This window comes from Jatropha curcas, chromosome 2, assembly GCF_041381405.1.
Source record: "Jatropha curcas cultivar XTBG-Jc1 chromosome 2, XTBG_Jcur_1.0, whole genome shotgun sequence".
Lineage (NCBI taxonomy): Eukaryota > Viridiplantae > Streptophyta > Magnoliopsida > Malpighiales > Euphorbiaceae > Jatropha > Jatropha curcas.
The window spans coordinates 29,048,554-29,107,081 of NC_143152.1; the positions used below are offsets into that span (position 1 = coordinate 29,048,554).

General features: G+C 33.3%; 8 protein-coding genes across 10 annotated transcripts; 5 read left to right on the forward strand and 3 right to left on the reverse strand.

Moving 5' to 3' along the window:
• Positions 1-287: 287 nt before the first annotated feature.
• Positions 288-6,700, reverse strand: LOC105632454 (heat stress transcription factor A-1b). The gene is made up of 3 exons (XM_012214836.4): positions 6,292-6,700; positions 990-2,311; positions 288-523 (listed from the first exon to the last, which is right to left on the reverse strand). Exons 1-2 carry the CDS (start codon positions 6,499-6,501, stop codon positions 1,028-1,030), a joined length of 1,494 nt encoding a protein of 497 aa, XP_012070226.3. The 5' UTR covers positions 6,502-6,700; the 3' UTR covers positions 288-523; positions 990-1,027.
• A 5,142-nt stretch (positions 6,701-11,842) lies between these two features.
• Positions 11,843-15,747, forward strand: LOC105632456 (Protein kinase superfamily protein). 3 transcript variants are annotated; one of them, XM_012214837.4, is made up of 12 exons: positions 11,843-12,217; positions 12,320-12,421; positions 12,546-12,603; positions 12,953-13,033; positions 13,192-13,266; positions 13,358-13,602; positions 13,714-13,785; positions 14,139-14,255; positions 14,341-14,422; positions 14,594-14,640; positions 15,356-15,437; positions 15,575-15,747. In XM_012214837.4, the coding sequence occupies exons 1-12, from the start codon at positions 11,982-11,984 to the stop codon at positions 15,656-15,658; spliced, it is 1,281 nt and encodes a 426-aa protein (XP_012070227.1). In that variant the 5' UTR covers positions 11,843-11,981; the 3' UTR covers positions 15,659-15,747. The 3 variants fall into 3 exon arrangements, 2 of the variants coding, with proteins under 2 accessions (XP_012070227.1, XP_012070228.1); XM_012214838.4 differs by having other exon boundaries at positions 13,195-13,266; XR_001046777.4 differs by lacking the exon at positions 14,594-14,640.
• Positions 15,748-17,267: 1,520 nt separating this feature from the next.
• Positions 17,268-22,303, forward strand: LOC105632457 (Acyl-CoA N-acyltransferases (NAT) superfamily protein). Its single transcript, XM_012214839.4, has 7 exons — positions 17,268-17,621; positions 19,305-19,370; positions 20,084-20,305; positions 20,407-20,551; positions 20,992-21,091; positions 21,182-21,410; positions 21,920-22,303. The coding sequence occupies exons 3-7, from the start codon at positions 20,199-20,201 to the stop codon at positions 22,095-22,097; spliced, it is 759 nt and encodes a 252-aa protein (XP_012070229.1). The 5' UTR covers positions 17,268-17,621; positions 19,305-19,370; positions 20,084-20,198; the 3' UTR covers positions 22,098-22,303.
• Positions 22,304-22,984: 681 nt separating this feature from the next.
• LOC105632684 (protein EXORDIUM-like 6) lies at positions 22,985-24,181 on the forward strand. Its single transcript, XM_012215128.4, has 2 exons — positions 22,985-23,569; positions 23,649-24,181. The coding sequence occupies exons 1-2, from the start codon at positions 22,987-22,989 to the stop codon at positions 24,053-24,055; spliced, it is 990 nt and encodes a 329-aa protein (XP_012070518.3). The 5' UTR covers positions 22,985-22,986; the 3' UTR covers positions 24,056-24,181.
• A 927-nt stretch (positions 24,182-25,108) lies between these two features.
• THO7 (Tho complex subunit 7/Mft1p) lies at positions 25,109-27,244 on the forward strand. The gene is made up of 3 exons (XM_012214841.4): positions 25,109-25,265; positions 25,422-26,040; positions 26,896-27,244. The coding sequence occupies exons 2-3, from the start codon at positions 25,450-25,452 to the stop codon at positions 27,025-27,027; spliced, it is 723 nt and encodes a 240-aa protein (XP_012070231.1). The 5' UTR covers positions 25,109-25,265; positions 25,422-25,449; the 3' UTR covers positions 27,028-27,244.
• Positions 27,245-27,934: 690 nt separating this feature from the next.
• On the reverse strand, positions 27,935-31,382 carry LOC105632685 (S-norcoclaurine synthase 2). Its single transcript, XM_020678676.2, is given in 5 exon segments — positions 27,935-28,455; positions 28,526-28,719; positions 30,194-30,312; positions 30,587-30,870; positions 31,021-31,382. Coding segments are annotated over 5 exon segments (1,077 nt in total). The 5' UTR covers positions 31,205-31,382; the 3' UTR covers positions 27,935-28,159.
• Positions 31,383-37,881: 6,499 nt separating this feature from the next.
• On the forward strand, positions 37,882-39,823 carry MYB9 (myb domain protein 9). Its single transcript, XM_020678723.3, has 4 exons — positions 37,882-38,008; positions 38,094-38,369; positions 38,741-39,472; positions 39,558-39,823. Exons 2-4 carry the CDS (start codon positions 38,104-38,106, stop codon positions 39,592-39,594), a joined length of 1,035 nt encoding a protein of 344 aa, XP_020534382.1. The 5' UTR covers positions 37,882-38,008; positions 38,094-38,103; the 3' UTR covers positions 39,595-39,823.
• A 7,110-nt stretch (positions 39,824-46,933) lies between these two features.
• ITPK1 (Inositol 1,3,4-trisphosphate 5/6-kinase family protein) lies at positions 46,934-48,567 on the reverse strand. The gene is given in 1 exon segment (XM_012214842.4): positions 46,934-48,567. A coding segment is annotated over 1 exon segment (1,023 nt). The 5' UTR covers positions 48,307-48,567; the 3' UTR covers positions 46,934-47,283.
• Between the last annotated feature and the right edge of the window lie 9,961 nt (positions 48,568-58,528).

The window sequence follows — 58,528 nt, forward strand, 5'->3', positions numbered from 1 at the left end:
GAGCAATTCATGCTAATTTTTTTAAAATAAAGCTAAAAGCAAGAATTTTATTCTGTTTATGTTATAAAGTAAAGGCACTTGAAGAAATGCAGTACATAAAAAAGTCAACAGACATGGTTATTATCCTGAAGATATTAAATTAAATGCCATCAAGACAACTTTCCTACTCAGAGACTTGATGTCTTTGTTACATTTAAAAGGCTGTTATAAGTTGAATAAGAATGCGAACCCCTAAGTTTGTTCTGCACGTTTCCAACATTACGAGCAAGAAACGCTCGTGCTTAGTATTGAAAGAAATTCTCATTCTCATTCCACATTTGTGACAAAATATTGCATAATATCATTCATTTAGGACCTTCACACATAACCAATCACAGACTACAATACCATGTTACACTTGATAAAGGTAAAAAGTAGAGTGGTTGAACTTTAAAATGGGAAAAAAAAAAAAAAAAAAAAGCCTTGCCATCTTCTCTCTAAGCAAAAAGCTTTTATGTCTGCTCGGCAGCGCAAAACGGCAACTCTGCAAGAATTATAAAAAATGCGACATTTCTGAAAACAACAGTATATTTCTCTAAATCAAGTTTGTAATTTGGAAGCATATACAATTTCCAGCAGACTCTTATAGTTTTAAGAGGGGGTGAAGATGCATCAAAGAATCGCCATATTACAGTATTATCTAAAATAACACACTTTCCTCGCTCATATTTTTAATGCTTAGTGAAAAATGAGATGAAAACGCAAATGCTAAATAAATTCTTTTTATATTATGAAGTAATTTTGTATGAAAACAATACATATACAAGGTGAATAGCAGAGGGCAAAATGGTATAAAACACATCCTATGACATCAATAACTGTGCAGAAATAGTCTGATCCAATGCAGGGAATCTAGAAGTAGGCAAAACTTAGTTATACAACCAGATTGTTATATGGAGAGAAGGGGCAGACTGCAGCTTATCATTGTAAATGGCGGTTTAAAAATTTACCTTTGATAGCAAGAGAAGTATGTACAATTGGTGAAAATTCACCCCCTTGTGCCTGCTGATGCAAGAAGCTCCATTTGTTCTGTAAGATGATTCATGTTTTGAATATTGTCCCATCCATCCTCTTCCCACGGTTGTAATTCTTGTTCCCTGTTCATGCGGCTCTGTGGTGAGTTTGAATCACTTTCATCTGTGTCCCCTGTGACTGGGCTCGCTGTAAGGAACTGTTCCCAGAACACATCATTAATGCCAGGAAGCTTAGGGATCCCATCCACCAAAACCTCTGTATCTTGATTGGGAAAAATGGCGTCAGTTGGCACTTCTACAGGCATTTCCATGTCCAAAACAGATGACAGTGGACTGATGTTCTCCTTACTCCCAATCTCAGAACCCACAAAATTTGTATTAGGAATTCCAATGGCGCTTTCTGGAACAATTGCTTCTCTCCGATTGAAATTAGGCAGAACCGTGTCTTGCACCAAGTTATTCACTCTCATCTCAGAAAGATGGTCCATATTTAGGTCACTTACAGCACAAGATGAGGATTCGACCTCAGATATGGCATCAGATGTATGACTGACAGAAAACCCTGAATCAATAGGAAAACTTGATGGCCCAGAAGCTGGTGGAACCTCCGGAAGCATCAATTCTGAGATTCGACTTGAAGTGTTGCTGCTGTCTAATGCATTGGAAGAAGGAAGATTGCCAATCAGGAAAGGACCAGAGTTGTTCATTGGTGGTTCCAGCCTAGACGATGAATTAATCTTCAGGATCTGGTGCACCATTGCTTTTGCTGCTTCATTCATTGAAGAGTGGAATTTCACAATTGGTCCATTTGGAGGACTACTGCCTACCTTGCTTGCCAAATTTTCTTCTCCTTGTCCAGGAAGTCTCCTCTTTTTAGTGCCTCCAGTAATGTGCCTCTTGCTTTCATTGTTCTGCTGCACAAGCTGATTCAAGAACCCTGGACTTTGCATGGCCTTTGCAAGAAATGACATCATTTGTTGCTGTCTCTGCTCCATTACCTGCACGCGGTGCCCCACAGTCTGCAACTGGTTGTCTGTAGCTTGCTGCTGCTGCCGCAATCTAACAAGTTCCTGCATAAGCACATTCTTGTCCCGCTTGAGTCTTTCAACCTCTTCCTCTAGTCCAAATTTCCCAACTTCAATGACTGCTGGAACTTTAGAGCTCTGAACTAGAGGTGGTTGATTATTGTGTATCTGAAGAGGCTTTTTCCTAGATATACTCTTCAAGAGATGTTTTTGCCCTCTCAAGAACCCCTCATTCGCAAATTCACAGCGATCTGGGTCAACCTTCCTGAAACCCTGTTCAACCAAAGGATGATATAGCCATTATAATCGAACAATCAGGATTAATGACCATTATGGAGGTCGTTTCTTCCAAGCGTATAGGAAGCTAGAAATGCACCAACCATTCAAGTCTGAACATCAAACAATGTTGCATTTTGATTTGGATTGCATGACAAATGAAGTTGCCAGGCAACTTCTGCAATTTTTTTTTTTTTTTTTTTTTTTTTTTTTTTTTTTTTTTTTTAAGAATGAATTTCTACAAATTTAAGCATATGATCAAAATTTTAAAATTCCAGTCTATAAATAGAGTATAATCAATCCACGGGAAGGCATGGAATAAAATTCAACTTCATACACACATTTTGTTATTCACTAATAACTTCAATAAGTCCTCCATTCTGCCTGTTATTTTATGCTATGTTTCCCTGGATTTTGACAAATAAATATTTGAAAACAAATGTTGCCTTTTCTTTTGTCATTTCTGGGCTTTATTAATGATTGAACACAGCATGTTATGCTTATAACATTCTAAAGCAAGCTTTAATGCTATTGCTAAACAAAGTTCAATTATGCAAATGAGAAGATAAATGATATTATATATATCCATACAGATAGGCAAACAACAGATTTTCAAGGAAAATAATGTAGAAATGATGATGATATGAAACTATTGAAACTTTAAGTTGAATTATAAGAGTACTCTATTGCTGCCCAGGCAGACAGTTCAGGATCCAAGATCCAAAGTTTCAAACTCCACTTCAAGAGTCAAGCAAAGGCATGGTTTCTATCTGCCCCCATCTTAAACACTAGCTCAAAACAGTATGAATTTCCATTTACCAAAAAATAAAAAAAAAAAGAATAAAGCTCAAAATGATGAATTATATACAAACAAATAAAAAATCAAGCATTCAATTTCAAGCAATTTTATGGGAAACTTACAATCTGCAGATTAGACGTGTTAACTACCAGTTTACTCTGTTAATTCACAATACCGACGCACTTATCAAAATACTGCCAAGTAAACCCAACATTGGTCAAGTAATACCCGAGCAAGGTGTAAATTGACCTGCAAGTTTTCAGCACAATGGTTAATACGTGCCATGGTTAATGCATTTCTTGGCAACAAATTACAATTTGACAGGTGCGGGAGCTGGTTGAGTCACTAAAATCATAGAGAAAAAAAAAAATTTCTCTATACAGAAAGTGAAAGTTTGCTCATAGAAACAGAGCAAGACAAACAAGCAAATAAGCCCTCATGAGCATCATCTCATAAAAGATAAGATGAGATGAGATGAAATATCTGTTGAGAGCAAAGAAAGAAGAAACCAGAAAATTTTTGGGATTGGGAAAATAATAAGGGATCGCTAAAAAAAGGTGGACTTGGAAACTGAATCACCAAAGTAGACTTTAGTTATTGAAGCCTAACACACAAGACGATTTATTCAAGCCTAACAGAATGTTTTGCGCACATTGGTGAATGAGTAAGCAATAACCACAAAAGCTTGCTTTTTAAGAAACTAAAGTTTCAGTCTATTAGACAGCTCTCATTTCTTCCTTTCTACTTCCCAAACTAAGACCTTTCTTTCTGGAAACACAAGGACATTCAACCCATAAAAAAATTGAAGACAGCAAGGAACATAAGTAACAATGACAAAACACAACTATAGTGAAGACCCTATCAGATAGCCAAACATGCATGCAAAAGAAACATTTTGCTCCTCATTTATGTCACTGAAAGAAACCAAAGTTACAACATTGCACATTAGCAGCCTTCAAATGAAAAATTTCACAAGGTTCCCATATGATCCAAGGTTTAGAAGGGACTAGACAATGCTTGTTAAGAGATTATGCTTTCGTAACAGTAGAAATGACCAATACTATATGAGCTTTATCAACAGGGATCCTTGAATTTTTTTTATTTGCAGTGAATATCATTCACAAACTAAAAACTAAATCCTATGATACAGATGATAGTTTATCAGAGGAAGAATGCACCCCAAGCCCTTTCTCTTACATTCATAAATAGATAACAGACTGTTCCACACAGAGAGTATTCATTAATAAGAAAATCACATATTTTAGAAATGTGATTGAAGAGATTACTCCCTCATTGCCAACTGTTATATATATTTAATATAAGATAATGCTATATATATATATATATATATATATATATATATATATATATATATATATATATATATAGCAATGTCAAATGATCAGGACAAATAATAAAAATAAAATACAGAAATATTAAATTTCGAAGCACAATCCAACAATAAATCCATGCATTCTAGTTTCCTGTCATCATACTTTGCAAAAGAACTAATAGTCTTTTGTCATATTAAAAAATGCACGACTATCCCAAATCAATTTTGACAGGAACCTCAAAAATATAAGGGGATGTAGCGTCCCTTAGCAAACTGAGCATCCAACCTTCATAACAAATACATGTCCCACCTTTATCAATACTAATTTTTCCTATAGTCCATAAAGCTTGTATGCAACTTGTAAAATATCCAAATTCAAAAACTTAAATGTCTATTTTACTATTAAAAGTGCATATGCCCCTCCTCTAATCATCTAAATCAAATAACAGATAAACAGAAATGTTATTGAAGCTAAAATTTACAGCCAAGTTATCTGCTTTTAACCCCATATAAACCATGATACTCCAGAAAGAAACTGGAATAGCCAAATCAATTCATAAGCAATTTCACATCCCTTGATCCCCCACTGACATAATTCAGGAGCTTAGGACAAGCAAGTCCTGCCTGTCATCCTAACTCATAAAAGAACAAATTATTCCAAAAAAAAAAAAAAAAATGAATAACTAAATATGCCAATGAATATTTGTTACCCCATACAGCAGGAAGGTTATGTGGCAAAAAAATTACATCACAGTTAAGCAGTAAGTAAGGCAGAGGACAGCCATATACCTAAAACAAATAAGCATTACAAAATCATCCTGAAACTTTTTTGCCAGCAAGAAACTATTTCAAGAAACAGCTGTCGAAAAGGTTTATGATTGAAACCTGAAGCAAATATAACAGAATGAACTCATGCACATGAATATTATAACTTGACAGATGTGTTCTACACCATATCAGTAGGGCAAAAAAACTTTCATGATGAATTATTAATCAATATCGCACTACTAACATAGAAAGTTCTACCTATTGTATATGCAATAATACAGTTGAACTAACATTTTTTCTACATGCAAAAAGGTTCATATTGCACTAATAAAATTGCATTAATCATTTAAGTAAAAGCTATATGTTCTACTTTCTTCCTTCCCCATTGGCAAGCAACTGAACTTCACAACACTAACCATTACATTATAAAATTATAAAGCAATAATATTGCTAGAAGAATATATACCAGGTGCAGATGCCAAATTCATAACAATACTCATTTAACAGCAAGCAGGTTTCTAAATCATCACCTGAATACATTGACTCAATTAATGATACTCAGTCTAATCTTCAGATTAAGCAAGTTTTTTCTCAACAAGTTACTCTCAAATTAACTAAAAAATAGTAAAAATTGTAAAGATATTCCTAGAATTTTATTATCAGTTTGAGATGCTCCACATGCGTCTTTCACAATAATGAAGTTCAACGCAAGAATTCAGCACACCAACAAGCCATCACGACAACTTATAACCATTTGGAAAACAATTTAATAACACAGAAATTCCCAAGGCAACCTATAACCAAGCTACAGTCCGGTGCCACCAACAAATCTACATATTTATAAGTATAACACAACACAAGCAAGTTTCTATAAATCGAAACCCTAACTAAGCACATCACCTACAAACAATTCATGCACAATCCATGGTGCACATAAAGGACGCACAAGGTACGATAGAAAGAACAAATGAAACACAATTCAATTGGCAATATTAATGAAAAAAAAAAATTCAACATATCTAAATCGAATCAGGAGGAGCAATAGCACGTAGGAAAAAAAGGGGAAGAAATACCTACATAAGTATTCAATTGCCTAACAAAGCTAGAGAAGTTGCTGTGCTTGAAATACTTGGGCAATAGCTCCTTTTGAAACTCCGGCACATTCCAAACCACAAAACTATTATCATTGCTACTCCAAGACACCACCGAATTCGTAGACGGGTCATCCACCATGTCATATGTCTTGCTCAGAAATGGCGGCACCGAATTCGAAGTCACAGACTCCATAAAGAAATTTGATCGAAGTAGAAATTCTACAAAGGTTGAACCGAATTTTGTGGAAATTGCGGTGCGATGAGAAATGGTAAAGGGTTTAGAGAGGATTTTAATAGTCACAGTATTAGAGTGAGGAGGCAGAGGATCAAAGAACCACTGAGAAATATGAAAGAGAGAAATGATGGGTAAGTCAATCGTACGGTCAAGATTAAACTGACACGTAGCGATCGCTATTGACGAATAAACTGTGATTCCTTAGGACGCACTGGCAATCAGTATACCGCGCAGGCTGGCGCCCTTTGCCACACATCCTATCTTTTTTTTGTTTTCTTTTCTTTTTTTGGCTCCAAGAAAGCGGTAATTTCTCACTTAGAAAAACACACAAATTTTTTTTTCATGTAAAAATGTGTAGGTTGTGGTATAAATTATTTTGAGTACATTTCCAATTATAAATATTAAAATGTGTTTATAATTATATTAAAAATAGCATCCACTAAACAGCGGTTGTTTATCGATTTTTACCCTTTACTTGAAATGAATGGATCACATAAATCTTGTAATCTATATATATCTATTTTGTATATATATACATAGGGAAAATTATTATTTAGTCCCTCAATTTTTACATAATTATCCAACTAATCTCAAATTTTGCGCAAATATCTAACTAGTCCCTCAGGTTTAACTCCGTCTAATTAAAAGGTCCTTCCGTCCGAAAAGTTGATTTTTTTCCGTTAATTATAAACTAAAAGACTAAAACACCCCTTCCTAACTGACGTGGACCATACTTATTCATTGATGGAAAAATTATTATTTAGTCCTTCAGGTTTTACATAATTATCTAACTAATCCAAGTTTTGCGCAAATATCTAACTAGTCCCTCAGGTTTAACTCCGTATAATTGAAAGGTCCTTCCGTCCGAAAAGTTAGTTTTTTTCCGTTAATTGAAGACTAAAAGACTAAAACACCCCTCCCTAACTGACGTGGACCAGTATGAAGCGATAATGATATACCTAGTTTGTTTCCCTTTTGTTCCTTCCATGCCATAATGATATACCTAGTTTATCTTTTGCACAGATAACCTTGCATTAAATATTAATATTCATATTCAAAGTTATGAAATTATAATAATATAGGTGGCAATAATAATTACTTTTTTTATCTGTAAATAACTATTGTTTTAGAGCCGGTGTTTTCTCCGCAAATATCTTTTTTTTTTAGAATATTAATGAGTAATTAATTTTTTTTTCAATTTTATCCTTATTTATATTAAATTTAATAATTATTTTTATAATTTTCCAAAATCATATAACATCTCCTCTCTTACTTAAGATTACTTAATAAAATTAATTAATATTTTGTTATAATTTGTAAGAATAAATTTACTTACTTAATTACCATAAAAACATTAAAAGTATTTATGAATAGATGGAATACTTTGTTTTTTTTTTTTTTTTTTTAGATTTTATCAATGATAATAGTAATGTTTCTTGATAAAATTTGCATATTAAATATGAATAAAATAGAAAATTATGTTTATTACTTTTTTTCTAAAAAAGAAACTATGATGATAATTTGGGGTAAAAAGAAAAATGAGGTATGTACTTTTTTTGAAGAGGTATTTACTTTCATGATTCACTTAAATTTAATAATATTTAATTAGAACATCAAATTAATTTTTTTATCCTTTTTTTAATACTGTCTTTGTTCCATAATACTTGTCAAATTTGAGAAAATAGTTTGTTCTAAAATATTTGTCTAATTTGGTCTAAAATACTTGTTATATTTGCAGTTTTAAGGAGTAATAAATATTTTTTTCATATTTACCCTTTGTGTATGATTAATAATTATTACTTCAATTTAATGATTTTCTTAGAGATTAATATTAAATTAAGGGTAATATTGTCAAAATTTATTCAATAATTTATTATAATTTATACAAATTTAATAATTTTTTTAAAAGACATGAAATTCTAAATGTGACGAATATTATAGAATGAAGATAGTAATATTTTAGAGACATAATTATATTTAATGGTTTTTGATTTGCAAATATTCATAATCTAAAACTAAACCGTACACTTAAGAGAGAAAAATGATTATGTCTCCATCGACTTTATATGAAACTCTTCAATTTTCATTTTTAAATTTAGCGAAAGCTAATTTTCCTACTCGTGTGATTAAGCTTAGTCTATTGTCAGGGACTGCACCTTAGGCGAAATCCCACATCGGCTAAGCACAAGGTGGAAGTACTGTACATAAGGAGTAGCAGGCCTTGAGTTCCCGAGACGCGTTTTGGGCTAGGAGGTGGTTCCCTGGCCCAGGAACAAAACCGTGCGGGCCTGGGGCCCAAAGCGGACAATATCTCGGTAGAGCCTGGGATGTTACAAACTTGGTATCAGAGCCAAGCCTTGTCCCTATGGCTGGTGGTGGGGCAAACCTCAGCGAGGACGCTGAGTCCCTAAGGGGGGGTGTATGTCAGGGACTGCACCTTAGGCAAAATCCCACATCGGCTAAGCACAAGGTGGAAGTACTGTACATAAGGAGTAGCAGGCCTTGAGTTCCCGAGACGCGTTTTGGGCTAGGAGGTGGTTCCCTGGCCCAGGAACAAAACCGTGCGGGCCTGGGGCCCAAAGCGGACAATATCTCGGTAGAGCCTGGGATGTTACAAACTTGGTATCAGAGCCAAGCCTTGTCCCTATGGCTGGTGGTGGGGCAAACCTCAGCGAGGACGCTGAGTCCCTAAGGGGGGGTGTATGTCAGGGACTGCACCTTAGGCGAAATCCCACATCGGCTAAGCACAAGGTAGAAGTACTGTACATAAGGAGTAGCAGGCCTTGAGTTCCCGAGACGCGTTTTGGGCTAGGAGGTGGTTCCCTGGCCCAGGAACAAAACCGTGCGGGCCTGGGGCCCAAAGCGGACAATATCTCGGTAGAGCCTGGGATGTTACAAACTTGGTATCAGAGCCAAGCCTTGTCCCTATGGCTGGTGGTGGGGCAAACCTCAGCGAGGACGCTGAGTCCCTAAGGGGGGGTCTATGTCAGGGACTGCACCTTAGGCGAAATCCCACATCGGCTAAGCACAAGGTGGAAGTACTGTACATAAGGAGTAGCAGGCCTTGAGTTCCCGAGACGCGTTTTGGGCTAGGAGGTGGTTCCCTGGCCCAGGAACAAAACCGTGCGGGCCTGGGGCCCAAAGCGGACAATATCTCGGTAGAGCCTGGGATGTTACAAACTTGGTATCAGAGCCAAGCCTTGTCCCTATGGCTGGTGGTGGGGCAAACCTCAGCGAGGACGCTGAGTCCCTAAGGGGGGGTCTATGTCAGGGACTGCACCTTAGGCGAAATCCCACATCGGCTAAGCACAAGGTGGAAGTACTGTACATAAGGAGTAGCAGGCCTTGAGTTCCCGAGACGCGTTTTGGGCTAGGAGGTGGTTCCCTGGCCCAGGAACAAAACCGTGCGGGCCTGGGGCCCAAAGCGGACAATATCTCGGTAGAGCCTGGGATGTTACATCTATACAATTCTACATGTGCATAAAATTATAGGAAAAATTATTATTTAGTCTTTTAGTTTATACAATTCCCTCCCTTATCGCTTCATACTGGTCCACGTCAGCTAGGGAGGGGTGTTTTAGTCTTTTAGTCTTAATTAACGGAAAAAAAACTAACTTTTCAGACGAAAGGACCTTTCAATTAGACGGAGTTAAACCTGAGGGACTAGTTAGATATTTGCGCAAAACTTGGGATTAGTTAGATAATGTAAAATCTGAGGGACTAGATAATAATTTTTCCATCAATGAATAAGTATGGTCCACGTCAGCTAGTGAGGGGTGTTTTAGTCTTTTAGTCTATAATTAACGGAAAAAAATCAACTTTTCGGACGGAAGGACCTTTTAATTAGACGGAGCTAAACCTGAGGGACTAGTTAGATATTTGTACAAAACTTGGGATTAGTTGGATAATTATGTAAAAACCGAGGGACTAAATAATAATTTTCCCTATATATATATATAATCTTTCTTTATTTAGAATTCTATTTTTTTTTATATTGTGATTGGACAACTTAAATATTTTAATTAAATTTACTATAAATTATTCTTAATAATATTTGAATTACTAAATTTATTTATACATAACTACCTATCCTAAAACACAATATTTTAATTGTTTAAATTATAAACTACATTATCTTTATTAATTATTTAAATTACTGAACTTTAACTATACTGTTGGTTCATTTATCATATAAACATTTCACATTAAAATTTTAGTTTAACTTCTTAGACAAAAATAACTGAGGTTAAATCAATATCAAAGAGAAACGTTTTATATGGTTAATTTTTTAATGAGAAAAATACATATTAATTATTATTATTAATCAAAATGAAGAATAATATAATTTAATAACATTATTTAAATAACATATAAAGTGTGGTACTTCGACTAGTTTATTTACATATAAAGAACATAATAATTCATTAACGCATGGTTAATCATTTCGTTTCACAGTCAAAAGTGCATTATTTTGGCCTATTGTATTATAACAGCCTGAACTACGCATGCTTGTACAATTTCACTCTAATTTGATTTTCCTCGCAATGTTACCTTATTTTCAATTTTTTTATAATTGTAGCACTATCAATAGCAACTAATGATGCAATTAAAAATAAAAAACATTCTCATCATTTTAAAATTATCATGTGACTCTGATAAAGATTTTAAAAATAAAAATTTGAATAAAATTGATTAGTTTGATTAATAATGTTGCAAAAATGAAATTTTAATTTTTGAAAGAGATATGCTAATTAATAAATTAATAATGTAAATCTTTATTAAAAAATCTCTAAACATGTTAACAAAAATTAAATCAATAAAATATAATTTTTTAATTGCAAATTTTATTTCATATTATCTATATTCTAAGGATGAAAAATTTTGATTGTAATAATTTTATAAATTGATAATATAATCAAACTATTATTTGTTTAGTATAAAATAAATAAATAAATAATTTTTTAATTATTTTAATTTTCAGTATCTCAAATATCTTATTTCTAAGTTTATAAATGTAACATGCTCTAGATGAAATTATTATTGACATTCAAATAGTGTTTAAATTTTATTTTCATTACTAAATTAAAAAAAAAAATTAGAAATATTTTTAATTTACAACTGCACCTTTAATTGCAATTAAAGGTATTGTTATTTTTAAAAAAATTGAAATTGAGGTGAAATTACCAAAAAGACGAAAATAAAGCGAAATTATAACGGCATGTAAAATTTGGAGTAGTTTGATACATAAGGCGAATTATTTTACAATCCACCACGAGCTCCATTATGTAATTTCCACAGTTCAACCGTGATGACGTGGAGTATTATCTCTGGACAGAACAGCACACAAGTGCCTTATCGGTTTCCCCCTTGGCGCCATTTCTATTACGAGATAACAAAAATCGCACTTCGTCGGTTTCGAAGCCATAGCAGTAGTCAAGATGCTTCTCGCTTCACTCGATTGCTTCTCCTTTCCTTCTGCATCTTCTATGCTCTCCTCTCCACTTTCTCGCAATCGCAGATTATCCTCCTTATGCACTAAAACTCTGATTTTGACCAACTCGCCTAGTCGAACTCCCCCGAATCGTTTCTGCTGCACAGCAAGTCTGATTATGAATCCTGACTCGTTCGAGGTGGGGAAACTGATCGGCAGCTATGGGTTTATGAACATTACAAGGTGGTGCTATTTTGCATTATTTTGCCCTCAATATATATATATATATATATATCTATATATATATATATTTTTTTTTTTTGAAATTTGTTCTTAATTTGGCAGCTATTCTGGTTACCAATCGGGGATGGATTTGGAGTACTCATCAGCAGTGAATATGGGGCAATTAAAAATGCAAGATGTGGGTGAAGGTGGTGTGAAGATCAGGTGCATTTTTTGAACATGTTCTATAATTGGCTTATTTTATAAAGTATATAAATCAGCTTTTAATTAATAATTTTAGTTCTTCTTACTGATAATAGTAATACTATTCATGGCAGTTGTTTTTCAGGCTTTATGAAGGAAGAATAGTTCAGGGTTCGCTTAAAGGAACTTCAGTTGTTTTTAAGGTGAGTCTTTGTTTATTTATTTCTATGAACTTTGTTGTTATGTTATGGAATAGTGTTGCAGCATATGGAGACGTACATGTGTGCTTTGTCCAGAAATTGGTACCATTTGATAGTTCTTGCTTAATTTTAATTAGTGAATCCGCAATGTGAATCTGTGCTTGTTGTTCAATGGAGCTACAAAGAATTTGGACTTATATGATATCATATGCAAACAATTAAGGTCTTGTCCCATGACATTTGTTTTCTTTTGAATAAAATCTGTTCTATGGAACATTCTTTTATCTTTATTTCAGCTTATATTAGTATGCCTTTGATGCATCATGGTATATTGATATTATTGATTCTGAAGGTTTATCCTGGACGACGAGCCGGTGGTGTTGAAGCGGATATGATGGCAGCAAATGAGCTTAATACTCATGCTGTGCTTCAGGTAGGACGAAGGCTATGAATTTTACCTATGTATGAACTGTAGACAATTGCATTTCCTTTTCATTATTGGCAACTTAATGAATTCCTTTTTTTATATAGTTTGTTCATCTTTGGTGATGAAATATAGTATTCATTGGTCTTTTCCATGCATATATTTAGCAGGGCAGTTCAAAAGGTATCTGTCAGAATCTCCTCATACTCGTAGGAGGGTTTGAGACCAAAACTGGGGAACAGGTCTGTTGAGTAAATCAAGTATCAATTTTTAATTATAAGTTAAGTACGTCCTTGGTTGCAATCCAATTGATTAAATTTAATACCTGTGCAGTGGCTTGCTTTCCGTAATGATGGGAAATATAGTGCAGCAGACTATGCAAAAATTACGAGTGAAAAAATATCAAAAAGCCGTTCTATTGGGGAAAACTCTTGGAATCTTTTTGAGCAAGAGCAAACAATAAAACGCAGAAGATATTTTGTTATTGCACTTCTTAGGGGTGCTATTAGTGGCCTAGGATTCATGCATGATCATGACAGATTGCACCAGAGTCTTGGACCATCGTCTATTGTTTTGAAGTATGTTGGAGTGTGATCTAAGCTTACCATTTCTATGCTAAATAAGAATGCTAAATTATAGTGGATGTGTTCTCTTTCTTGATATTTCATAGTATTACTTGCTAATTGCAGTACCATAATGGAGAAAGATTCTGCCTACTTGGTTCCACGACTTAGAGATCTAGCCTTTTCTGTTGATATAAGGTACTGCAATGTTCCTTGTCTTTTTTGATGTGATCTAACCTTCAGCTCATTTTTATGCTTAAAATGCCTCTGCTCTAGACATGTATGCCATTTAATATGGATTAACATAAGAATGACTGTACTGTTCTGTAGTTTTTTTTTTTTTTTTTGATCAGTTATATGCTAATAAATGATCTGTGTTTTCTGACATTGATGAAGTGGTGAGTTTTGCATTCGGCTTAATCACTACTTAGTATATAAATTTTGCAAAATAGTAAAAGCATTTTTAGATCTTCATAATTTTGCTGCATATTAATTTCTGAGGTCAGAACAAATTATCGTCTATATCTTTATCTAATGACATGGTTTCCTAGTATTTCTCGTTTAGAAGAGGGCAATAAAATGCTCTCAGAAGGACTTTGGAGAAGGGCAATCACTGCTGGTGCCTTCACGCCTATGGAGAAAAGATCCTTCGGAATTGCAGATGACATGTAAATTGTTGTAATTTTAATTCACTTTATCAGTGGAGTCTGTCAAAGCTTAGTTCTGACTATTTTGTTTCTTATTCCTGCATAGATATGAAGCAGGTCTTCTTTTTGCATACCTGGCTTTTGTTCCATTTTGTGAAGCAGGCATAATGGATAGTCTTTCTTTGCAAGTAAGCTGCAATGTTAACCTCCCTCCTCACTCTATTTCCTTCTTGCGTTATTGCTTATCATAACCTTTTTCTTCACATGTATGTCCTAATGTCTCTGCATGTTTAATGTGCATACATGCATATATAAGCTGGTTTCTTACTGACTGTAATCATTTATGCATGAGTTTACAGAGGCTTTTCGAAAGCACTTTCAAACTTGATCTTGATGCTGCAAGAGAGTAAGATGACTTGTATACCTTACGACTTGCTTAAATAAATTTAAGACAGGGGCTTAGATGCCACATTAGAAATGCTACATTAGTTAAGTAAACTTCTCCGGATCATTTAGGTATTGCGCTTTAATTTACACACTTCAGAAGTGTAGGCTCTTTATTATTTAGTGAAGTTAATGATATCATGAACCAACTATTAGATTCATAAAGAGAATGGTCATGTTGAAAGGTGGTTAGCTATTTGGATATATATAGACTCTTAACAGACAGGAGTAAGACCATGCTTACCCTAATCCTCTCCAGGCTTTCAAGTTGGAGTGCATCTTTTTGTAAGCCTAGGAGCGGAATGAGAGTGGATTTTTTAATTATTTGATTATGTGAAACTTACCTTAAAAATAAACTTTAATGCCCTTTTAATCAACAGTTTCAACATAGCCATGTTCTCAACAGCAACTAAAACAGTAGTGTCAAAAAACATAATACAACTAAGTAGTTACTACATATCTAATACTCCAAAGGCATCTTGCAAAAATTCATAATTTGGTGCTTCGCATGCCAAACTAGGATAAAATGTGATAATTGTGCACAGGTCAAATAAAAAACACTTTCCCACTTTATCATGCTTCACAAGCTAAGACCTTGCATCAACAGTGTTCTTGTGGTGTTAATATTGTTATGCCCTCAACTCCTTACATTTTCTCCCTTTTTTTATCTGATGCAGGTATTGTTTAGCAGATGATCGCTTGGAAGAAGCTGTCAAGTTTCTGGATCTTGGTGATGGGGCCGGTTGGCAATTACTTCAGGTTGGATTTTAGTTTAATTTTCATGATTGATTTGTATTCTTCTCAGTTCTGTAATTCCTATGTTGTAATAGAAACCATGATACTTTATATCTAAGTGCATTGTCATGAGTTAAAATACTATTTTTCTCTCTGTGTAGGCAATGCTAAATTCTGACTACCGGAAACGACCAATTGCTGATGCAGTACTCAACCATCGATTCATGACTGGTGCGGTGCTTTGAGCTTCAAAAGCTACAAACATGTCTGATATTTGTACGTAGTAAATATTTAGGCATCAGAATATATATTGAAGAGTGAATTTTTTTTTTTTTTTTTTTTTGTTCTGTTTTATAATCTCATCTTTTTCTTTAGTTAAAAAAAAAAAAAAAATCATCCAGTGTAAAAAAATCATTAAAAAATATTTTAATTTTATTTTTTCAAATGTTAATTGAGTTAAAATTAATATCGTTGATAATATTAAATGTTCTTCTATTTTTTAATAATTAACTAAATAATTATAGTATTAATAATATTATTTTAAATACCAAAACTCTTCCCATTTTTTTTAATAATATCAAATGCTCTTCAATTCTTTTTCAATAATTAATGAATTAATAATACGTTAATATTATTTTAAATTATAAAAATTTCAATTTTTTAATGATTTAAAAAATTAATAATATTATTTAATAATAATATTATTATTAATAAAATTTCAATATCGTACTTCGTTATGCTATTAGAAATTTGTAAAGTGAATATGAAAAATGGGTAGACAAAGAAAATTGTTTTTTGTGTTATTTTTAATGAGTTTTTCCTTCTTTTTTTTTTTTAAATAACAAATTCTGCCATTAAAAGAAAAAAAACGGAATCAATAGACAACAAACATTTTAGAAGAACATCCCAAATTTGTCTCCTAGCCCAACGGATGCTAATATCATTAAGACAACCAAAGAATCAATTTACAGTCTCAATCAAGAAGACCAAAATATGAAAAGTCATTTCAAGTTCCAACTGATTTAACATTAATATTAATATCATTAATAATATCATACGTTTTTCAATTTTTTTTTCAATAATTAACTAAAGTATTAATCATTAATATTATTTCAAATGATAAAAAATTGTAGTTTCTTCTTTTTTTAATAATTAATAAAATTAAATTAATAATATTATTCAACATTTCATTTGTAAAAATTTCAAAATCAGTTTCTCTTATATTATTATAAATTTATAAAAAGGAAAAAAACACTAAAAAAATTTGAACCTAAATGTATAATTATTAAAATACTGAAGGGTTTTTTCATTAGCAATAAATATAGTGTATGTTTAATTACTAAAAAAATAAATTAAAAATTTTAATTAATATAATAAATTTATTTTAAGATTATTAATTATTGATTGCACTCAGTACATAAAAATAAATAAAGTTTATGTTTTAAAATTTTAAAATTTAATGATAAAAATATAAATATTAAATTCATATAGTTAAATTCATAAAAATAATATAATAAAATTGCAATTCTGCAGAAACATGGGACATGACTAGTGTTAATTAAAATGGAATGTATAGTATGCGGGAATTTTTTTTTTTTTTTTTTCCAAATGAACAATCTCAATCATTATGGTTTGGTCCATTTGAACGTTACCATTTTGAGAGAGGTTAAAGAAAAAAAAAACTTGATTACTAGGATTTTCTTTTTTTTTTTTTAGAAATAAATCAATAGAAATTAGATTGTACGTTCAAAGATTTGTCTTAAGGATGATATCTTTTGTTTTTTATCTTGAAAAAAAAAAAGATTTGTTATTTTTATTGAACTCATTATTATCAATTGATTCGTCTTCGGTTTGCTTACACAGTCAAACCAGCAAAATTGTTTTCTTTGATGATCAAAGGCAAAAGCGCTCATGACAAAAATTTCACGAGGGGTATTTTCGTTATCATAGTAAAAATCAACAGAAAGTCAAGTCTACCCAGAAATTGCAAAAAAATCAAAGAAGAAACCTTTACCGAAAAAGATCCTTTCTCGTCTCAAACAAGATTTCGAACCCAGTTTTTCCAGGAAAGCAAAGCATTCGATTCCTTTCAAAACCCAGAAAAGAAAACTAAAATTCCATTTGCAATTCCCAAATACACATCTTTTTCCTTTTTCTTTCCCTCTTCTCTCTCTCTCTCTCGATACCCCTCCAAAACCACTGAATGAGGTTGGTTTCTGCTGAGATCTCTTTCCTTTGTTCTTTAAAAGTTAGCAATTTTTGGGTATTAAATTTCTCTAATTTATTTACTTAATGGGTATTTCTTTGGAATTAGTTGATTTTGTCTCTTGATTTGTGCTATGAAATATTTAGGGAGCTTGTATCTCATTCTAATGATAGTTTTTTTTTTTTTTTTTTTTTTTTTTTTATAATTTTTTTGTGTGAGTTCTAGATTTTTGCAAGAACTTCAAGTTATTATCATTTGGTTGAGATTTTTCTGAAAGATACTTTGAGAGGATGGATAACGATTGAATTGGGCATAATTTATAAAACTTAGTCTTAAATGATGTATTGTACTTTCAAGATTAACTTTTAAAGCAGTTGCTTATTGCTTTTCATATTAGTTGGATTAATTTTAGATTTTATAAACTGTTCATGCTTTTTAGCCAAGGTTACTAACTTCTCACCAAAGTATTTAAATATTTCGATGTTTATTGATATACTTTTGTGACTGATATTTATTGGTTTTTTTTATTTTTATTATTTTTTATTTTCACATTTGAAGTTATGATATTGATTCTTTGTCTGATTACATGGCATATGATAACTTCACAAATCTTTTAGCTTCAATTTTGACATGTCAACATTTTTTCCTGGATTCTTGATGTCGCCTAAATTCTGGGAGTTAAAATATAATGTGTGGTCCATTTTTTGTCATTTTTCAACGTATTTCCCCATTTTCTTTAGTATTTCTTTTCTAAATGGTAATACATATGAATGAAATGGAAAGATTGTTGGGATGTTAGTGGTTTTAGTGAACAATAGCTATGCAGCTAGATATCTATTGTCTCCTCTCTTATGATCATCATCTTTGGTCATAAAATGGATTCATGTGTAATCTAATCCATGCTCATGGATTATTTTGAATAAGGCAATTTATTTTTTCATTAGCAATGGAAATTGGTGAATAGTGGAGCCATGTCAAATTCAATAGTTGGCTAGATTAACAAAGTAGCTGGAGAAATGAAGAGAAGGGAAATTAGTAGGAGACAAGAAATTTACAGCTTAATGAAATCTGAAATTGTAAGAATAGTTGTTGGATTCTTATCATTGGAATTTGGGGATGATTGAACCATATTAAATATTTAGATTTGTTTATTATTTGGTGCATGGCCAGTGAAATGAGGTCATTCTTGTTTACCATTTGGTTCTGTAACTTAACAGGTCATATATAAGGGCAATTCTTTCTCCAATTAAAATAGTGGTGTCTTTTTCCTACACACTTCCTTGCACAGTAAGCTTAATAAGCATACCAGTGATGCAGGATCTAGATTTTGCCTTTCCTTTAATTTGATAAGACAAAGTTATTAACTAGCACAGATACATATGCCATTAGGTTGATACAGTATGGGTTTTAGTTGCTATATATTGCAATATCTATAAAGTAGTAAAAGAAATTTTCTGTTTCACTATATAGAGTCATCTTATTTCTGCAATGAAGGATTGATACATTTCCAACACTGATCTCTCCTTTGAATTAGTGTCTTTAGTGGCTACTGATGTTTGGAAAGTAGAGTTAGTTAAGTTTTGTTATGTTTGCTATTTGTTTATTAGAATCTGCTCTGGTTGCATTACCATATAACAGTACTTTAAACTCTATTGGTGATTTAATTGGTTGGCTGACTTTTGCAGATCACCTGTAAAGAAACTCTATTGGTGATTTCAGAAGCCTCATTGTCATAGGAAGAGTCAGCCAAGGTAATATTTTTAAATAAAAAATATCATTCACTTTCAATTCTATTTTTGAGCTTGGAAATGCAGTAATTGGCCTGTAAAATGGCAAACAATAATCTTGTTGTTGACTGCTAATTGGCTCTTATACAAGAAAAAGTCTTCTAAAGGAGATTATATATGGATATGATAGTTCCTCATTGATATTGCAATTCATGTTTTACAACTTGTGCTATATTTTGTCCAAAGTAAAGATTTTTGTTGTTTAGCTGCTCAGAAGCTTGACAGTTGAAGTTGCTGAATGGTTACTTTTGCTTTTGCTAATAATATTCTGATAGAGTTTTCTCTGTGTGGTTGCTTTTATAAATTAATGATTAATGATGGTATTGACCCCCACTATGAATTCATTAATGAATTTGACATGATACATGTCGGTAATTTGTGGATTAATGCCAGTAGCTGCATAATATTTGAATGCATGTAAACACTAAAGCCAATCAACTAGAATATTAACAGTTACAACATGTTGGCTGCATATTGGTAACAGGAACAAGGAACTATTAAATTAGGCTTTCCATCTTCTGAAGCTAATAGTAGCCATTACTTCTTATATTTTTCCTATTTGGCATCTCTAGATACTGTTTTGTGCTTCTTGTCCAAGTTTCTTTGACTCTTCGTGCCTATGTCTTTTGAACACGTGAGTGTATTTTCCTACTGTAAAGGACTGATGATTTTCTCAGTTTCCAGCAACTCCTGCATGGAGATGGTGACTCATGTGGCATAAATGGAAAATTGTCATTTACAATTCTTCCAAATTTACCATATCTTTGCTGGGGATTGATAGCAAAACAATAAATGGTACAACCTAAAATCTCCCACCGCCCAACTATATGCTACAGGCCTATACGGCCCTCTGATTTGGAGATTTTAGAGCGACTCCATGCAGATGTATTTCCTATCAGGTGGATTGCTTAAAAATGTTTTTTTTCCCTTTCTTTTTCTAGCATGTTATGATCTTCAAAGGTTTAGTTGCCTTTCATAAAAAATGCATTTCTCTTTTCAGGTATGAATCAGAGTTTTTCCAAAATGTTGTCAATGCACGTGACATTGTGTCCTGGGCAGCTGTTGATCGTAGTCGACCAAATGGTAACAGTGATGAGCTTATTGGATTTGTTACCGCACGTATTGTGCTGGCAAAAGAAAGTGAGGTGGGTCTTCTACATTTTTTAGGGTAGGCTTACATCTGTGCCTTGTATTTGAATTATGGGATTGCAAAACTTAGTTGTTGGTCGCTTCAAAATTTGCATATTTGTGTGATTCAGTGCCTAACATGAAGTATTCCCTAGGAGAGTTGAGTTTATTATGACTGTATTGAGATAGATATTTGGTGACAACTCAGACAGAGATCCTCGTCAAACAAATATTCATCCTATTTTAACGTTACCTCATGATTGAATTTGAATTATGGTTGTGTTAACAATTTAATTGCATGACTCCCGTATGACATGTAGAGTGCTTGAAAGTAGCCTACATTTCAAGTTTTAGTTCTGCACTATCGATACATATGGTTTCTTTTCATCTAATGATGATAATTTATGCTTCTTGTTCTTTTGTGATTTATGTCACCCAACTTCTGCCTGCACTGCAGATAGGGGACTTACTTAGGTATGATCCCTCAAAACCAGATCAAAAACTAGTGTACATTTTGACACTTGGAGTGGTAGAAACTTACAGAAACCTCGGGATAGGTTGGAATCTCTCTCTCTCAAAAGTACTTTCTTGTTTCCAACAGAACTTGAGACTTACTCTGATTGATCATTTGCCTGTTGAATTTGCAGCAACTGCTCTTATTCGTGAAGTTATCAAATATGCTTCAAGTATACCAATATGCCGTGCTGTTTACTTGCATGTGATTTCTTACAATAATCCTGCCATTTATTTATATAAAAAAATGGCATTCAAGTGTATAAGGAGGTTGCAAGGCTTTTATCTAATCAATGGCCAGTATTATGACTCGTACTTGTTTGTGTACTATGTAAATGGCGGTCGTTCTCCATGCTCTCCATTGTAAGTAGAACGGACTTTATCTATTTTTTTTTTTTTTGTTCTAAATTGCATTTTATGCCTCTGATTAAGAATGATGAACATGAAACTTACGAATATTCCAGCAAAATTTATTAAACCTAAATGACTCTGCAGACAGTTAAAAATACCTCGAGTTACTTCCATGTGAGCGTGCCTTAGCATTGCCTTATTGGTAGCATTAGCATAGGCCTTTTAGAAGTGTAAATTCCTGATAACGTAAAAAGCTGTGGGGTGGAACAGGGTCAAGACGCAGGAGGTGTTTTACACTTCTTGTTGCCCCTCTTTCTTCTCGGTTGTGGCCAAGCCCATATTTCCAACTGGTTTTAGAAAAAGCAACCAATGTTGGATTTTTTTAAGTATCTTTAGTTGACCTTCTGGTGGAGGCGCAGTGTGATGCTTTACAACGCCTTTTTATTTTCTCTGTTTGCTTCATCCAAAATCATATCTGGAATTGTTAATGCTGAAGATTGCTGTTTGATGATATTTTGCAGAGAGCTTGTAACAGCTGTCGTGAGTTACATGAGGAGTGGTTTTAAATCTGTAGCTGAAAGGCTATGTAAGAATGAAGAGAAGCCGAAGTGGCCCAAATGTAAAGAAACTCATTCTCTTATATCAATTCAAAACAAGAAAAATCTCACAACTGAGTGTACGAGTTATGAATGTGTGTAATATGCTTATTTTGTTGGAAGAAACTTGTTATAAAATTATGTCTTCTAGTCCTGTATTAGTTCTCTATATGTTCTTTCAAAAAATCACCTTTTTTTTTTTAATTACTGTCCCAGACTTGTATTTCATTCTGTCCACCTCAACATATATGTAATAGAAGTTGTCCCGACTCTTATAGAAGGAAAATTGCTCTCTATTGATTCTTCCAAGTTGTGTTTTATAACATAATGATATTATTAGTAACAGGAGTGAATTTCATATCATATGAGATTCCAGATTTAACATATATTTATGTTCTAGATATTGTATGGCAATTTAATAAAAGAGAAATTTCCTTTTGTTCTATGAAGATATTCATAAAGAATGACTCAAGTGGTAATTTGCGCTTGAGTTCAGTGTAGGATTCCTGCATTTGACATGTGAAAAAAATATTTAGGTAGAAATAAAATATGATCAGTGTGGTACTCGAAAGTGATCTGCTTCGGCTTCATAAGAATTTGAGCTCGATCAAAACTAACGATATTTTAAAGTATAATAGTAAAAAAGTTAACCAAATAATATCCATTCCATGTTTTAAACCCTGATTAATTAATTAGGAATATTAATTAGGCAACTATTGCTTATTGCCTACATGCAAGCCAAAAAAAAAAAAAAAAGAAAATGTAAGTCCCCATACTTGGGGAATATATATATTGGAAATTTATATGATTGTCTCTACCATATCTTCCTCACAATAATTTCATTTCACATAATTAAATTAGTCAATGGAGTTTGATGCACCACTAATAATATAGCCTCTAAACTATAATTAGAGTGGTTTTAATCTTGTTCATCCATTTCATATCCATACAAAATTTCTAAGTTATACCTATAAAATCACTACATGCACAAAATGACACAGTTATTCATGGCTTCGCCAAATCGCTGTATTCCGCTTCTTTTCTTTTTTCTCCTGCTTTTCCCTTTGTGTTTCAGCGATGGCGAACAAAATGCTGCCCCAACAACAGATACTGAAACGGAGACTGGCATGGAAGCTAGCACCACCGCCACTGCCACCACCACCGCAGATATAACCTATCATCATGGGTGTCTGTTGTCCGGAAACGTAGACCTAGTTTTCGTATGGTATGGTCAATTTGGCCGTGCCCAAAAGAATATTCTTAGAACATTTGTTAAATCCTTGAATTATAATGCAGCTGCTAATTTACAGCCGCAAGTGTCCGAATGGTGGAAAATTGTTGAGAGCTTTCAAGAAGTTGCCGGTAAAGGTAACGGCCGTCTCAACGTTAGAGTCGTCAGGCAAATAACCGATGTCAATAACTCAGTGGGAAAAGCTCTTGCTATGGATACTGTCAAGCCTCTCATACAAAAAGCAATCGCAGAAAACCCTAAAGCATATCCAGTTATTTTCACTGCTAAGGACGTCACCATGCAAGGCCTGTGCGCCGGCAAATGCTCACTGCGTGGAGTTTATGGTACCTATTATATTAATTATTAAGATTGAAATTTTAAATAAAAAACCTTAATCTTTCTTTTAAATATTTGGAATTGCAGAAAAGACTCCATACATTGTAGTGGGGAACCCAGAAGTTCAATGTCCCGGAGCTTGTGCATGGCCGTTCCATAAGGCAGACACTGGACTAGTAGGCATGACATTGAACCCACCAAATGGCAATGTGGGTGCAGATGCTATGGTTATTGCCTTTGCACAGGGACTAGTTAATCTTGTGACCAACCCAGAAGAGTCTGGGTTCTACCAAGAGAAGGAGAAAAATAAAATTGAGGCTGGTACAGCTTGCAAAGGTGTTTTCGGAAAGGGAGCAATGGCTGGCTATGCCGGAAAAATAAGAATCGATCCTTCTACTGGTGGTGGTTTCAATGCCCATGGATCGGGAGGCAAGAAGTTCTTGCTCCCAGCTGTATGGAATCCCAAAACTAAAGCTTGCTGGACCCTGATGTAATATACATTATTAACATTACTAATTTCTTTCCTGGCTTGTTGATTTACTTACCCTTTTTTATTGTAGATGAACAAAAACAAAAACAAAAACAAAAAAATGTTATTAAGGTTCGATCTATTTGATGAATTGATGCAATAGGTCTTTTTATTTCCTATAAAGACTACTGAAGTCAGAAAATTTAATCAAAGTGGGCAAAATTAAAATTAATAAACACATTAAATAACAACGAAGACGTACAAAATTATGAAAAATTCACCTAAAAAATGTCATTATTTTCAAATATCTAGACAATAAATTTTGATTATGTACTCTCTAATTTAGAAATTGTAAATTTTTTAGTATTGATAATAACACTAATTGATAATTTGAAGAAGAAAAAAATAACAAGTATTTTATGTGTTAGATTCCCAAACCTATTGATCTGCAAAATACATAAATTCACTCAAATACTATTTATCTGAAAAAATCTCTTGACAACTAAAACTTTTTATATAAATGTATCCTTAAAGTTATGAATTTTTAGAACATTGCATATCTTTCCACACTAGCAACAATATTTTTTAGAATTTTTCACTTTTATATATAAAATATTGATTTAATATATATATGGTTAATATAATTTTTGGAACAATATTTTCATATTCTTCAACTATCAATAATTATGGAAAATATGGAAATATGGCATAACAATATTTTGTTAAGGCAAGAAGTCGAGCTATAGGAAGGTTGTCAACTCCATTGCTGGCAGAAGCTATTGGAGTTGGCTAAAGACAGAATATGGGCACACTCCAATAATAGTAGAAATGGATTGTTTGCTACTCGAGCAAGCGAATACGGAGAATTTTTCTTATTTTGGTATTTCCGTTCATGATTGTAATACTCTTTCTAGATAGTTTACTTCACTCTCAGTCAGTGTGGGCATTTAAATGATGCGGCTAAAGATGCTCCGGTTAGTGCCTTTGCACAAGGACCAGTTAATTTTTGCATTAATGAGTGAGGCCCAATTATAATCAATCCATTTGGACAAAACTGGACTCGAAAAGCCCAATAGCGGATAGAAATGTTCACACACATTAGACATTTAGATCTCGCACTTCATTCACGCTCACTCCTGGAAAGTGGAAAGGGTAAAACCAGACTCAAATCCGAGTTGATACCGAGTTAACCCAGTAACATCTGCGTTAGGGTTCTTGCTTCTTCGCTTGGAAAGGTAACATCTTTGTAGTTGCTTATGCTTTTATTTTGAAGTCGAAAATCTGTGCTAAATCATATGAAATTTTTTCTTTATTTTCAACGGTTCTGTCAATAAAAGACTTGAACTTTTATTGGTTTGGATCTTTTTAAAGAATTTCTTTCTATTACACAGGATTTCAGATTACATTGAACTGTATTAGATGTTGAAAGGGAGGAAAATTTCTGGTAGAGGAGAAACTGTAGCAGCAAACTATGCATTTAGTGCACTAGAAGATGACATAATCATAAAGCATAGACTTCTAACACGCACCACCACTACAAGAGGTGAACCTCCATTAAAGAAGCTTCAAAAGAAGTTCACCTCATTTGTTGTCGAGGTAGAGAAAGATGATGATAATTTTAATGATTGTATTAGGCTTTCTAAAGCCTTCTTGCAAGAGCTTTCTACTTTTGAAATTCCATTGTTGAAGAGTAAAGCTGTTATTGATGCTAATTTGAGGGAGAAAGGGAACTTTGATGAGTTAATGGATGAGATAAATAGCCAGATTGGGCAGGCGCAGGCTGATATTGAGGATTTGAAGAAACAGCTGGAGGAGAGTAAAATTGAAAGGCAGCACAAGGAGGAGTGTGAGGCGATCAGGAAATTGATTGCTATGCAGCCACCTAGGTCAGAGACTCAAAAGATTATACAGGAATTAGAGAAAGAGATTGCAGCATTGGAGGCAGAGAATACAGCTGGTTCTCGGTTGCTGGAGCTTCGCAAGAAACAGTTTGCTCTATTATTGCATGTGGTATGTGGCAGTTTTCATACAATTTGAATTGCTTTATAATGTCGTTACTTAGTTTTTGCGAACTTGTAATAAATTTCTTGCTTTTCTCTTGCCATTTGAAGTTCCTGTTCTGAGACTTTATCACTTCCTATAAGATCACTTATTCTCTTGTCATTTTTAGTTGTGATGCTTTGTCAAATGTTTTAAAAGTCTCTTGATTTATGACTGATTATTCCTGTATGACTTTGTTGCATTTTGTTCCTTGTAGCAGGTCTCCATTGGTTAAATATTTTTTCATGTTTTTAGCGGCCATATTGTTTTTTTTATTTTTCCATTTGTACCTTTGACTTAAGCTGGAAAAATGAAGTTTTGATATTTACACAATTAAAAAGAAACCTCTAGAATCTGAATTTAAGAATGATCTAATGTTACTGTGTTATTTGTGTGGAGCATAAATGAGTCACACTTGCATTCCATCGTTTAAACCATTTCTAAGAGCGTGCATTGCATCAAGGAAGAAGAAGTGAAAGGAATTCAGAAAAGGTTTCCCCTTTGTTTTCTTTTTCCTTTGTTCTTTCAGTAAAAAGATTTTTTTCTCAATTTGTCAATAGTATGACTGCCTGGAATTTTTTCTTAAAGAAGTTCATTAGCAGCTCACACATATTTCTATTATATTTTCCACAGGTGCTGATCCATGACTCTTGCATTTAGTTTTAACTTAACTAACCTATGCAATTGATATTTATGTTCCTACATGTATTAACTTTTACACAGTAATAAAGTTATAAAATGCTCTATCTATTCTCACTAGACCACATATTAATATAGGTTTGGTTCCTTTTGCTCTCTTTGTGATTGTGTACAACATTTCTGCAGGTTGATGAGCTGCAAAACACTATAGAGGAAGACCAGAAGAATTTGATTGAGGAGATGAGAATGGCAGCAGAAGAGCAGAAAAATGGGATGGAGGATGGCAGTGGTGGCTCTGAAGCCATGGCTGTTGATTAGTAAAATAGTCTATCCACTTGCAGTTGGATGGTTGTGTGTTTCTAAAAGGCCTTACATCATTTCCAGGTTGTATGAATTTCTTTTCGCTGTCGAAATGGGAAGTGTAGTTGAGTGTAAGAAATTTTCCCTTCTACTTTTACATATATTATCACCATATCAAGTTGATGGAATTATCAAAATCTTTGCTAAAAGTCTCAATCATTTCAGATCCCACAAATTTTCGTTTTGCTTTCCTTTGATTTATTTGTCTATTATGGTTTGCTATGCTCTTCATCTTCTTTCTTCCAACTCTTGAACCCTTTACATTGTCGATATTTGAGTAGCTCTCAGACCAGCCTGGAAACCATTGGAGCTGGTTGTTAGGTCTGGCAAAAGTTGTTACCATCTAAAAGTGAAAACAGTACAACTTAGTTGTGTTCTTAAATGTTGCTGAAATAAGCAAGTTGGGAACTAGATATAATTCAGACAGATATTTCACTGGTCAAAACTTGCAAATGCCTGGAACTGCAAATGATGATTTTGCAGGTGTGGCCTGCCCTTGGAGCAAACTTTGTTGATATCTATGTTTTTTTCATGTTAGGTTAGATGTAGAAATAGAAACGAAATACGATTTTTGTAAGAAATTTCTATTTTTTATTATTTTTTATGTTCAATAATTTGAATTATATTAAAAAGATATTTATTTTTAACTGTAGTTTTCAACTTGCTTATGATTTTTTAGATTCATATCATTTCTTTTTGAAGTGTTTATGGCAAAATTTTCTTGAATCAGAGACATAAGAGTTATCCTTTCGTTCTTTTATTATTATTTGTTTTTTGAGTATTGGGAGAAAAGGATTTGAATGGAGTTGAAAAATGCATTCTCACTAGTTCACTATACCGAACCTACAATGTTAGCAGGGATCTCTGCATGAATCCCATAAGAATATTCTATATATGAAGTGTTTATATAATCATATAATTCATGTTTACAATTTAATATATAATATAATGATAACTTTACTCATAATTTCGTATAATAAAAAATTCAAATGTAATGAAAGATGAAAGGAAAGGAGTGCGGTGGAGAACGGATATCCGGTGACAGGATTTCTTCTCTTTTATTAGCTAAGCTAAGTTGTTGCTCTGCTTCTTACACAGATGTGGATTTGTTCTTAGTAAGATAAGTTCTAGCAATTTCTGCAATTTCAGCTAATGGCTGGATGGTGACAATTGAAGCATTTGCTACTGCTTCTTCCTTGACTTCATATTCAATGGTGGATTTTATAATGCAACAATCTTCACTTTTCTCTGTTACTTCAAACAGAACTCTATACAGAGTAAATCCTAACTCCAGATATCAACCTTCCACCACATCTGTTACTTTTATACGCTTCTCGTTATCTATCTTTATGAACTTCTTTTTGTAGCCTGGGAATCCTGGTGCCCCTACACCAAAAAACAAAAAAGAATAACAAGACCAAGAAAATTTTATTTGCAATGCAGATTATAATGGTACCTGGTATGAATACAAGCTCAATTACAGTCCCAACTCCTCCATCACCTTCAACTAGCTCAATCTTGTCGATTATAGTAAGCTCTTTTTCAACAAGTTTTGCTAATTTTAGTGTGCTATAGAGTTTCCAAGCTTCACTTGCTGATACACTGACCTCTAACTCATGAGAAAGTTGCCCTTTCATATTTTTCTTTCTTTTTCAATTATATTGTCTTGTTCTGTTTGAGTGGTGTTCTAATGCAGAGAACCTAAGCTATCTGTTTTCTTGTGTACAAAAGTCGTATATAAGGACAAAATGTTTTAGCACAGAATTTGTTTGGTAGTTGTGCTGTGAAGATTCCTGTCGTGGGTTGATTACAACATATGATTATAAAAGAAATTTTATTAGGTCAATGACCTACATGTATACGTATATACTGTATATATTTCAATAAAAAATCAATTTACTATTATATATGTTTAGGAAGTCAAGGAAGGAAGAGAAGCACATGAGATGTATGGAAAATGTTTATTTTTTTCTTAGGTAGGGGCAAGATAGAGAATCAAAAACACGAACACACCCAAAGGAAAGGGACCCGCCAAATTGGCAAGTATATCAGCTGAGAAGCTGGATTTCTTGTACACCACAATTCCCTGCAGGTCATACCAAACCCTAATCCCAAAATTAACTGAGCTCAACTATTTGAATTCTTTATTTTCATGTTGCTTTCGTAGCTAAATTTGTAAATAATGTCAAGAAACAATAGATTTTTTTCAAAAACCTTTTATTTTTAAGTTTATCTCTTCTCTATTTAGCATTATATCGCACTTATAAATCGAAGCCTGTGAAGCTCTATATAAAACATCCATCAAATAACTGAAACAGAAAATTGGAAGATATATTGAAAATTGGAATCGAAACCGAAAATCAAATAACCGAACAAAAACAGTAAATAATTTCGTTTTCAGCCTTTTCTCCAAAGTTTGCTTACCCTATATATGACTTTTATTGAAAAATTATTTATTCGATTTTCATTTTGATTAGGACTTTAATCTTTTATTAGTTAGGACTAAAACTTTTTGTTAATAACTCTTTTTATATGATCTCGGAGGCATCGATTAAATCACGTCGTGCTCTTATTTTTTAGGATCAATAAAATTTTTGCAATAAATTTGTAATTATAATAAATAAAGCTAGTTTAATTTCGTTTGATATTTTTCTTTTTTGAAAAATGAAAATTTGTTTATGAAATATTGTTTTTGTGATGGAGAATTTTATTTTTGGAATTAGTATTGCTTAGTTTACAACTCTGCTACTGTTCTTGGAGGAATTTCAGGACATTTAATCACTGAAAGTTTGTGTTATGAAGAAAATTGAATGGATATGTTCATGCAAATATATTTAGCTTACTTGATAAAAAGAAGAATTACCATTTCATCCCTAATCTTGATCAAATTAGTAACTTCTTCAATGTATTTTGATCAAATTATTCAAATATGTCTAAGGTTTGGACCCAAAAAATTGCATCTTTTCCGTTAATTTTACGTGAAAAAGGCTAAAATAACCTTATTATAGAACCTACAAACATGATAAAACCTTCATTTTAATATTTTTAAATTTTGTTGTGGTTAGAGCAATCATGGTCAATTGGCGGTTTAGAAGACCGGAGAAACATAACGGCAAGTGACCACCGTTCACCACTACCACCTCCTCGTCCTCCTTTATTATCACCACCTCCACTATCGCCTCCTCCACCTATATCTCTGTAATTGTGACCACCGCCTCCAGTATCAGGTTCAATCTCAATCCCCTTCCATTGACCCAAATACATGGATGCAATTATTAATTTTATCCAAACACAGGGATAAAATAGTAATTATGTCTTGATAAGATTATTCTTAATGAGTTAATGATATATCTAATGCGAATTAACAAAGAAAAGCATGGAAAACTTCTATTATTTGACTTTATTTTGTCAATAGAACAGCGAAAATCCTTCAAGAAAAGCATCAAGAAATTCCATATTAACATCATATGAGAAACTCATAAATGGTGAGAAATGGAGAAAATAGGCTCTATGGAGCGGATTTCTTCTCAATAAGATACTTCCCAATTGTTTCTGCCATAACCTCCAGTGGCTTGGTGGTGACAAAAGAAGCAAGTTCAGGTTTAGTATCATCTATCTCATACTCAACTGTGGATCTGATAATACTTGATTCTCTATCTTTCTCAATAATCTCCAACCGAATACGATAAACATCAAAACCCAGATCTTTATAACCTCCTTCGATTACTTCTGTTTCCTTCACTCGGTTTTCATCATCCATCTTCCTAAATATTTCCTTCAGGTAACCAATTCCAGGTGTTCCTAACAGGATTATCAAATTAAGAAATACATCCTGATCAAATTAATTAAATTTTGGGTCTTTTCAAGAAATCTCATCATCAAATTGAAAGCATATACTTGAATCTTGGTTACTTAGAAAATAGCAGAAAGGAAAACAAAATGAAGATTTACCAGGAGGAAATGTGAGCTTGACAATGGTGCCAACACCTCCATCACCTTCCACTACTTCAACTTTGCCAACAACGTCGCCGAGTAGTTGATCGACGAGTCTTCCAAGCTCAATACCGCGATAAGCTTCCCATACCTCACCGGCCGGAACGCCAACCGCCGTCTCTACTGATTGTTGGCCTCTCATGATAATATAAGTCCTAAGGTGCTTCTTGAAGGACTTCGCCGACCTGCATACTATTTAAGCATTTTCAACGCTGAGATAAGGAGAGATATTAAATGGAGGCTAATAAGTCAAAAAAGAAGAGCCATTTGTTTATTGTCCCATTAATATCATCAGTGATAATTTCTAAGGCCGGCAACTAAACTCCAGGGGATCGTTCTCTAGCATCTTTACAACGAACAAGACTACACAAGTATCGGTAGATATTTTCTTGTCATAAAATTTCAAATTTTACTATAAAAAAATACTAATTAATTATTTAATTTTGAATTTCGCTCCAAATTACTATCACATATAGTATTATTTTGCAAAATTACTAATTCATCTATAAGCTCCAACTATGTTAAATTATTTAGCTTTCAAAAAGTATTATTTTGCGATTAAATACATTGGGATACTTTATCACGTGACCCGTCACGTTTAATACAATGTTAATATTTAATTCCTTAAAATTATTATATAATTAATATTTAGTTGGTTTCTTATTAACGTGAGGAGTGAGAAGTCTCAATTTAAATCATCTTATCTATAGAACTTTTTGTCGATCTGGTGAATAAAAAGAGATATTATTTTATTGTGTAGACTGCGGAATTATTCAGGGTATTGAGAATCCTAATGGATAAAAAAATGATAATTTAATAGCTTAATGGAATTAAATATAATTCCAAAACATTACAAATCAAAAAATATTTTGCATAAACTTAAATTTTAGTTACACAGCCTAATTAAACAATTTCAACACAAGGTATTTGGGCCTATCTCTCAAATGGATCAAAGTATTTCCATTTCATTAGTACATGATCTCTGTGTGAGTGATCCACGATTTGATCTTTAACCATTAGATATAAGAAAGCCCGAGTGTATGGTGGGACTGAATTGTGATTGGCCCAGGCCCATCAATATTATTATTTGGGAAACATAAACCAATCCATGAAATTTACTACAAATGTCTAATGGTACTTGTAATTTTTAATTTAATCATTTAGATCCTTCAGTTATACTTATTAAATAATTAAAACTATTAAATGTATAAAGTCAGTCAATTAATCCTTTATTAACATGCAACTTAATTATAAACCATATAAATACAATTAAATATATATATATACACCCAAATGGTTGTCCTAATAGCCATAAAACAGAAAACATTTATAATCAGAAATTAATTACTTTACATAGTCAACAACAGCAGACAATCAAATCTATTGGTAGGCTCCAAAAAATATAATAAATTAAATTATATATACATTTAAAATAAATTTCCAGTTCTAGCTACATTCTTTTTTTCTGCCTCTCGGTTATAGTAAAATCACTCATCTTTGTCAAATATTGTAGCTCTACGAAGTTTTTACCGTTACGAAATTATCTTATTTAGATAATCTTGTTTAACAAAGCTAATAATCTATTAAAAGCAGCACCATATAAAATTATTTTTCCTTTTTTTTTTCCCTCTCTCTCTCTCTCTCTATATATATATATTTTTTGTTTGATGTCAAAAGAATTGGCAGCCTCACCAACGGTCGACAAAATATAATTACAAACAAAATCTTTCAAGAATCAAGTAGTTCATGAACTTTGCACTCAGTATATTTATAAAAATTGGTTTTGACCAATGAGCCATGAAATGTTGAATTCTTTCGGGTACAAAAATAATAGTTCTAAAGTAGGAAATGGTTATGTATTTTATTTTAGAATAATACAGTCAAAATAGTGAAAATAAACAAAATTAATAGTATTTATATATTAATTAATGACTATTTTGGCAACCTTATCCCGTTTTAACCTACTATCTTGAACAGGTAAAAAATGAGCAAATGACATACTACGAAGCTTCTAGTAAATCCCAGTTTTTAATTAATTGAAAAGGTACAACTTTAGTTAATGTTGTCCATTTTCAAGCAAATACCTTGAGGAAGAGAAATACAGACAACGGAAGTAGACAAGGATAGTCTCCAAGGAAACTAAGTTGAACAAGAAAACTTGTAGATTGGTACAATTTTTCAGCTGGACTTTTTTATTTATAACTTATTTGAAATTGAAGATTATATGAACAAGGTAAAAGGTTTTGAATGGTAATAACTATACTTATTGATTTGTTTATTATTATTAATAATAACAAATTAAGTGACTTGTGAATGTAGATAATGAGGTAAGGTTTGGAGGAAACCTCCAGCAAAGTTCTACTACCTTTTTAACCCCCATTTTGACTAGTGAGGCCAATGATGTCATTTGTTGCTGTAATCCAATTAACAGAGACCCTTTGTGTATTATCTTACACATTAAAAATTAAATTAAATAAAACCCACTAATCCTAATCTGACCATTGAAAAAATACATCGCTAAACTTTAATCATACATAAATTCTTCCTAAAACGAGAGAACAACACACATAAAGATTATTTCATTAAAAAAAAAATAATAGTGGAGATTTGATAATGGGTGTCGATTTTAATAAATTTTTTAAAAAACAATGTTCAGAATATTGCAGAAAATTTTTTTATCGTCCTATTTAAAAATAAATTCATTTGTACCCAGAAGATTAATTTCTTCTGCTAAGATCATTTCTAAGCACAAAGATTTCAATTTTCAATTTTTTTATTTAATAATGGTTTATTTATGATTTATGCAGTGTAATTTATCTTTGATGTTCATTTTCTATAATAGTAATAATGAAAGTATTCAGATTTGAAATAACAAATTTCTGTAAGCAAATCTCTAATTTTTCTACACACCTAAAATATTTATATTAGAAAGAAAAAAAAAAAAAAAGCATGCATTTTGTAATAGGATAGACTTGGCAATTAGAAGAAAAGAGGGCTTTATGATATATATAAAGAAGTGATTGAAAATCTCTGCACGTAAGTTGAAGGCAATGATACGAAGATGACCTACAAGAGATTTTGGTTGACGTTATTTCTCAATATCAAAAAATAAAATTTATTTTAAACAACAGTATATGTGTTTTTGGTCTCCTTCTTGACCGTCATAATCTAATTGTATTTGATATTAATTGGCTGCTTACCAATAATTTTATCTTGTATATCTGTTTTCTCTCAGATGATGACATTATTGATTTGATAGATTGTATTATTAACATTATTGCATTTTGCGAAATTTTGTAATAACTCATTTGGCAACTTGCATTTAATATATGAGAATTGAGTGTAATAATAAGCTACAAATGATAATAAATTGAAACCGACATTGGCCGGAACTGTTTTAAGTTCGGTCTAATATAAGAATAAGTTTGTCGGCCATTAAATTTAAAATTATAGAAAAATAATTCTCTATGTTAAAATGAGAGGGATCAACTAATAAATTCCAAAATCTTTGCACAGATCATGTGGAATATAGAGATTGAATGTTTTGATAATTTTCAACAAATTTACCAAAGAAAATAAAATCATAATAATTTGATTTCCTGCTAACTCCATGTCTGAAAATTACACTGCAATAAATAAAATGCAATTGAATAATTAAACTTGAACATACACTTGCATGCATGTGGTGATGCTATAGAATGTATATATGCATGCAACAGGTCATGTTTATGTTTGGTTGATAACAAAATGTTGCAAGTAAAAGTAAAATACAGTGAAAGAATAATAAGAAAAAAGAAAATTAAGAGATGCTAAATATTAAAAGGTTTGTTTGGTAAAGGGAAGATGAACTGTGCAATGGCAACCCTCGAGTAGGATTAGTTGGTTATATACATTTTATATTGTTATAAATGAATATGACCAAAGAAAAACAACAATGGTTTCCTTTTTTTTTTTTTTTTTTTTTTTTTTTTTTTTTTTTTGGTATGAGGATGATGTTACAATTTGAAGATCAAAGTCAATGTAATTTTTTTTCTTGGCGGCATTTTAGATGGTCCATGTTCTTTTCTCCTTTGTTTGGGAAAGAAAAGTTTTTTGGAAGAAAGAAAATATCAAGAAAAAGGATTTTCTCTTTCAGGGTGAGAAAATATTCACTACTTTCCTCCCAAATTTACATATATAATTAGAATTTCTCTAAATTGGAGGAAAAAATTATGAATGAATTGAGAAAATAATATTGCCAGATATAAAATAAATTTCAATATTTTCTTCTTCCAATATTTTCTTTTGTCTTCTTTTCAAATAAAATCGATTATTATAGTATAATCGAGTCAAAATGATGAAAATAATTTAATTGCTAGAAAATAAATAAGTCAGAAAAATCTGTTTATTATTTAAATAAAAATGAATTTAATTTACAGTCCTATTAATTTCAAAATAATCTGTAAAATTAACGTTATATATGATATATATGATCCGACTTTAAGAACATGAAAAGGTTGTTCTGGTTTGGTCAAGCTAGCCAATGATTTTAATACAACGAGTTTTCTTTTCTTAAATGGAACTGATGAAATTTTTTGCTTGCTCTATAAAGCCGTCGCCGAAACAGTAAACACAATCATTATATTTCTACACACTTTTCAACTTTTTTTTTTTTTTTCTTGTAACATTTAGCTACGTTTAGAGCCTTCGCGTCGGAGCATTTTTAGTAAGAATTTTCTCCATCCGTAAATATTGAATATTTAATATTTTATTTAAAAAATATAAATTTTTTCCACTCGTGTTAATCCCATTTATTTATTACAGTAATTTAAGAGCGTAATGATATTCAACATGTCTAACGTTAATTTCATTTGTAATTTGTAATTTTATAATTTTAATTTACGAGGAAGATAAGCTTTTATCCTCATGACTGCACTACTCCACAGATTTAGAATTCTTTATTTTCTCATATATATAAAATTAAAGTTTTTAAGAATATTTTTTCCATTTCTAAATTTGACTATCTCAAAATTTTTTTCCCCATTTCTAAATTAATGAACTTAATATATATAGTCACTTGACATATAACATATTATTGCCACTTGTCACTTGATAGCAAATATATATAGCTAGTACCATAAGCATGAATAATTAAAAGAATCTGAAAATATAACCAAAATAGCTAATTTGACATATATGGCAGTGATACAAATATGATCATTTATTATAAAAATAATTATGTATTTCAGTTAATATAACTGCTTGTCGGGAAATATATATTAGAAATTTTAAAAATATAATCCTTGCCCACTTTGTTAATATCTACCGTATTTATTATTATTAAGACTGGAATTAAATTGTAAGTAAGATTTTAGTTTTTGAATTTCCTTTATTTTAATAAGTAAATATTACATCTTTGACTAATGTAAGAATTGATCCTAATATTATATATTATTTCATTTTACTGTTATTATTATTAAAATTATATATATATATATAAAATGTGCTAGAGTCTAGTGGGGTCCATACTAAGACTGAATAGTTTTGCGTGTTGTTTTATATGATTAGCATAAACTTTGAAATTAAAATTTAATACTGGTTATTAAGGAGGTTTCTTCTCTATTTGATTCAAGAAAATTAGATATTTGACCCTATTATTATATGCCACGTGTAAAACCTAACCTTAATATTGGTGTAACTTAATTGCTGATGTGTCAACCTATTAGCTTAAAGTGTACGAAGGTGGCAGCCCTAGCACTTATTTGCCTTCTTTAACACACAAGTATACGTAGATATTATATTTTAAGTTGAATATTTTGGTTGGTTGCCCCAAAATACCCCACTTCATGAAGCACGTATAGAATCAAAGTCACTCTTTTTTAAGTATTATCTAATTTCATCCTTGATAAAAATTTTGAAACCTTAGGTTTAATATTTTCCAAGTTTAGTAATAGTTATACATTTTCTATACAAGTATAATTTTATATGTATATATATGAATAATTTGTTATATATATATTATCGGGTAAGTATAGATTCAGGTAAATTTCACATCAGATAATTCAGTAGTTGAGTGATCTACATAAGTGTAATGCGTTTTGAATTGAAAAAAAAGTTCAACATCGAAGGTTCAAAAATAAAACCATGAAGATATCTTAAAGAGGCTCGAGTTGAATGAATTGCCTAAAGTGAACAAATATCTTGCGTATACTCTTATAATTCTATCTTCTACATTCAACTCTGTATCTTTTCTTAAGATATACTTCTTAGTTTGTTTTTGTTTTATATTTCCTTTCATTACAAATATAAGTCGTTTTATGATAGTAATCTTTCCCTATATATAAGTCGTTCTGATAATATTTTTGCATTTCTTGATGAATGTACTAATAATTCTTATAAAGGATTTTTTTTTTCTTCTTTTTGAGGAAACATAAAAGATAATATAAACATTCAATTGAGATTGGTTTATTTAAAATTAGAATGGAATGATATAAAAATAAATAAAAAAAACCAATACTCAATCACTTAGAGAGCACTTATTAATTATCTCTTAATTATAATATTTCAAATTTTGTAATATAGTAAGCTTAATCATTTAAATTTTCTTAGAAAAATAACATTTTAAGTGAAATTTGAATTTTTCACGTCTTATCATAAAGCCGTAAGTTAATATTATTATTATATATAGTATTAGAAGTCTAATTAAATTCAACGATGCTCATATAGAAGTTGGCCTTTTTGCAATGGGGATATATTTGGAAATTCAAAAATATAGAAAAGGCGACATCCAATCATCAAGAAATAAATCCTTTTATCTTATACTGTTTCTATATTTCCAGAAACAAACTCACTCGCTATATATAGCTAAAGCTTCTCCCTGCTTTTCTTCGAGAGAAACTAACAATAATCCTGCCTTTCTTCCCCTCGGCTCCATCTTAATTACTCCAGTTCTTCTGTTCTGATTAAGGTTTGGACTGATTTCTTAATTTCTTTCTTTAGTTTCTGATCAAGGAAGCTTTAAAACATGTCCTTCAACTCATTTTTTCGTGCAGTTATCGATCAATGATGGGGAAATCACCATCTGAGGATGAGAATGGCCTAAAGAAAGGACCCTGGACACCAGAAGAAGATAAGAAGCTTATTGAATTTATTCAAGAAAATGGCCATGGAAGTTGGAGAGCTCTTCCAAAGCTTGCTGGGTTAAATAGGTGTGGAAAGAGTTGCAGGCTTAGGTGGACTAATTATCTTAGACCTGATATTAAAAGAGGAAAGTTCTCTGAAGAAGAAGAGCAAATTATCATCAACCTCCATGCTGTTCTTGGAAACAAGTATATAATATAATTTATTCTTCTTCCTTCTCCTTCTATTTTAAAATTTTTTTTCCAAAAAAGAAAAGAGAGCCATCAAGGTTTCAACTTCTGATTTCTTTAATTATATCTATGTACTAGTATAAAATTTCTATATATTAGCTACACCTTTATATCACTATTTCATTTTACCAAATTAATACGAAGGATATTAGAATTTGAAACTCTCTAACTTTTTTTATTATGAGATGGCATTCTATTAATCCATTGTTTTTGCAAAAATTTCTAACTTTCTATATTATGAGAAAGAATAATTGAGTGCTATTATTCTACTAGCTCCCAATTTTTCATATGCTAATGTTCTTTTTTGTTCTTTTCTCCTCTTATTGCAGGTGGTCAGCAATAGCACAAAATTTGCCAGGAAGAACAGATAATGAAATAAAGAATTTTTGGAATACCCATCTAAAGAAAAAGCTTCTCCAAATGGGAATAGACCCAGTTACCCACAGGCCAAGAACTGATCATCTAAACCTCCTCTCAAATCTTCCACAGTTGCTAGCTGCTGCGAACTTGAGCAATCTCATGATCAATAATGTCCCATGGGCAGATCCTACACCGCTAGCCAAACTCCAGCTCTTGAACTTGCTTCAAGCGCTAAACACTAGCCCACTTCCGAACATGGAATCTTTATCAGCAAATATTAATAATACCAACAATATTTATCAATATCTACGAACGAGCTCTCAGTTAGAAGGACTTCTAGCTAGCAATGGACAACCTAGTTTTTTACCTAGTATTCCAAGTTTATTGGAAACTCAAGATTATCATCATCATCATCATCATCAACTACCGTTAAGTAATGATCACTCGAAAATGGGCAGCGATGTTAATAATAATAATAACGGCGAATTGGGGCCTTCATGTGGTATTATTCAAATGTCAAACCCAGAAATTGATCTTCCTCCACTGATTTCTGCAACCTCACCTGATACCTGCAATCCAACAGCATTCAACCAAAACCCAAATGATATTTCCAATCCTTCTTCTACTTCTACCACATTTGAAGCTTGGGGAGATCTTATGGATGACGAGGCAAGTGAGAATTACTGGAGAGATATAATGGAGTAAGTATAATTAATTTACTGATTTTATTTTTTATTCAATTATTGACTGAGCATGAACTAATTAATTAATGTATTTGTTTTGCAGCCAAGCATCTTCTCAGCTATGGCCAATGTCAGAGTAACATTCATGGTTTAAGCACAGTATGAGTAATTATAAGGTTTTATTTCTATTTTATTGTGGATTAAATTAAATAGGTTTTATAGAAATGATAATAATAATAGTCCACAAACAAGTATACAAGGCATTGTTGCCATATTTATGTAAATTTAGTACAGCACAAAACAATATATTGTTCATGTAAACTTTTTTTTTTTTTTTCTCATTTGATTTTTTTTATACATGCAATTTAATATATTTGTCATATTATCAATGTGTGTCAATTTCATCTATAATTTTATTTTAATACTCCAATACAGTGATTAAGACAACAATTAAATCACTTAAATTATAATAAGTACTCCTTAATTACTCTAATTTCAACAATTTTCTCCCTATTAATGCGCCACCAAAATTAATGTAAGGATGTGATATGAACTTTCTACATTACAATATAAGATAGAAAAATCGAAATTGCGAGATATAAAAATGCAAATGCGAATAAAAAAGAAGTTAGTTGAAGATAGTTTAGAACACGAAATTGAAAAATGAAAAAGACAGATATAATGTTGTTAAGTTAGAAGATGGTTTGACTTTTGAAAAAAAAAAAAAAAATAGAAAGAGCAAGGTTAAATTCACATGTCAAATATTAATTTTTCTGAATGTGGAAGCCAAGACATAGGTAGAGTGTTTTCTACTATGTTTGGATTATGTCTTTCTCTGATGTTGACTTTGGAGACTGCCTCTCCATTAAATACATATATACACATAAAGTCTTAAAGTGAAAATAATACTTCGTTAATTAACTAAGAGATAGTTTACTACTTGTATTTTGCCATTTTGATATCAAAAAGTCAAGACTATTTGTTACTAATTAGGTACAGAACATTTCCTTTACATACAAGTAATTAAAATGAAGAAAAAAATAAAAAGAAACTCAAGATTTGTAAACCTAAAAGGTTCCTCTTTATATATATATATATATATATTATCATCCAATGATCTGCTTTTCTAGAATTAATACCTTTGAAAATATTGTTATAAGCAAGCTTAATTAGTAGTTTCAAGTCATTAAATTTAATAGGAGACGAACAGAAAATAAAGCTTGATTTTAAAGATATACAGAGTGAAACCTATCTGAGTTCGAGTTCTCTATAAACCAATCTCTCGTATTATGTAACTCACGATAATATTTCAACCTATTTGACCTCCATTTGAAAAAAAAAAAAACAAAAATAAACTTCTCTTCCCTTTAAAAAATTTATTATATAAAAAATGAAAATAGACATTGAGAGAGAAGATCCAACCTTGCTGAAGAAAAAGAATCCATGAGATATTAGGTTTTCTGTTGACCTTTAAAAAACAACTAACCTACCTACCTTGCCAATTATCCATTTATTCCAACCTAAGGATTCACAATTGTTTGTTATGAAAAAAATGCAAACTTTTGCAGCTTTTGTTAGATTTCCTCTTTATATTTTACCATAACTACTTTCCTTCAACGTACGTATAGATAGATTTTTATTACCATTCTATACGAAAATTGGTTTTATATCCTAAACAATCCACTATTCTCACAGTATAAAAAAGAACATTGAATCCATAAATTTATGGCATTTCTGCAGATATTAAGATCCATATCGAAAAAGAAATTGTTAGTATTCAGAAAGGCTTTTACTACTGTACAGAAATCGGTACAGAAGCAATAAATTTAGACATGGAAAAAGAGAGTTCTGAAATTTTATGTTAACCTACAATTGTGGGCTGTTTTACTGATTAAATTAGATTTTCTTTTTTAACTAAATTGATATTTTTAAAATTGATTCTAATCCTATCCAGTTGCTTCCCTTTTATAACCTAAATATGTCCTTTCACTTTTCTCTTCACCGGAGTGATTTTCAGGCTTTTGGCCAGTTGAGTATAACTATTGCTGTTTTTGCTGTTGGAAAATGAACCAGAGGAGTTTGAACTGCTACTTGAATTGGCCGTGGTACTAGTAGCATTATTAATAGATGCATGAATCGTTAATGGTGATACTGGTGAACTAAGATCAAGTCTTTTGAAATCCAGCTTATTGGTGTTGTTGCAGGCAACTGAGTTATAGAATCGGTTAGTCAAAAACTCGTTGCTGGTTTCTTGTGAGGCTAACTTAGAGTGCTATGACATTTTTTGGTGGACAAAAAAGTTGAAATTTAAACAAAAAGAAAATAGTTCTCTTCAACAATTCAATGTCTATATTTGTATACCGTTCGCAAGAATGTGCATGTGCTGAAGTCGACACTCCCATTTAATTTGCTTGTGCTGTTGCAAACTCCATTGGAGTCCTTTTCAGATTACAATTCTCCTCGATTTTGAATACTAACATTCAGCAAATGTATGATTCTTCAATCCAAACGGTAGAAATATAAAGAGAAGGATCAAGCCCTTTTCTACAAATTATTTTAAATAAAAAAGCTATAATTTATGAGAAAATAAAAAAATAAATAAATTCACATGTGTAACCATTAACCAGTTGTTGATTAATAATTTAATCCGATGGTTATTATTACAAGCTACATATCTAATGGCAGAAACCACTCTCTTTATTGATACAGAAAAATTATTTTGTACAGTAATCTTGCCCATTGGGAAGATTAATCTCTTCTAACTAAGGGTGGTTCGGTCAATTCGATTAATTCAGCCAATATCTCTTCTACTTCTACCAAAACATCTTCGAATAGAAAATTCCAATATGATGTACCCATATTATAATTATCATTGTCAATTTTCTTTAAAAATAAAATTCTCATATCATAAGGACTGCCAAAAGAATTTATAATCTCCAGCATCAAGACAAGTTTTTCTAGCATAAAAAAGAAATGGGGCGAAAAAACAAGAAAAATAAAACTTCTGAATAAAAGAATCGCTGTGTTTTGATCCATCCACTAAATTCAATAATTTTACAGTTTCTGGAAATTCAATCTTTGAACCATATCCTTCCTTTGAAAACATTACACCTGTAGATCAAAAGGAATTGCCATCTACATTAATAAATCGAAAGCAGCAGACCTTGGACCCCAAGCAAATACAATAAACAAAGACAAGCTACCCATGAAGCAGCCTCAATCAAATTCTTCTAAAATCCAAGAATTTTCAATAACTCATAGGACAGGATCACTGAAATAGAAAGCTCAATAACTCATCGTCATTGTCCAATTTCACTTCACTTCTAATAGTATCATGGTGTCCCAATTTCTACACCATTGCAAACAATGCTTCCGACTCATGATAAACCTTTGTATTAATATCTTCTTGCATATATTTTATGAGTGCATTTGGTAAATTCGAATAATTCACATGGGAAAATACTAGAACCACCTAACTACTATCATTCTATTGTTCTTTATGTCAATCACTTTTTTTTTTTCCAGTTTTAGTGATGCAAATGTAAAAAGGGCATCCTAGCCATTCTAAAAGCATCATTCTAATCATCTAATAGATATTCATTTGAACCTCTTAAATATTACTAATCATTTACAATGTATCCTTGCCTAAAATTTTTGAAACCTTCCTTACCAAATTCCGGTAGAAATTCTCATTTTGCACACTAGTCAACAAAATTCCAGATGACTTAACAATAAAATGACGAGTTCCTTGTGTTATGTGCTTCTTCTGTGGTGCACAATGCAATGGAGTGAGCTATTAGAGGAACCTGTGAGGGCGTTATGAAAAGAGATAAACATTTTGTGTGGGAATTTCATGATAAATTCCAGATATGTTCTCTAACAACTGTTGGTGAAATAGTGCACCTTTCAATTATGTTTTCAGAAGTAGCCGAAAAGTTTTATATATATGAAAACATAAAAACCAATGAGAACAAAAAAAACGCCCCTTGTTTATCCTAACTAGCTAGCCTTAAAAACTGACCAACCTGATGGCGAAAAGAAAAAAAGAAAATATAAAGCATCACAGAACCATCCCAAACAAACAAAGCAATGTAAGGCAAAAGCCCAACTTCACTTTCCTCCGGCGGAGTTGTTTTTACTATTCCAAAACATCATCAATTAGTACCAAATATCATACAACATATATTTTCTCTTTTTGTTGGAAGAGGGAAGTGAGAAGAGATCAGTCAGCCACCTGTCAAAATTTCAGGTTTGTCCAAAAAATAAAGATCAATTCATGAATATGTCCAACCCTGGGCAACCAAACCAATATCACATAGTAAGAGCAACACTTACCGACAGACAGCCTTGTTCTATATTGACCGAAAACACAGATTAAATACTTGTTTGAAACTGTACAAAGAGTCCAACTGACTCCAGACTAATGAAAACAAAAGTTTTTTCCAATATAGCAGACAAAACTTGCCTATATAATATAAGCATGAAATCTAGGCAACACTTTTAATACTGCACCCACTTTTTTCTAGATTCATAGCATATACACAGCGAAAACACTTATTTTGAAAACATATCCAAAGAGTTTAAAGGAATCCAGATCTTGACCAATGGAAAACACCCTCTCTTCATATGCAGTAGACAAAAACCATTAATTCTACAACTATTTACAGAGACAACAGAGACACCAATACATGCAAATGAATCATTCAACAACATACATAATCGTTGAGAAACAAGCTAAATATTGAATCCCATGACACTTTCTTGAGTATTATATAAAAAACGCATTACATGAACCTACTCAACTGCGAACTTATCAAATGTTCTATAGTGTATTCATCCACAAGAGCGCATATGATACACGAGTGGCAGCAGTTGGAAGTGATAAATAACACTATTATATTTAGTATATGATTTATGTCATTGTCCTACTCCACAATCGTAGTAACATATTCAATATGATGCCACATGTAGCACGCCATTTAACATAACTGCCATATACAGATACACGGTAGATGGCCTTTTATCAAAAATACATCTTCGAAAAGAGAAACATAGAAGGTGAGGACCCCATGTCTCGCGAAATGCAAATTCTGAAATTTTATTTTGAATAACAAGTGCCAAAACGAGAGACTTGAATAATTATTCCAAGTTCAAAATGTTACAAGCAAAATCAGGAAGCATATATTACATACACAATTTAGAATCTCAACCACCAAATGATTAGGACAATTGATTATCAGATGAAAATGATTTTCTGGAAAACTAATCCCATGGAACTTCTTGGGTATATAAAAATACCATATCGCATAAACATACTCAATCGCTTATGAATTTACCAAATATTCTATAATGTATTTATTGACAAGAGAGCATATAATATATAAGTGCCAGGAGTTGGAAGTGATAAATAATGCAAGCAAGTAGTATATGAGTAATATGATTTATGTCATTGCTCAACTCCACAATTGCAGCGACATATTTAATATAATGCTCGTGTAGCATGCAATTCAACACAATGACATATACAAATATGGTAGATGGCCTTTTTATCAAAAAGTGTTCCAAAAGAGAAAAGTAGAAGGTGAGGGCCCCATAAATTGCAAATCCAGTGCATATAATATACAAGTGCCACAAGTTGAAAGTGACAAATAATGCAAACAAGTTGTAAATGAAGAATGGATTTATGTCATTTTTCTACTCCACCATTCTAGTAACATATTTAATATTATGCCATGTGTAGCACGCAATTCAACAACATAATGACATATACAGATACACAGTAGATGGCCTTTATCAAAAAGCGCATCGTCCAAAAGAGAAATATCAAGCGTGATGGCTCCATGATTCACGAATTGCAGATTCTTAATTTTTATTTCAAACAACAAGTGCTAAATAGAGACACAAAATTAAATAATAACTCAAAATTCAAAAATGTTGCAAGTAAGAAAAATCAGGAAGCGTCCATTACATAAATTAGAATCTCAACCGCCAAATCAATGGCAGAGCTATAAATGTTTTCTAGTGTGGCCATTAGTTCAATAATTTATCACTAATAATTTACCAATAGCAGTTTAAACATATATCCTACTCTAAAAAATCAAAATTAAATAAATAGTAATAGTAGTAGTAAATCAATAATACTGTTAATATTAATATCATACACTTTTTAATTGTAACAAAGTCAGGAGAACTTTAATGAATTATAACTAATTAGATGCCATAAAATAGTTTCTAACCTATCAATAATCTTGAAAAATTAGATGTATACTATTTAAAGGAATGAAAATAAGATTTATAAAATTGTATAAAATATTTTCATATATTTATATATCTTAATCTTTAGATAAGGTTATAACGTTTTCAAATTAGATATTTTGACCTAATGAAACTTCAGACAAAATCCCAAAATCAACCCCACACAATGGAGTTTCTAATGGTTTTTCAGTGGGGTCAATTGGGTAAAAAACTAAATTTCCCATATAATAAGAATTTCCAAATTTTTTCCCCAACTTATATATATATATATATATATATATATATATATATATATATATATATATATATATTTAATTTGAGTTGGATGTCGCAGCGCCCTTACACCAAAAGATTATGACAATAGATTATCACATGAAAATGAATTTCTAGAAAACTAATTCCATGGCACTTCTTGAGTATCCACAAATATCACATTACATAAACCTACTCAGTTGCCTATGAACTTACCAAACGTACTGTAATGTATTAAGCGACAAGAGCACATATAACAAACAAGTGCCAAGAGTTGAAAGTGATAAACAATGCAAGCAAGTAGCATATGAAGAATGATTTATGTCATTGTTCTACTCCTCAATTGTAGTAACATTTTTAATATGATGCCATGTGTAACATGCAACTGACATAACGACATATATAGATACGGTAGATGGCCTTTTATCAAAAAGTGCATCTTCCAAAAGAGACATATAGAAGGTGAGGGCCCCATGAATCGCGAATTGATCACATATAATACACAAGTGCCACGAGTTGAAAGTGATAAATAATGCAAGTAAATAGTATATGAAGAATATGATTTATGTCATTGTTCCACTCCACAATAGTAGTGACATATTTAATATGATGCCACGTGTAGCTCTCAGTTCAATATAACAACATATACGCATACGCCATGGCCTTTATCAAAAAGCACATCTTCCAAAAGATAAATAAAGAAGGTGAGAGCCCCATGAATCGTGAATTGCAGATTCTGAATTTTTATTTCAAATACAAGTGCCAAAAAGAGACACAAATTTAAATAATGTTACAAGTCAGGAAAACCAGGAAGCAGCCACTACATAAACTAGAATCTCAACCACCAAATGATTCGGACAATTGATCATCATACGAAAATAATTTCTGGAAAACTAATCAGCTGACTAGTATTAAACTATAAAATGTCTAGAAGGTCATTTCTCCATCATTGATTTCAAGGAGATTAAAGAATAAGAAAACAAACAAGCAGCATCAGTTAAGATTGATATTCAAAGGAAAAGTCAATAGATGACAACTAAAGTAAGGAAAATGGAAAATATGGAAGAAATGATAATTTGCATCAAAGTTCCAACATTTCCCCACAGAACCACAAGGTTAGAAAAACTATGGCAACAGATTTTTCCCCTCAAACTCTGGCCTTCCTGAAACTGCAAGTATTTAAAAAGTACCTATGTTTGGCAGATAGGCAGGATATACAAAATAAGCACGAATGCCAAGCAGGCTTTTCAAAGGCAGCAGATGACAGAATCGTTTCAACCAAGGAGACATCCAAACTTCCGAACCCAATTAGCCGAACAAACTCAATCATTGTTTCCTTACTGAACACCAATATTGCTTGCTTGCTGTGTCTCCTGAATGTTTCCAGCAAGCACTTCTTTACTGTTCTTGTTGCCCACAAGATCCAAGAAAAAATCTGTCAAAATGGACTCATAGTTTGGCATCTTTGCATAGCCTGGAAAATAGTTTATATCAATGACGAGATATCTATTCCCATCTTTAGCATCCCTAATAACATCAAAATTGAACAAATTAAGCCCTGTTTCCTCCCTCATTGCCTTGGCTATCTCTTCCACAAATCCTATTGGAGGCATTTCCACTTCGTCAAGATCAACTACACCACTATTGCCAGAATTCTTCCCTCTAGCAGTCAAATTCGATATTTGGGAAAATGATAAAGCACCCTTCAAAGTGGCCAATTTCTCCTGTGATATATCTGGCAAAGATTTCCTCTTTACACATTGCACATGGTCACCAGCCACATAGACTTTGAAAATAACCCCACCGTGGTTCACAAAATTCTGCAAGATAATGGGTGCATCTAGCCTCTTTAATCCTTCAGTATCAAAAATTTGATACATTTTGTGCGATTTTGCACTTCCGTCAGCCACTAATGGTTTTGCCACCAAAGGAAACCCTAAATCCCCAATTAATCCATTTCCCTTCAAATTCTCTGAATCCGAAACAACAACCTGTTTAGGCACCTCCAAAACTTGACTTCTTCTAGGGATGTTTAACCGATTCACCACTTCAAGCATAGAAATCCGATTATGTAGCCTCTCGATTGAATCAGGAGAATCAATAATCGGTACATTAGGGTTTTCCAAAGAGAATCGCTCTAATTGCAACTTCCAATCTGGACCATACAATTTGTGGATGATGCAATCGAATGGCCCTTGTTCAACTAGGGATTGAGAAGGATCAATAGGGATCAGATCGATGTTATGGTTATTCGCATGGCTAATGAGGGAAGGCTGGATAAAGCTCTGCACTTTCTTAGGGGCCAAAGCATAGCCTATGCGATGTCGTTTCATCTGGGTCAGCATGGTTGCCGCTCGGAAGCTAACAAAATCTAAAAGACAATTATTTAAAATTCGATTAAAAATCAAAACAAGAAGCTTCCTACAGAAAGTAAAGAGAGGCTTTCTTGTAGCTGTAACAGAAGAAAATGAGAGAAAGAGAAACCGAAACCGAAACCGAAACTGAAACAGAAAGAGATAGCGTAATGAGGAATTAGGTTTTTGTCGTTGTTGACGGTGAAGAGAGACAGAGAGCGCGTGCACCGCGTCGGTAGATGTGGGATGTATGACATCGAGATTTTAGATTTCATTGTTTTAATACTTTGTTTGGATGAACGTAAAATAAGAGCGGATGGAAAATAGATAATGAAAATCACTTAGAATTTAATATTAACTTATTATAATAAAGGTATTCCATTAAATTGTCTATTATATTTTTATTAAAATATCTTATTTTTAATAACCTTTATTAATTGTTAATTATTAATTATTATTTCAATACTTATGTGTTATTTAAAATAGATATAATAGAAAAGTTATATGAATAAAATTATCTTTATTTGTGTAAAAATAGAGAGTAAACTATTTTTTTTGGACGGAGATATTATATTTTATAGTGTTCAGTAATACTACCTCCCTTACATAATAATTGTCACATTTGAGAAGATAGTTTATTCCAAAATATTTGTCACATTTGTGATTTCAAGGAGTAATAAATATTTTTTCCACGTTTACCTTTTGTATATTACCAATAATTATTATTTTAATTTAATAATTTTCTTAGAGAATTAGTATTAAATTAATGTAATATAGTCAATTTACTCAATAATTTATTATAACTTAGACAAATTTAATGATTTTCTCAAAAAATGTGAAATTTTAAATGTAATAAGTATTATGGAATAAAGATAATATATCATTTAGATTAGTTTTTAAAGACTAAAATAGCGTCTTATATAAATTTAGGCATATAATATATAGCTTTTATGTTTTCTTATAAAACAGTTAAATACTATTAAAATATATAACAGCTATCAAAATAATTTATTTTATTGAATAAATTCATAAAGAGTGTAAAATAAACTCATTTGCTATTGTATAGTTTTCTTTGAAGATGGAGTTAAAATGACAAATAAAGCGTGAACAGTTACTATCTATATACATGATAATAAAAATAAAATTATTTTATACTCTTTCTCCACACCAATTCAAATAAAAAAATGCAAAATAAAGGAGTAAAATAAATAATATTATTTTTTTTACATCCTTCTTTTACTTTCTCCATCCCCCAAACGCAGCATAGCTATTTGAGGAATAAAGGGGGGGGGATAAGAAGGAACCCGCGTTCGATTCTGTAACGGTAGTGAGTGGGGACAAAAACTACGCGCACTCATTAGAAAACCACGAATGAAAGCTGCACGTGCAATATAAATGAACGGCTAGAAACGGTCAAACGAAACGTTGCTCTTCTTCTCTTTGCTTTATGCTATTCTATTATTCTATTTACCTTCTAAAAACACAGTCCATTGAGTCAAAATATTCTTGATTTCGTTTCGTCTCAAGGAATAAGAACGTGATAACATATTCTTGCATGTTTATTGTTTATTTGATTGATGGGGATTATCCCATAGGCTTGTTGCCGTACTTAATAAATTATCTCTCCTTGAAATATATTCTCCATTATTACTAATTTTCTATAAACAAAATTTTTATATGAAATGGGAATATTGCTCAATTTATTCCTCAATATATTCTCCATTATTACTGTCCGTGCAATGTGCAAATTGTATAATTTTCTATTTTTTAATTCAATTGAATTTAATTTTTGAGAAAATAATTATAATTTATATTTGTGTTGCTTTAATTTAAATATTTTACTCTTGTAATTTTGATGAAATGATGAAAGGTAAAATTATACTCTCTTTTTGAAATTCTCGAGTAATGAATTGAAATAATTAATTAGCACAATTAATTATTATAGGTAAAGTATTGTAATTCAACTGATATATATAATTAGTTATTGATTTTTTTTTAATTTTCATATATTCAAATTAAATGAGATATAAGAATATTCAATTTTAATGAAATAAACCCCTCGACCTATGATTTTCCTATTGTCGTACGACTGACCTCACCTGATAATTTCCTTTTAAATAGAAATTTCATTTCTTTGAATTTATTTCTATAAATACATAAATACAAATACGTATACCAACGGTATACGACTGACAACCCAATTAAATACATAAATTATTTAATTCTCCGAAGACATATGATCTTATGTACAGCATCATCTGTCTTCTCCCTCTCCACCTTCTGCAGAAAACCCTCAGATACATGGCAACCCCTGCGTACTACAGATAACTCTGTATCTGCATTCCACCTGTCGTCCCCTTCAATTAACCCAGAAGCAGAGACCAGGAGTCTCCTCCTAGATATATGATTACACCAATAGAAACCCAGATGCCTGGCCCATATGAAATAATCTCTGTTTCTGGGGTTAATTGATATCCTCCAAGAGATACCCTGTCCAGTAACTAACTTAACGACCCTGCTGATGATATTCTCTACATCACCCAGGGAGACTGGTTCGTCGTACTGACGAAATGAGTGTTCGTAGAGATCCACCCAAGACGACAACTCCTGAACGACCGCGTCTTTCTCTTCCAAGACGTGTCTCAAGAGTATCCTCTCGACTTCGTTCCTCAGCGAGATGGGTAATTTCTGGTAAACTTCCATTTAACAAGACTGTCTATGGAAGTTACTCTTCTTCACACCTTACACTCTCTTTATGAAAAATACACTCCAACTGATTCCTCCCACGTGACTTATAAAAGGGAATATTCCCCTTTCATAACTCCCGCCTTTTTTAAATGGAAAACACGTAATCTGCTTTCCATTTGGATAACAACATAGCAAATACGTATACCAACGGTATACGACTGACAACCCAATTAAATACATAAATTATTTAATTCTCCGAAGACATATGATCTTATGTACAGCATCATCTGTCTTCTCCCTCTCCACCTTCTGCAGAAAACCCTCAGATACATGGCAACCCCTGCGTACTACAGATAACTCTGTATCTGCATTCCACCTGTCGTCCCCTTCAATTAACCCAGAAGCAGAGACCAGGAGTCTCCTCCTAGATATATGATTACACCAATAGAAACCCAGATGCCTGGCCCATATGAAATAATCTCTGTTTCTGGGGTTAATTGCAGATAACTCTGTATCTGCATTCCACCTGTCGTCCCCTTCAATTAACCCAGAAGCAGAGACCAGGAGTCTCCTCCTAGATATATGATTACACCAATAGAAACCCAGATGCCTGGCCCATATGAAATAATCTCTGTTTCTGGGGTTAATTGATATCCTCCAAGAGATACCCTGTCCAGTAACTAACTTAACGACCCTGCTGATGATATTCTCTACATCACCCAGGGAGACTGGTTCGTCGTACTGACGAAATGAGTGTTCGTAGAGATCCACCCAAGACGACAACTCCTGAACGACCGCGTCTTTCTCTTCCAAGACGCGTCTCAAGAGTATCCTCTCGACTTCGTTCCTCAGCGAGATGGGTAATTTCTTTTAAATAGAAATTTCATTTCTTTGAATTTATTTCTATAAATACATAAATACAAATACGTATACCAACGGTATACGACTGACAACCCAATTAAATACATAAATTATTTAATTCTCCGAAGACATATGATCTTATGTACAGCATCATCTGTCTTCTGCCTCTCCACCTTCTGCAGAAAACCCTCAGATACATGGCAACCCCTGCGTACTACAGATAAATCTGTATCTGCATTCCACCTGTCGTCCCCTTCAATTAACCCAGAAGCAGAGACCAGGAGTCTCCTCCTAGATATATGATTACACCAATAGAAACCCAGATGCCTGGCCCATATGAAATAATCTCTGTTTCTGGGGTTAATTGATATCCTCCAAGAGATACCCTGTCCAGTAACTAACTTAACGACCCTGCTGATGATATTCTCTACATCACCCAGGGGGACTGGTTCGTCGTACTGACGAAATGAGTGTTCGTAGAGATCCACCCAAGACGACAACTGCTGAACGACAGCGTCTTTCTCTTCCAAGACGCGTCTCAAGAGTATCCTCTCGACTTCGTTCCTCAGCGAGATGGGTAATTTCTGGTAAACTTCCATTTAACAAGACTTCCTATGGAAGTTCTTCTTCTTCTCCCCAGTGGAGGAAAAGTCAATTGGACGTGTACCATATGTTGTTATCAAAATGGAAAGCAGATTACGTGTTTTCCATTTAAAAAAGGCGGGAGTTATGAAAGGGGAATATTCCCTTTTATAAGTCACGTGGGAGGAATCAGTTGGAGTGTATTTTTCATAAAGAGAGTGTAAGGTGTGAAGAAGAGTAACTTCCATAGACAGTCTTGTTAAATGGAAGTTTACCAGAAATTACCCATCTCGCTGAGGAACGAAGTCGAGAGGATACTCTTGAGACGCGTCTTGGAAGAGAAAGACGCGGTCGTTCAGGAGTTGTCGTCTTGGGTGGATCTCTACGAACACTCATTTCGTCAGTACGACGAACCAGTCTCCCTGGGTGATGTAGAGAATATCATCAGCAGGGTCGTTAAGTTAGTTACTGGACAGGGTATCTCTTGGAGGATATCAATTAACCCCAGAAACAGAGATTATTTCATATGGGCCAGGCATCTGGGTTTCTATTGGTGTAATCATATATCTAGGAGGAGACTCCTGGTCTCTGCTTCTGGGTTAATTGAAGGGGACGACAGGTGGAATTCAGATACAGAGTTATCTGTAGTACGCAGGGGTTGCCATGTATCTCAGGGTTTTCTGCAGAAGGTGGAGAGGCAGAAGACAGATGATGCTGTACATAAGATCATATGTCTTCGGAGAATTAAATAATTTATGTATTTAATTGGGTTGTCAGTCGTATACCGTTGGTATACGTATTTGTATTTATGTATTTATAGAAATAAATTCAAAGAAATTAAATTTCTATTTAAAAGGAAATAATCAGGTGAGGACAGTTGTACGACAATAGGAAAATCATAGGTCGAGGGGGGAGCTTGCGGACTCGGAGACTAGTACGTCATATATTAAACTGAAAAAAGAATTATTCTATATTAACCTGCCTTCTGGGCCTTGAATTTAAATTTAAGGCCCAATTAATAGTTGGGCTGAGGTTAGGCCCAACATCATTATTGAGGGGCGTTGTCCGTACTTAAATATTTATCTACTACCAGCAGTGCGTCATTGTGTCACGAATTGTACAAAGTGTACAATGGGGTAAACTTCATTTTTTGGTGTGCAAACTTGGAGGGTTTGTAGGTAGGACGATGTCCTACGAGGTGCCCTGACGTGACTGCTGAGTTAATATTACCAGCAGTCACTGCTCTCAACCAAAAAATGACTGATTAACAGATGACACAACCGTGTGTCACAGAAGAATTAAATAGACTGGAGGTGTGTTAAATAGTCCCACGGGGGAGTGGACCACATATTAAAGGGTCCCAGTGGAGGAAAAGTCAATTGGACGTGTACCATATGTTGTTATCCAAATGGAAAGCAGATTACGTGTTTTCCATTTAAAAAAGGCGGGAGTTATGAAAGGGGAATATTCCCTTTTATAAGTCACGTGGGAGGAATCAGTTGGAGTGTATTTTTCATAAAGAGAGTGTAAGGTGTGAAGAAGAGTAACTTCCATAGACAGTCTTGTTAAATGGAAGTTTACCAGAAATTACCCATCTCGCTGAGGAACGAAGTCGAGAGGATACTCTTGAGACGCGTCTTGGAAGAGAAAGACGCAGTCGTTCAGGAGTTGTCGTCTTGGGTGGATCTCTACGAACACTCATTTCGTCAGTACGACGAACCAGTCTCCCTGGGTGATGTAGAGAATATCATCAGCAGGGTCGTTAAGTTAGTTACTGGACAGGGTATCTCTTGGAGGATATCAATTAACCCCAGAAACAGAGATTATTTCATATGGGCCAGGCATCTGGGTTTCTATTGGTGTAATCATATATCTAGGAGGAGACTCCTGGTCTCTGCTTCTGGGTTAATTGAAGGGGACGACAGGTGGAATGCAGATACAGAGTTATCTGTAGTACGCAGGGGTTGCCATGTATCTGAGGGTTTTCTGCAGAAGGTGGAGAGGGAGAAGACAGATGATGCTGTACATAAGATCATATGTCTTCGGAGAATTAAATAATTTATGTATTTAATTGGGTTGTCAGTCGTATACCGTTGGTATACGTATTTGTATTTATGTATTTATAGAAATAAATTCAAAGAAATGAAATTTCTATTTAAAAGGAAATAATCAGGTGAGGACAGTTGTACGACAATAGGAAAATCATAGGTCGAGGGGGGAGCTTGCGGACTCGGAGACTAGTACGTCATATATTAAACTGAAAAAAGAATTATTCTATATTAACCTGCCTTCTGGGCCTTGAATTTAAATTTAAGGCCCAATTAATAGTTGGGCTGAGGTTAGGCCCAACATCATTATTGAGGGGCGTTGTCCGTACTTAAATATTTATCTACTACCAGCAGTGCGTCATTGTGTCACGAATTGTACAAAGTGTACAATGGGGTAAACTTCATTTTTTGGTGTGCAAACTTGGAGGGTTTGTAGGTAGGACGATGTCCTACGAGGTGCCCTGACGTGACTGCTGAGTTAATATTACCAGCAGTCACTGCTCTCAACCAAAAAATGACTGATTAACAGATGACACAACCGTGTGTCACAGAAGAATTAAATAGACTGGAGGTGTGTTAAATAGTCCCACGGGGGAGTGGACCACATATTAAAGGGTCCCAGTGGAGGAAAAGTCAATTGGACGTGTACCATATGTTGTTATCCAAATGGAAAGCAGATTACGTGTTTTCCATTTAAAAAAGGCGGGAGTTATGAAAGGGGAATATTCCCTTTTATAAGTCACGTGGGAGGAATCAGTTGGAGTGTATTTTTCATAAAGAGAGTGTAAGGTGTGAAGAAGAGTAACTTCCATAGACAGTCTTGTTAAATGGAAGTTTACCAGAAATTACCCATCTCGCTGAGGAACGAAGTCGAGAGGATACTCTTGAGACGCGTCTTGGAAGAGAAAGACGCGGTCGTTCAGGAGTTGTCGTCTTGGGTGGATCTCTACGAACACTCATTTCGTCAGTACGACGAACCAGTCTCCCTGGGTGATGTAGAGAATATCATCAGCAGGGTCGTTAAGTTAGTTACTGGACAGGGTATCTCTTGGAGGATATCAATTAACCCCAGAAACAGAGATTATTTCATATGGGCCAGGCATCTGGGTTTCTATTGGTGTAATCATATATCTAGGAGGAGACTCCTGGTCTCTGCTTCTGGGTTAATTGAAGGGGACGACAGGTGGAATGCAGATACAGAGTTATCTGTAGTACGCAGGGGTTGCCATGTATCTGAGGGTTTTCTGCAGAAGGTGGAGAGGGAGAAGACAGATGATGCTGTACATAAGATCATATGTCTTCGGAGAATTAAATAATTTATGTATTTAATTGGGTTGTCAGTCGTATACCGTTGGAGTGTATTTTCCCATAAAGAGAGTGTAAGGTGTGAAGAAGAGTAACTTCCATAGACAGTCTTGTTAAATGGAAGTTTACCAGAAATTACCCATCTCGCTGAGGAACGAAGTCGAGAGGATACTCTTGAGACGCGTCTTGGAAGAGAAAGACGCGGTCGTTCAGCAGTTGTCGTCTTGGGTGGATCTCTACGAACACTCGTTTCGTCCGTATGACGAAACAATCCCTCTGGGTGATGTGGAGAATATCATCAGCAGGGTCGTTAAATTAGTTACTGGACAGGGTATCTCTTGGAGGATATCAATTAACCCCAGAAACAGAGATTATTTCATATGGGCCAGGCATCTGGGTTTCTATTGGTGTAATTATATATCTAGGAGGAGACTCCTGGTCTCTGCTTCTGGGTTAATTGATATCCTCCAAGAGATACCCTGTCCAGTAACTAACTTAACGACCCTGCTGATGATATTCTCTACATCACCCAGGGGGACTGGTTCGTCGTACTGACGAAATGAGTGTTCGTAGAGATCCACCCAAGACGACAACTCCTGAACGACAGCGTCTTTCTCTTCCAAGACGCGTCTCAAGAGTATCCTCTCGACTTCGTTCCTCAGCGAGAAGGGTAATTTCTGGTAAACTTCCATTTAACAAGACTGTCTATGGAAGTTACTCTTCTTCACACCTTACACTCTCTTTATGGGAAAATACACTCCAACTGCCTCCTGTCACGTGACTTATAAAAGGGATCAGTTCCCCTTTCATAACTCCCGCCTTTTTTAAATGGAAAACACGTAATCTGCTTTCCATTTGGATAACAACATATGGTACACGTCCAATTGACTTTTCCTCCACTGGGACCCTTTAATATGTGGTCCACTCCCCCGTGGGACTATTTAACACACCTCCAGTCTATTTAATTCTTCTGTGACACACGGTTGTGTCATCTGTTAATCAGTCATTTTTTGGTTGAGAGCAGTGACTGCTGGTAATATTAACTCAGCAGTCACGTCAGGGCACCTCGTAGGACATCGTCCTACCTACAAACCCTCCAAGTTTGCACACCAAAAAATGAAGTTTACCCCATTGTACACTTTGTACAATTCGTGACACAATGACGCACTGCTGGTAGTAGATAAATATTTAAGTACGGACAACGCCCCTCAATAATGATGTTGGGCCTAACCTCAGCCCAACTATTAATTGGGCCTTAAATTTAAATTCAAGGCCCAGAAGGCAGGTTAATATAGAATAATTCTTTTTTCAGTTTAATATATGACGTACTAGTCTCCGAGTCCGCAAGCTCCCCCCTCGACCTATGATTTTCCTATTGTCGTACAACTGTCCTCACCTGATTATTTCCTTTTAAATAGAAATTTCATTTCTTTGAATTTATTTCTATAAATACATAAATACAAATACGTATACCAACGGTATACGACTGACAACCCAATTAAATACATAAATTATTTAATTCTCCGAAGACATATGATCTTATGTACAGCATCATCTGTCTTCTCCCTCTCCACCTTCTGCAGAAAACCCTCAGATACATGGCAACCCCTGCGTACTACAGATAACTCTGTATCTGCATTCCACCTGTCGTCCCCTTCAATTAACCCAGAAGCAGAGACCAGGAGTCTCCTCCTAGATATATGATTACACCAATAGAAACCCAGATGCCTGGCCCATATGAAATAATCTCTGTTTCTGGGGTTAATTGATATCCTCCAAGAGATACCCTGTCCAGTAACTAACTTAACGACCCTGCTGATGATATTCTCTACATCACCCAGGGAGACTGGTTCGTCGTACTGACGAAATGAGTGTTCGTAGAGATCCACCCAAGACGACAACTCCTGAACGACCGCGTCTTTCTCTTCCAAGACGCGTCTCAAGAGTATCCTCTCGACTTCGTTCCTCAGCGAGATGGGTAATTTCTGGTAAACTTCCATTTAACAAGACTGTCTATGGAAGTTACTCTTCTTCACACCTTACACTCTCTTTATGAAAAATACACTCCAACTGATTCCTCCCACGTGACTTATAAAAGGGAATATTCCCCTTTCATAACTCCCGCCTTTTTTAAATGGAAAACACGTAATCTGCTTTCCATTTTGATAACAACATATGGTACACGTCCAATTGACTTTTCCTCCACTGGGACCCTTTAATATGTGGTCCACTCCCCCGTGGGACTATTTAACACACCTCCAGTCTATTTAATTCTTCTGTGACACACGGTTGTGTCATCTGTTAATCAGTCATTTTTTGGTTGAGAGCAGTGACTGCTGGTAATATTAACTCAGCAGTCACGTCAGGGCACCTCGTAGGACATCGTCCTACCTACAAACCCTCCAAGTTTGCACACCAAAAAATGAAGTTTACCCCATTGTACACTTTGTACAATTCGTGACACAATGACGCACTGCTGGTAGTAGATAAATATTTAAGTACGGACAACGCCCCTCAATAATGATGTTGGGCCTAACCTCAGCCCAACTATTAATTGGGCCTTAAATTTAAATTCAAGGCCCAGAAGGCAGGTTAATATAGAATAATTCTTTTTTCAGTTTAATATATGACGTACTAGTCTCCGAGTCCGCAAGCTCCCCCCTCGACCTATGATTTTCCTATTGTCGTACAACTGTCCTCACCTGATTATTTCCTTTTAAATAGAAATT

Excerpts from the sequence above, each read along its gene's own strand:
- LOC105632454 (XM_012214836.4), bottom strand. The coding sequence starts at position 6,501 with ATGGAGTCTGTGACTTCGAATTCGGTGCCGCCATTTCTGAGCAAGACA. Across the intron at positions 2,312-6,291 it reads TTAGGCAATTGAATACTTAT|GGTTTCAGGAAGGTTGACCC; the intron begins GTAGGTATTTCT and ends TTGGTTGAACAG.
- LOC105632456 (XM_012214837.4), top strand. The coding sequence starts at position 11,982 with ATGCTTCTCGCTTCACTCGATTGCTTCTCCTTTCCTTCTGCATCTTCT. Across the intron at positions 12,422-12,545 it reads GAAGGTGGTGTGAAGATCAG|GCTTTATGAAGGAAGAATAG; the intron begins GTGCATTTTTTG and ends GTTGTTTTTCAG. Across the intron at positions 13,786-14,138 it reads GCCTTTTCTGTTGATATAAG|TATTTCTCGTTTAGAAGAGG; the intron begins GTACTGCAATGT and ends ATGGTTTCCTAG.
- LOC105632457 (XM_012214839.4), top strand. The coding sequence starts at position 20,199 with ATGGTACAACCTAAAATCTCCCACCGCCCAACTATATGCTACAGGCCT. Across the intron at positions 20,306-20,406 it reads GCAGATGTATTTCCTATCAG|GTATGAATCAGAGTTTTTCC; the intron begins GTGGATTGCTTA and ends TTCTCTTTTCAG. Across the intron at positions 20,552-20,991 it reads TGCTGGCAAAAGAAAGTGAG|ATAGGGGACTTACTTAGGTA; the intron begins GTGGGTCTTCTA and ends CCTGCACTGCAG.
- LOC105632684 (XM_012215128.4), top strand. The coding sequence starts at position 22,987 with ATGACACAGTTATTCATGGCTTCGCCAAATCGCTGTATTCCGCTTCTT. Across the intron at positions 23,570-23,648 it reads CTCACTGCGTGGAGTTTATG|AAAAGACTCCATACATTGTA; the intron begins GTACCTATTATA and ends TTGGAATTGCAG.
- THO7 (XM_012214841.4), top strand. The coding sequence starts at position 25,450 with ATGTTGAAAGGGAGGAAAATTTCTGGTAGAGGAGAAACTGTAGCAGCA. Across the intron at positions 26,041-26,895 it reads TTGCTCTATTATTGCATGTG|GTTGATGAGCTGCAAAACAC; the intron begins GTATGTGGCAGT and ends ACATTTCTGCAG.
- MYB9 (XM_020678723.3), top strand. The coding sequence starts at position 38,104 with ATGATGGGGAAATCACCATCTGAGGATGAGAATGGCCTAAAGAAAGGA. Across the intron at positions 38,370-38,740 it reads CATGCTGTTCTTGGAAACAA|GTGGTCAGCAATAGCACAAA; the intron begins GTATATAATATA and ends CTCTTATTGCAG. Across the intron at positions 39,473-39,557 it reads TACTGGAGAGATATAATGGA|CCAAGCATCTTCTCAGCTAT; the intron begins GTAAGTATAATT and ends TTTGTTTTGCAG.